This window comes from Lactuca saligna, chromosome 8 (assembly GCF_052625555.1).
Source record: "Lactuca saligna cultivar CGN05327 chromosome 8, ASM5262555v1, whole genome shotgun sequence".
Classification (NCBI taxonomy): Eukaryota; Viridiplantae; Streptophyta; class Magnoliopsida; order Asterales; family Asteraceae; genus Lactuca; species Lactuca saligna.
In genome coordinates, this window is record NC_136424.1 from 102,809,340 (window position 1) to 102,870,287 (window position 60,948).

General features: G+C 38.7%; 2 protein-coding genes and 1 long non-coding RNA gene across 3 annotated transcripts; 2 read left to right on the forward strand and 1 right to left on the reverse strand.

Moving 5' to 3' along the window:
* Positions 1-17,442: 17,442 nt before the first annotated feature.
* LOC145008047 (putative xyloglucan endotransglucosylase/hydrolase protein 23) lies at positions 17,443-18,686 on the reverse strand. Its single transcript, XM_078966659.1, has 3 exons — positions 18,370-18,686; positions 18,083-18,276; positions 17,443-17,997 (listed from the first exon to the last, which is right to left on the reverse strand). Exons 1-3 carry the CDS (start codon positions 18,643-18,645, stop codon positions 17,601-17,603), a joined length of 867 nt encoding a protein of 288 aa, XP_078822785.1. The 5' UTR covers positions 18,646-18,686; the 3' UTR covers positions 17,443-17,600.
* A 23,670-nt stretch (positions 18,687-42,356) lies between these two features.
* On the forward strand, positions 42,357-44,089 carry LOC145008789 (uncharacterized). The gene is made up of 3 exons (XR_013663636.1): positions 42,357-42,466; positions 43,283-43,348; positions 43,994-44,089. It is a non-coding gene; the product is annotated as an uncharacterized LOC145008789 (long non-coding RNA).
* Positions 44,090-58,268: 14,179 nt separating this feature from the next.
* LOC145012141 (putative xyloglucan endotransglucosylase/hydrolase protein 23) lies at positions 58,269-59,455 on the forward strand. The gene is made up of 3 exons (XM_078970921.1): positions 58,269-58,593; positions 58,686-58,879; positions 58,961-59,455. Exons 1-3 carry the CDS (start codon positions 58,318-58,320, stop codon positions 59,355-59,357), a joined length of 867 nt encoding a protein of 288 aa, XP_078827047.1. The 5' UTR covers positions 58,269-58,317; the 3' UTR covers positions 59,358-59,455.
* The last annotated feature ends 1,493 nt before the right edge of the window (positions 59,456-60,948 follow it).

Consider the following 60,948-nt stretch of genomic DNA (forward strand, 5'->3'; position numbering starts at 1 on the left):
CTCAAAAGCTTCTGTCGAACTCTGACCTTGTAGATGAACTCTAATCTTTGTTAATGACTTGTCCATTAGATAAGGGATCATATATTCCTCCATTCTAGATATCATATGGACTGAGACATGGATTATAATCATTCTCTCTGTCCATTAGTTGTTTCCCGATTTCCGATTTATGACGACTGACTAATTGAACAAATCAAATCAGTCCTGGCCCGGCCGAGCACTTCCATTTGTCATCATCAAATCATCGAGGGGCCCACAGATATCGCTTTTATCCCGAAGATAAAAGGAATGGATAAACTTCGACTCATATGGCTTGTTCTACTACTTATTGAATCATACACAAAGACACGTTTTATAACATCGAGTTACCAATGTGTTTCGTGTAATCAATGTACTATCAACTCATAGTAACAACTCATATCTCTAGGTTTGAAGAATATAAGATATTATCGTCTCATGATCACTCGTGATAAAATCCATGAAGTGATTCCAATGAGCGCGGGTTGAATCCAATACTTAGAACTTATGAGCACTCATGAGTGTTGTAACCATTTGTCCAACACCTTAGACCTCTACAAGCCAACCCATGACAGTCTTAATTCATATCTACTTCCAACATATGACCGACTGTGGATGGTTTGAATAACTTAGTCATTCCGGAAGAATAACCTAGTTTATTCGGGAAGTCAAAACATGCAAAGTGCAACACAATAATAATTGAATCCAATATGGTCTCAGAACTTATGAATATAAATAAAACACCTTTTATTTATCACCATATGATTACACATTATTCATTGTATACTGTTTCAGCTATCAACATTATTCTTGAATTTAAAACAATAGTTGTCCCATGCTCCAAGCATGTACACTATGTTTTTCTAAACACTAGTCATGCCATACACCAAGTATGCATACTATGTTTGTCTATGATCTTTACTTTGTGAACTAGATCAATTGAACATAACTTCAATGATTCTCTTTTCACACTCCCAAATTCAAGAATTCCAAATTCATGTCATTTACTGAAATCTGTTAGATTCTAAACTTATATGCATTGATCCTCTTGTAATGATTATGCACAAAATCAGAAAGACTTGGCAAAAAAATCATTACAGAGTATTCCAAAGTAGATCAACTCCTTGGAAACATCCTTCTTGCATTAAGTTTCCTTAATCTTTCACAGATTGTAAAAATTCTAACTTTGAAACATTTCCAGATTCCATTTTGACTATCACTTCTGAACAAGAGTTGCCTCCTTACAGATTATGTCAATATGGTCCTTCCAGAATTATCACTATACTTCCAATTGTCCTTGAGCAACCAATCTTTGGTAAACCTTAGATTGTCCTCGACAATTGTTTAATCCTTTTAGTTATATCCAGTTCTAAACCATTTCCCTTCTTAATGCCCTAGGAATTTGGAAAATTTTAGAAAGGATGAATATAGCACATGTAATCGGTCCTATATCCAAAGCATATGGGACACGATTCATGATGTCTCACATAAAGACTAAACCAGTCTTTTGCTATAAAATTTCCATTTCTATTTGCCAAGTTCTCATAATTCAGATTATGAAAAGGGATGCCGTAATCATAATCGAATTTTAGAACGCAAATAATGGACCCATATACAGAATTTCCTTATGTTGAGCCATTCCAATATGAAATTCATATATATCCTTGACTAAATGATTAAAACCTCACGATCTAAGCTTATAGATTTGAGATGAAGTATATTTTCCTCTCCCCTAATTATAGCAAAACAACTCTTTCCCAGTTGAAACTTTTGTTTTCTATAATTAACATTGCTAACTTGCAATACTTATCATAATTATCATGCTCCCACTAACATGATGATTATTAGCATAACACTTATGCTCCCACTAGCTTTGACATGTACTCAAAAATCAGTTGGACTTCTAGAAATCAATACTTTATTGACTTTCTTACCAAAGTTCAGATTTCTGATACTGGATTGTTTTGATAGAACTTTATCAAAATCATACACCTTCCCTTAGATAGCACACTTGTGTGTCTAAACAATTATGAAGAGGGATGCCGTAATCATAATGGTTAGACCTTTTTGCCACTTCTCACAAGTCCAGGTTAGTGTGCCGGTAAACCACACACGCTCCACTAACGACTTTGAGAATGCAAATATCACAATTGCTATCTAGCTAAAATCTACTTAGTGGAAGTGTTTCCTTACCATCATTTTCATGAATCGGAGAGAAACCTTATGACACTTAGATTTAATGGTGTATGAGTTCTTATCCATGTGAATTTGTCAAAACCATAATCACAAGACAAAGATAATGACAAATCCAAAACCATATGGATTGAACTCAATCTTAATTTCTTGCCACCTGGCAGCTCAAGGGCCTACCATTGCTTCCAAGTTGTTGTGCAATTGAGAACTCTAAGAACTCATATGCAAAGCCAACTTTGATTGGAATGGGCACAGAATATGTCAACACGATAGGCTATAAACCTTAAGTCGTGTGCTAGTGAAGAACTTCAGGTTTTATTCTTGATTAGTTCTTGAGACTTTCAAGACCTTTAAGACTCCCACTGTCCTCTTGACATATAAGACTCTCTTGTCAGATATTCAAGAGATAGTGTGGATTCTAATCAAGACAAACACTTCACACAATTGGCCTAAGTTGGTCTTTGTTTTATCCAAAACATCACAACTTACCAATTTCAAATGTACAAGAGTAGAAAACTTTTACTCTTACATTTGACACGTGTTTTAAACCTTCTTAAAGACATGTCACTCAAATTACAATCTTGGAGTATGACTCTAAGACTTGTATTGGAATGAAGTATGACTTATCTTCTTGATTTAACCATTTCAACAATTCAAGATCCCTTCTTCTTAGTCATAAGAATGAACTAAGACTTCCTTAGAGAACTAATTTTGATATGGTTTCTTAATCATTAAGATGATCACAAAACTGATACTAAAGTACTCTCCCATCTTTTCAGATTTGAGAAACTTTTATCCTTCTGCCTAATTTGATTCTTCTTATTCGCTCTGCCTTACATTGGAACCTTTTCCAATGTCTCAGAGTTACACTTAAGCTTGTAAGTATAATCATATTTACTGAGCTCTAGTAAAATATGACGAATATCCTTATATCTTTTGTGGTGGACTAAATCAGTGCACATGACTATGTACTCGATCCCTTAGTCCATTACTTGACTCACACATCCATGTGAATAAGTAATTAGTCTTAATTTTCCAATACTTGAAGGTTCTCATCCATCATGCTATACAACTTGCATGATTCCAAGTCCCGGTCCATTGAGACTTTGGATGATGAGAATCTTTCCTTATTTGGTAAATTTAGACATTACCACAAATGAAAGAATCAATTACATATTTCCACTCTTGCTATTAATGGAATCATATAAGCAACAATTTTTCCTCAAATGCCATTGTAAGGATATTTTAAAATAAATAAAATCAAAAATTTCCTTTTATTTTAAAACTTGCGGAAAAACTTATCCTTACAATCCATATGAAAACTTGTTGTTATCTATTCCTAAGCAGTATCTCATAACTCCTAAGAATTAGCTCAAGAATCCGTTTTTTCAAACTACGCGATAGAAATCCATCTATGCGATCAGATTCAGCATATTCTTTCTTTAAGTTTCTTCACATTTCTTTGATTCTTAAAACATTACCATGTGACCCAGTCACATCATGTAATAAGAATCTCAGAATAGAAACTTAACAGAGTTAGAGTAGTGGACTTTACCTGAAGTAGAGTCAACCTTATTGACTTTAACACCCTTAGGTAAATTTGGCAGCTTCGCAAATAATGACCCTTTCTTTGGCAATATAAACATATGGACCCTTTGATAATGGTACACGGGACTATCACAGACTTAGCTTTTCTCTTTACCATTTGTTCAACCGAGTTGACTATGGCCGATCCCTTTCCATTGGGAAGAGAATGCTTTTTTGGATTTCCTGTGTCACTATTGTCAATGTCCATCAAGTTTTAAGGAAGTTGATCTTAGCAGGTAGATAAGATCATTAAGGGTCTTGTCATAGTCTGTTTCATAGGTGTCCCAAAGGAACTCACTATGTGACTTAGAAAGTGATTGAACTACCAACTTTCTCAAGACTTTGACACCCAACTCTCCCGGCTTGTCAATATGTGACTACATCTCCAAGATGTGACCACACCTAGACCTTGCCTTGCCAATAGGGCTGGAGTGACCTTAAACTTTTCAAGAACTTGTGGGGTAGGGAGAATAATTGGAGGAGGTGAAAGAAGTATGATTTCCATGGGACATCATCTTCATTTAGGAAAGCTTGTTTCAAGAGATTTGGGAAGATCATAAATGTCTAAACCAGACATGTTTTAGGAGATATTCAAGATAGTTGATCTTAAAGTCCTTAATATGACACCCAATATGAAATATTAAGGCTAGGACCCAACAAACTATTTTATAACTTAGAAGAGGTATGCCGTAATCCAAGCTATAAAACAATTTGAAGGTAGGTGAATGACGATTCACCAATTTCCACCAAGATAAACGAAATGTATTATTATGTTTTAATTGGTTTTGAAACTCCTAGATCTTTTGAGATTCATTGAACTGTTCAATGGCATGTTTCAATCTCGAGTGTGCCCTTCAGGTTTTGTGACTGGGATGCCGAGGATCACAAAACAAGGTGTGAAGTAACCATGCAAATTACTTGGTACCCTTAAGTGTTTATCCCTCAATCGATGTGCCGGTTAACCACACACGCTCCATCAATACTATGATAAACATTAAGTCACCCTTTACCTACCTTGTTAAGTCCAAGTTAGTGTGCCGGTTAACCACACACGCTCCACTAACGACTTAGACAAAGTGTAAAGTGTAATTTCATGGATTAGCACCTTATTCACATTTTCCTAAGTAACTAAGATTGGGAATTATTAAGAGTTTAGTTACTTAGTATTTATCATTAATACTTTTAATGAAGGGAGAATTATAGTCATGTCAAACCCGTTCGGCTAACGACCCTCCACCAGTCAAGCAAGCGGTGGGTGAGAGTGGACACCCATTAAGTTGCCATTTTATAGGCAACAACCTTATACCCACCTTATACACCGACTTCGTGAATGAGGCGTACTAGCGGTAAGACCGACTTTACTCTTATACATATATATATATATATATATATATATATATATATATATATATATATTATTAACTTATAATATTATAAAGTATAAGGGTTGAATTTTAACTTTTAAAATTCTAAGGGCTAACTTGGAATTAAAGTATTCATAAGAGAAAACTTTACAAATTCCAAAACTTGAGGGAAAGTTTTGAAACTATTCAAAACTAATTAATTCCATAACTTATGTATTTAAAGTAGTTTTAATCCAAAAACTCTTCAAGTTCCATAACTTGAGGACAAATTATGGAAGACTTTAAACTAATAAAGAATTAACTTTTCTTTATTTTATAACTTATTGTAACAACGCAAATTTTCAAATAAAATTTTCATTTAAAACAAAGTGATTTCATTCAACCAATAGTATTTATTTCATGTTTCATATCAAATACATATATAAAATCCCCAAGATCTCAATTAGCAGCAGTGTGTATGCATCATGCCGGCGCCTTCCCACGGTCCTCGCTAGTACCTGAAACACATACATAACAACTTGTAAGCATAAATGCTTAGTGAGTTCCCCAGTATACCACAACACATATACGCCTTTCCAAGCCCGAACCTTACGGTCCACAGTACAACGCCTTCCGGCCCATGAGATAATCGCCTTCCGGCCCATAATATTTTGCCTTCCGGCCCATAACATATTGCCTTCCGGCCTGTAACATATTGCCTTCCGGCCTGTAACATATTGCCTTCCGGCCCGTAACATATTGCCTTCCGGCCCATAAACATATGCAACACATAGTACAATTACTTAAACACATATAACACATATATCATATATCATACCTGACCTTTCTGTAACATAATACTTTGCCTTCCGGCCCATAGAACATACATAGCATGCATAGCAACTACCTTTTCAATTTTAGCATATATATAACACATAACATATTCGACCTTCCGGTCACACATAGATACCCTTTCGGGTATAGTATAGTGAGAAGACTCACCTCGCGGTAATGTAAGCTATCAACTCTTGAAACTACTTGCACTCGATCCGCCGATCTGCAGACTTTCTATAATACCATATACCCTTATTAATACTCTTATCATTCAAGACAACTGACCCTAAGAATTTACATGCAGGTCAACTCTGGTCAATGGTCAACTTGACCGGACTCGTCGAGTGCAAAGGCGACTCGGCGAGTCTAGACGTCCTCCCCAATTTTCCCTGTTGTTCCCCTTTCTACTCGTCGAGTATCCCTCTTGACTCGACGAGGTCCTCGTGGAAGAATCGCGGGGCCACCCCGACTCCACTCGCCGAGTCTGAAGAACAACTCGGCGAGTCCCAGTGAATCTTCAAGCTACTCGCCGAGTCTGCTCATCCGACTCGGCGAGTCCATGCCATGCAGTCGATTAACTGCTTCCTGAAACACGTATGGTCCCGAAATACACACTCATGGGACTATCTGGACCTCTAAACATCCTATTACTGGGGTATAAACACTTGGGTAACAACATAATAATCCATCTAATCATCAAATGGGTTCTATAAACCCTAACTTCATATATACATCAATCACAGAAGAACGAAATCCGAGATATTACCTGATTGATGCACTTTCTGTGTCCCCAATCCTCAGAACGTGATTCTCTTGCTGTTCCTTTAGCTAAACCTTCCTCTTCCTTGCACACAACTCTTCCAAACCCAACAATGGTCTTCAATCCTTGCTCGAGATGCACACAATCGTTCTAGGGTTCTTCTCAGTAAGCAAAAACGAACAATGACGGCCTAAGAGGCGTTATATACGATCCAAACCAGACGGCTAGGGTTTCTGCTGAACAGCGTCGACTCGCCGAGTCCATATCTGGACTCGTCGAGTCCAGTCGCGAACCCGCGACCAAGCCTGTGGTCCTACTCGGCGAGTCAGGCACCAACTCGCCGAGTCCCCTCCTAAAATGTCCCAAAAATAGTTTTAAAACAATACCTGAAATTCCGGGCTGTTACAACTCTCCCCCACTAGAACTAGACTTCGCCCTCGATGTCTCACTCTACGAATAAATCCGGATGTTGCTCCCGCATTTCACGCTCCGGCTCCCAAGTCATCTCCGATCCCTTCCGGTGTTGCCACTGAACCAACACCAGAGGTACCTCCTTGTTCCGCAGAACCTTGATCTTCCGATCCCTGATAGCTACCGGTCTCTCGGCGTAATTCAGGCTCGCATCCACCTGAATGTCCTCTAACGGAACCACCGCCGATTCATCGGCTATACACTTCCTCAACTGTGATACGTGAAAGGTATTATGAATCTGTCCCAACTCTGCTGGCAATTCTAGCCGATAAGCTACCCGACCTACTCTTGCAATTACCCGAAATGGACCTATGAACCAGGGCCCTAATTTGCCCCTCTTTCTGAACCGGATCACTCCCTTCCAGGGAGAAACCTTCAGGAGAACGAAGTCGCCAACCTGGAATTCCAGCTCAGACCGGCGTCTATCCGCATAACTCTTCTGTCGGCTCTGGGCGGTCAATAACCTCTGCCTAACCTGCTGAATCAGCTCGGTCGTCTGAAGTACGATCTCTGTACTGCCCATCACTCTCTGTCCCACCTCTCCCCAGCAAATGGGAGTCCGACACCTCCTACCATACAACAACTCAAAAGGTGGCATACCAATGCTCGAATGATGGCTGTTGTTGTAGGAAAACTCAGCCAAAGGCAAATGCGCATCCCAGCTACCCCCGAAGTCTAACACATACGCTCTAAGCATGTCTTCCAATGTCTGAATCGTCCGCTCGCTCTGACCGTCTGTCTGGGGATGGTATGCGGTACTAAAATGCAGTTTAGTACCCAGCTCCTCATTGAATTTCTTCCAGAACCTGGAAGTGAAAGGTACATCACGGTCTGAAACAATCGAGATCGGCACTCCATGCCGAGATACTATCTCTCTCACGTATAACTCCGCCAACTTCTCCGCTGATGAACTCTCACTAATGGCAAGGAAGTGTGCACTCTTCGTCAACCTATCCACAATCACCCAAATTGCATCGACTCCTCTGGCAGTTCTCGGCAATTTGGTGATGAAATCCATCGTAATCTGTTCCCACTTCCACCCAGGAATCTCCAAGGGCTGCAACTTACCATGCGGTCTCTGGTGCTCGGCCTTAACCCTACGGCAGGTCAAACACCTCTCAACGAACCAAGCGACGTCTCTCTTCATGCAAGGCCACCAATATTCCTTTCTCAAGTCCGAATACATCTTCGTAGCACCGGGATGGATCGAGAATTTCGATCTATGAGCCTCCTCCATCAAAGTAGCACGCGTACCGCCCACGAATGGTACCCAAATCCGACCCTGAAACATCAGAAGTCCTCGTCCATCCTTAACGAACTCCGAAACTAACCCAGCGACCCGCTCTTTCTTCTGCATCTCGGATCTCACAACCTCGGCCTGTGCCCCACGAATAGCATCTAATACCGGAGTCATCACCGTCAGTCTCAGACATACGTCTCGCAATGGAGTGCTCTCCGCTCTACGACTCAATGCATCGGCTACCACATTAGCCTTGCCTGGGTGGTATAGGATCTCACAGTCATAATCCTTAACCACGTCCAACCATCTCCTCTGACGCATATTTAGGTTGGGTTGATACATCAAATACTTCAAACTCTTATGGTCCGTGTATATAGTACAACGAACCCCGTACAGGTAGTGATGCCAAATCTTGAGAACGAACACTACTGCCCCCAACTCTAAGTCATGCGTGGGATATCTCGCCTCGTGAGGCTTTAATTGCCTCGATGCATAAGCTATCACATGGCCTCTCTGCATCAACACTGCACCCAGTCCCGAAATCGATGCGTCGCAATATACGACGAAATCCTCCATCCCCTCCGGGAGGGCTAATACCGGGGCTTCGCACAGTCTCTGACGTAGTGTCTCGAAGGAAGTCTGTTGCTCGGGTCCCCATGAGAATGTAACACCCTTCCGGGTCAATCTGGTGAGCGGTACCGCGATCTTGGAGAAGTCCCTAATAAACCTCCGATAGTACCCCACCAACCCAAGGAAACTCCTGATCTCGGAAGATGACTTCGGTGCCTCCCAACTCATCACTGCTTCCACCTTGGCCGGATCGACCAATATCCCTGCCTGATTAACAACATGTCCAAGAAATTGGACCTCCCGCAACCAGAAGTCACATTTCGAGAATTTTGCATATAGCTTCTCCGACCTCAGTACCTCAAGGACCTCCCTCAAATGCCCCTCATGCTGCTCTCTAGTTCGCGAATACACTAGGATGTCGTCGATAAATACAATCACAGACCGATCCAGCATCGGCCTGCATACCCTGTTCATGAGGTCCATGAACACTGCTGGGGCATTGGTGAGCTCGAAAGGCATCACCACGAACTCGTAATGCCCATACCGCATCCTGAATGCTGTCTTCTGGACGTCCTCATCCCGCACTCTTACCTGATGGTACCCCGATCTCAAATCGATCTTGGAAAACCAAGATGCCCCTTGCAACTGATCGAATAGATCATCGATCCTCGGTAACGGATAGTGGTTCTTGACCGTCACCTTGTTCAACTCCCGGTAATCAATACACATCCGGTGTGAACCATCCTTCTTCTTGACGAACAGAATCGGTGCTCCCCACGGCGAGCTACTCGGCCGAATAAATCCCTTCCCCAGCAACTCCTGGAGTTGCGAGGACAACTCTTGCATCTCTGGAGGTGCAAGACGATAAGGCACCTTCGCAATAGGCGCAGCCCCCGGAATCAGGTCGATACCAAACTCTACTTGCCTCGCAGGAGGTACTCCCGGCAACTCCTCGGGAAAAACATCTGGAAACTCGCACACCACTGGAACCTCCTCCACTGTCCTCGGTCTCTCGGAAGCCTCCCGCGTATCCATCACATACGCCACAAAACCTCTACATCCCTGCTGTAGGCATTGCCTCGCCCTAGCGGCCGAACAAAAAGTTGATCCCGAACGGGTACCCTCGCCGTATACCGTAAGAACTCCCCCACTAGGGTCTCGTATAGTCACCAGCTGACGCTCACAGTCGATGACGGTGCTGAATCGGCTCAACCAGTCCATGCCCACGATGACACAGACATCCCCCATCGCAATAGGAACTAGGTCAATCGGAAACGCAACCCCGAAAATCTCTAGCACGCATCCCCGAAGAACCTCCGTGGTACAAACCACCCTCTCGGCCGCAATAGAAATGCTCAGAGGCCGACTTAACGGCTCACGACTAATGCTGATATGCTGACTAAAAGCTAACGATACAAAGGATTTACTCGCACCCGAATCAAATAACACTAGAGCAGGCATAGAGTTCACAAGAAAAGTACCTACACATATATTAACATAAGCATAACATTTCAACTTTAAATAAATACGCGAATTACAGTATACCTGCCACAACATCGGGTGTAGCGCGGACCTCCTCCGCAGTCAGCTGAAAGGCTCTCCCGCGAGCCCTCGGGGCCTCGACCTTCGCCGGTCGTGTCTCGGTAGTCCTGGTAGTAGGTGTAGATCCCTGACGAAGCTGCGGGCACTCGGCCTTCCGATGGCCTGTCTGGTTGCAATGAAAGCAAACCATAAACCCCTTAGGGCAATCCCTGGCAATGTGTCCTTCCTTGCCACACTTGTAGCAACCCCCCGCTCGACACGCCCCCTCATGACTCTTGCCGCACTTTCCGCAAGTGCGGCCCTTCGAACCTCCCATCCTCGAATCAGCGGACTTGGTCCGCTTGGCTGCTGGCTGAAACTGAGCCGGTCGCCGGTCCGCCCGCCGAGACTCGGCCTCCTCCCTGGCCTGGGTCTCTAACTCGATCTCGCGCTTCCTGGCGTTCGCCTGAAGCTCAGTAAAAATACGATAGGTGGAGTTTGACACAAACTCCCGGATATCCCTCCTCAACACGCCCAAATACCGGCTCATCCGTGACTGCTCCGAAGACACCAGCTCTGGGCAGAACATCGCCCTCTCGTGAAACTTCCGTGTGACCACCGCAACGGAATCAGTACCCTGCTTAAGGGTCAAGAACTCCTGAATCAATCGTTCCCTCTCCACTGGGGGAACATACTCGTCCCTGAACATCTCAGTAAACCTATCCCACGTCACCGCTGTAATCTCCGCCAGAGTGAAGTTCGCCGTCACGAACTTCCACCAATCCTTCGCTCCCAGACGGAGCTGGTTCAAGGCGAACCGTACCCTCAGGTGCTCCGGGCATGAGCAAGTATAGAAGCACCCCTCAATGTCGACGATCCACCTCATCGCCGCAATCGGATCCTGCGTCCCATCGAACTCAGGGGGTTTCGTGTTGCTGAATTCCCGGAATAGCAACGAATCACCCCTTTGCGGCCTAGCTGCGGCCACAGCTGCGGTAGCGGCAGCGACTGCAGCTTCAGTCAGTGCGGCGTACCGCTCCTCAAACTCCTCCATCAGGGTGGTCTTAATGGACCCAAACATCTCCGGGATCTCAGCCCGAACCGCCGCAGCTACCTCCTCTTGAATCATCTGACGAATCTCCTCGTCACTCATACTGCTCGAACTCGCTCCATGGCGTGTCGTAACCATAATGTCTCTGAAATATAACATAAGATTATCAGAGACTCCATCAAGTACTGTTGCACTCGATAACGCAACCCTACTCAGTCTCCGACATCCAGGGATTCTTACTTGGGTCGCCCACCGACCCGGTGTCTTCGGTAGTACGGGCCCAATACTACCGACCACACCGTATCAGTATTCGTCCCAAATCTTCCTCCCCAAACCCCGAATAATGAGTACTCTACTTCTAGTATGCACTATCTACTAGCACGCTACCGAATATCTCATATAAGCAATCTCCCTAGACTAAGGCATCACAAAACAAGCCATTCTAGTCCTATCATGTATACCTAGTCTTCTAGCATGCATAACAATTCATAATTCAGTGCATAACATAACATTGTAAGGTATTCTGGGGATCTTTACCGTTCGGGCGCTGACTGATCGTACACACTACTCCGTTCTTGTTTACCACTTTACCATTTATAAAAATTTATGTCTTTATTAATTTTAAAGATTTTTCCTCAAATCCTCCGTTTGAGTTCAGTTACACCCGAAGGTACACCCGAATCCCTCAAACCAAGGCTCTGATACCAATTGTAACAACGCAAATTTTCAAATAAAATTTTCATTTAAAACAAAGTGATTTCATTCAACCAATAGTATTTATTTCATGTTTCATATCAAATACATATATAAAATCCCCAAGATCTCAATTAGCAGCAGTGTGTATGCATCATGCCGGCGTCTTCCCACGGTCCTCGCTAGTACCTGAAACACATACATAACAACTTGTAAGCATAAATGCTTAGTGAGTTCCCCAGTATACCACAACACATATACGCCTTTCCAGGCCCGAACCTTACGGTCCACAGTACAACGCCTTCCGGCCCATGAGATAATCGCCTTCCGGCCCATAATATTTTGCCTTCCGGCCTGTAACATATTGCCTTCCGGCCTGTAACATATTGCCTTCCGACCCGTAACATATTGCCTTCCGGCCCGTAACATATTGCCTTCCGGCCCATAAACATATGCAACACATAGTACAATTACTTAAACACATATAGCACATATATCATATATCATACCTGACCTTTCTGTAACATAATACTTTTCCTTCCGGCCCATAGAACATACATAGCATGCATAGCAACTACCTTTTCAATTTTAGCATATATATAACACATAACATATTCGACCTTCCGGTCACACATAGATACCCTTCCGGGTACAGTATAGTGAGAAGACTCACCTCGCGGTAATGTAAGCTATCAACTCTTGAAACTACTCGCACTCGATCCGCCGATCTGCAGACTTTCTATAATACCATATACCCTTATTAATACTCTTATCATTCAAGACAACTGACCCTAAGAATTTACATGCAGGTCACCTCTGGTCAACGGTCAACTTGACCGGACTCGTCGAGTGCAAAGGCGACTCAGCGAGTCTAGACGTCCTCCCCAATTTTCCCTGTTGTTCCCCTTTCTACTCGTCGAGTATCCCTCTTGACTCGACGAGGTCCTCGTGGAAGAATCGCGGGGCCACCCCGACTCCACTCGCCAAGTCTGAAGAACAACTCGGCGAGTCCCAGTGAATCTTCAAGCTACTCGCCGAGTCTGCTCATCCGACTCGGCGAGTCCATGCCATGCAGTCGATTAACTGCTTCCTGAAACACGTATGGTCCCGAAATACACACTCATGGGACTATCTGGACCTCTAAACATCCTATTACTGGGGTATAAACACTTGGGTAACAACATAATAATCCATCTAATCATCAAATGGGTTCTATAAACCCTAACTTCATATATACATCAATCATAGAAGAACGAAATCCGAGATATTACCTGATTGATGCACTTTCTGTGTCCCCAATCCTCAGAACGTGATTCTCTTGCTGTTCCTTTAGCTAAACCTTCCTCTTCCTTGCACACAACTCTTCCAAACCCAACAATGGTCTTCAATCCTTGCTCCAGATGCACACAATCGTTCTAGGGTTCTTCTCAGTAAGCAAAAACGAACAATGACGGCCTAAGAGGCGTTATATACGATCCAAACCAGACGGCTAGGGTTTCTGCTGAACAGCGTCGACTCGCCGAGTCCATATCTGGACTCGCCGAGTCCAGTCGCGAACCCGCGACCAAGCCTGTGGTCCTACTCGGCGAGTCAGGCACCAACTCGCCGAGTCCCCTCCTAAAATGTCCCAAAAATAGTTTTAAAACAATACCTGAAATTCCGGGCTGTTACACTTATGGAATTAATTAAGGTTACATTATTTTATTTTTTTTTGTTATTTATTTAATGAAGAGACTCTTGGTCCTCCATAACTTGAGGACAAATTATGGAGTCATAACTCCAATTAATTAGAACTAGACTCTTCATTTTTGTAACCTTTGCCAACTTTATGAGTTTTATGAGTCTTGAATGTGACTCTTCATGTAACTTGAGAATAAGTTACACAAACACATTTTATACTCAACTCTTAGATTAAAATGGATTGAAAACAACTATTTCATTCAATTTTTCTATTAATCTAAGAAACTCATAAGAACAAGATAATTCAAATCAATCTTTTTCATGTGATTAGTCTAACCTTTAAACTAATACAAAACATGAATCTATTGACAACTATCTTTGAAAATGGATTAGCATGAACATTACCACATCAAAAAACAAGTTTATAAGTTCAAAAACATCTTAGGGTAATGTTCCTAGTCCAATTCCAGCCAAAAACCTCGAAGATATGCTGTCTGGGGTCCAACTCGTCGAGTGCATGAACATAACTCGGCGAGTTGGATGCATTTTGCCTTAGACTCGTCGAGTCCCTTCATGGACTCGGCGAGTCTGCTGGGCTGACAGCATCAAAACTCGATTTTTCAGCTTTTATTGCAGGTATAACAAGAAAACAAGCCTAGGCTCTGATACCACTGTTGGGTTATGAGCATTCTAACACTCCTAAGTGTACATGCAACCCTAAATACCTTGGATCTATGTTTTCTCTATTATACATGCAAATATGAATATCCAAGGTATTATTCTAAACTAGCATACAAAACTATCAATATAACAAGATAGAATACATACCTCTTTGATGGTGCTTGTCTTCATGAAGCTTGAGTGCCTAGTGCCCCAAGTGTGACACCTCAAATAGTTCACAATCATCAAAACACTTAGAATAACTTAGAGAGAATTCTACACTTCATGAAAGTCGGCTAGCCCTTTCTTACTAATACTAGTGGCCGATTTTTTTCCTCAAGAATAAGATGCTTATATAGTTATACAATTAGGGTAAACCCTAATTGTCATGACTTTCCATTTCCTTGGATCCATGGGTTCAAATACACCATGGAGCATCCATGGAGCATCATATGGGTTTTGGCCCAACTAGATAATCCATGGAGCATTAGCCCACTATACAAGTATGGATGATTTACACAATCAACCCATATATTTAATTAGTCTTCTTTTGATCACTCAATTAATGCTAGATTAATTCTTGATCAATACTAATTAAATAATCTCATTATTCTTATTATTAATATACTAGAACTTATAATATATTAATAACCATAAGTGTCTTATTTCTCTCATTTAGTCTATCCAAGTGCATGATGGTATGCAACCCAAATGGACCATGCCGGGTCGGGTCAAGTCTTACCAATTATAGTTATGGACTTAGACATTAATCCAACAATAAGATCATGATCTCTAATTAACACTTAAATCACGACTCGAAATAAACTAGGTTGTTGTCTCTCTCAAACTCTTAGAATGGGTAAAAGACCATTTTGCCCCTCTATGGTTCCCCTTCTCCCTTCCTTAACCAAACCCTAAAGTCAACAGAAGTCACCACTCGAGTCAACTGTTCATGTTGACTTGACTCGTAGAGTGCATCTATGTGACTCACCAAGTCCCCCTTGTTTCTTCAGAACATCGCGAAAACCCAACTCAACTCATCAAGTTGTCTCTTCAACTCGTCGAGTTACCTATGTCCAGACCCATCGGGGAAAACCCTAGCCGACTCGTCGAGTCAGCTCGTTGACTCGGCGAGTGTCTTCAGTCTAAATTCTCATTCAGACATTTTAAGGCAGATCTACCACTCCACACTCTAGATCTAGGCTCCCAAGGCTCGAATGTCACGTATAGCATTGATATTTAAATTCATGCATGGTATATTTTGCACCAAAATGCCATTACAACTCTAATAAATATGTTTAAGGTCAATAACTCTTATATGGCTGAATAAAGGTGGGACCTTTGGACTCTATGGACCTCATAAGGTCTCAATCTGAAGTCTAGATCTCCTAATAGACTCAATGCACTCAATGTCCTAATAAAAAGGTGGTAAGAACCCTAAACTTCCATAATCATGAGATCTAACCATTAAGATGAGAAAGGTGTAGGCTTTTTACCTTCCATGGAAGCTTTGGACAGTATAGCACTGATTCCAATAGTTTCTCCTCATTCCTTGCTGGATAATCTCCTCATTCTCCTAAAAAATGCACTAGAATACTCAAAGATTAGCCTTAGAACTCTCTTAGCTCACTACACATGTTTAGGGTTTTATAGAGGGAAGTTGGGAAGCTGGTGAGACGCAAATGAGGTCAAAAGTGCTCTTAGATAGGCCCCAACCCCGAGGATTTAGTGTTTCATCTCACAGCGCCAACTCGGCGAGTCGACTCTCTGACTCGTCGAGTCGATTATTTGACCCACGTGGTCAATCAGTCTCTACTTGACGAGTTGAGGCACCAACTCGTCGAGTTGCTCAATATGTTTAAAAAACTAATAGATAAATAATATACACGGGAGTCTGGATATTATAGTTGTGCTGTAAAACATGATGGATTTATGTTTTATTTATACTATATAAAGTTGAAAAAAGAAATCACGAAAATACTCATTGGACCCTCTAGCTTTACTCTCTCTCTCATCGGCAATTGAATGTCGTAGAAACCTCCCAAGTTCGACATACCTGCAATGAGGGGTGGTGTACGTCGTGCATGCTGAGCAAATGTTGACGTACACGCCAAGCCACTAAACTGAGTCTTATATACTCGACTTTATAGGTGGCAAAGGGTAACTTGATTACCTCTTCACTTTTTTAGAATAACCATTTTACCCAAAAATTCTAGTTTGTTACTTTATAAAGCCAAATAAGCGTGAGGAGCAATCTAAGTTAAAACATTAAAATTTTAAGATTCTTAGTGACATTACCCATTTCTGTTGTTATTAATTTCTTTTGTGATTCACATTCTAATTTTATTGATAATGTACATGTATTTTATTATGACGTCTTTAATTATCATCACATATTTGAATTTTTATATTTTTATGAGTATAATTGTCAAACAATGATGATTTTTTATGATAATACATAATAATATAAACAAAAAATACGTAAATGTGTTGTAAGAAAATCAAATTTTGAATAAACTACGTTTACGGTAATTCAATATATTAGATAGATTTTAGATTATAAGATTGCGTCGTTGCATGTAATTAAGCCTCGTTTATTTTAAAATCCTTGTTCATACTTATAACACCGCTACTACTTTGCCACCCAAATCTCCTTCACCCAAACCGAAGCCTCCCGAGTCCCGACCCTCTCATGGCTGTTTGGCGGAAACCTCTCGATTCCAATGGTAATGCTAGCCACTAATTATGAACATATGAACCAAAAGCATAGTTCAGGCCATTTACATGTGATACGTAATCAACAAAAGGGCAAAGCTAACCATTAAAAATAAAAATATGCGAAAGTCTCTTCTTTATTAATTGATTAATAGCTAAAATGAATATGAATATATAATTGAATTTCATAACTCAACCAAAACTAATTAAATACATATGGAGATCCAATGCAATATAGAACAGCAGATAAAAAAAAAATACTCCTTATGCCAATTTGCATTCTGGGGGAAACCCTTGAGGAAATCTTTTGGAATCTGAGCAGTAATTGTAAATCATGTAATTCTTCTGAGCCCATCTTAGCCTCTCCTGCTTTGTGTTATCCAACTCCTCGGATAGCCATGCCTGATTGCCACCGGAAGATGCAGAGCCACCGCATGACGATTTCCCAGAAGACACCACACAAGCATCGGCCCTAAAGTTTCTGTAGGAAGCCGTAAAGGGAGCTTGAGTCCAATCGGTTTTCACCAACCCACCCCTGGTCGCCCAATCGTCAGCATTCCATAAGCTAGAGTGTATTCTCATGGGCTGATTTTTAGGAAATGGTACCCCAATCGATTCCGCATTCTTGAATTCTCTAATGGGTGTTCCATCAACAGAAAATCTGAAAATCGACAATGTTAAGATCAGTAAAAGCACGATGGGATATATTGCATGTAAGAACACTATAAACACATGATGATACTTACATAATGCGTTGAGGGTTCCAAAGGATGGAATAGGTGTGGAAATCAGCAGTTGGGTCGAACCACAGGTAGAATTGTTGTTCTCTATTGCCTTTACCTTGGCTGAACACATTTGTATGGAGAATGTAAGGATCACCACTCAAGTTACCCAAGAACTCAAAGTCGATCTCATCCCAGTTCGACCCTTTTGAAGACAACTGCAAATATAATCATAACATTCATATTCAGTATTACAAACTATATTCCAGTTTACAAAATCCAAATAATGCAGCGGATAGCAAGAAACGTACGTAGTAGGCGGTGACAGTGCCGGCGGAGTTACCAGGAACCAGCTTCAGCTGCATATCAATCTTGCCAAACAGGTACTCGTTTCTTGATTCAAAGCCAGAACCAGATGATTTGTCGAGGGAGAGCGTTAAGAGGTCTCCGTTGAGTATTTTACCACGTCCATCACCCCAAGTGATATCAAACTCATTGTTGAAATCCGCGGAGACTATTGAAGTGATCCCTAGAAATAAGATGACTAGGAAGAAAGTCGAAAGCTTTGAGGTTGTAGAAAACGCCATTTTATGCAGAGGAAGGTGTTGTTAGTAAGATGAAGATAAAGGCATGAATTGTGTCGGATTTATAGGATTGGTGTTTGGAGATTAAAGGAAGGTGATGACGAAAGTGAGAGTATCAGTACCAGTTTAGTGAAGTTAGGTCGGTGAGTAGCTTTTGACCTTAAAACAGCTGGTATAATAAGCGTGTGGCAAAAAGAGACTGTGGTCTGTGGATTATATTTTAAAATAAATTGTAGAGCATTTATTTGATTTTGCTTTTAGTGACGGATTTTTGTCGGCCAAAGACGCGGTTTCTGAAGAAATTTGACTAATTGATTTTAAACAGACATTCTTTCTCCTTAAAAATAATTATATATTTTTTCCTAGTGTCATAGTTTAAGGATTTTATAGAATGCTACTAGTAACTCTTATTGCTAGTTTAGTGTTGGTTGTAGCCTTTGAAGCAATTTTAAATTAATTAAGATCTATTAAATTATTATTTTTTATGAGAAAATGACAAATATACTAGTTATTTTGTGGAAAATAGCCAAAAAAATAAAATTGAAATTGCAAATTTGGTCATCGAAATCGCAGATAGAAATGGTCCATCTGCGATTTTCACATCCAATCTGCAAATATACAAGTGGTTAAAACATAGAAGAGCTTTAGCTATTCATACATTCGCAGGTTTTTTTTTTTTTTTTTTTTTGTATATATATAGGGTTTACCACGCTAAAATCGCAGATGGACTGCATCGATCTACGATTTTCCTTTCTCTTTGATGTGCGATTTTATGTTTTTTTTTAAATATAAAATCAATGAGTTTGACTACAAAATAACTTTATTATATATAAACTTTTATAAAAAATTATCAGTTTACTTGTTATTTCTTTAGGAAATTTCTTTAAAATCTCACTAAAAAAATTATTGAATATTTGGTTTGTCTTGTAATTGGTAGGAGATGACAAGTTATTGAAACAAATCTGGAATACGTATGTCCACAATGAGGTATTTCTGAATTCGTTTTAATGTTTTCTGAGTATATTAGTTATATTGATTTTGTATCTTTGGTGAGAAGCAAATTTGGTTTGTTAGACAAATATAAAATTAGTCTTTATTTCCATCATCCTGAATTGAATTATCATATAGCCATAATTGAAGACATGGATGTTAGAATGTTGATAAATGTAATCAAATGTAGTGGAGGAAGGGCTGTAAAAGTGTTTGTAGTAGTTGATGAAGGAGATGATGTTAATGAGGCTGGTCAGAGTGGAAATCAGCCGGTTGGTAATTTATGCAGCTATAAAGGAAGCAACGATCCGATAGGTACTTTCAATACTCCTAGTGCACCTCAATTTCATAGCGTTGTTGAAAATGTTAATCTTACTTATTCACATATTCACTATGTGGATCCTGAGAATTACAAGTATGTTGGTGATGATGATATTGGTACAGATCTTAATGACATGGGTGGTCGTTCTGTTGATGTTCCTGAACAAGAAGTTAAAGTTATGAATAGGCGTGTAATAGATAAAAGTAAAAAGAAAACATTTATGCGTCAAAAAGATGAAAAAAAGCATGTCTACGAGGATTATGTTGATGTTGTTGATATACCTTTAGATATAACCTACTTAGAAAGCAATTCAGATGGAGATGAGTTGGGTAATGAAGTTAAAGCTAAGTTTTCCGCTAACCTTTTTTACGGTATGCCCCCTCTACCAACATGTCCAGTTGATATTAATGAAGATATCCCAAAACACATGGTAGACATCAAACTTCAAAAGATTAAATGTGAGAGTATATTTAAGAACAAAGAACTTTTAAAGCGGACTATTGATAAAAAAAAAAAAAAAAAAAAAAAAAAAAAAAGTCTTCGAGAAGGTTTTCAGACGAGGACAAGTAGATCCACCAAATCAAGGTATGAGGTTGTGTGTGTTTCGAAAAATTGTTCTTTGTTACTAAGAGCAAAAGCAATTAAAATTTTGATGAACTTTTCCAAACGAATAAACTTGTTGATGTACACACATGTTCTTCAACAATTTTGCAACCTAATCATCAACAAGCAAATAAATATGTTTTGGGTGAATATCTTGCTGATGTTTTGACTGAAGATTATAGTAGTGTTTATTGGGAAAAAGATATTATTAATGATATGAATGCTCAATTGAATATCAATATCTCATACCATAGGCATGGCCTGCGAAGCAATATGCATTATTGTTGTTAAGGGGTACGAAAGAGGAATCTTTTACCAAACTTCCGGCTTATTTCCACAATTTGGTCAAACATAATCTGGGTACGGCGACACATATTAAAACAGATGGTGATGATTGCTTTGAGTTTTTGTACGTCGCACTTGGTTGTTCGGTTAGTATTTTAATATTTTATTATATTACAAATGAATCATCTAATGATTTATTTTTGAAAATATTTTCTTGTGAATCATCTTACAAATGAATCATCTAATGATTTATTTTGTTTGTTCGCGAAAAAAATATGTAGAAAAAAAACTTCTTACCTTCCTACCAAAAATTTCCTTCTTATTTGATCTTGATTATATATATATATATATATATATATATATATATATATATATATATATATATATATATATATATATATATATATTACTAAAGTAATAAAAGAATAGTTTGTAGTGACACTTGTCATTTTTTCATAATTTATATTTTCTTTCAAATTCTCAATAAAAATGATAGTTGTTTATAATCTATATTTTCTCATATTTTTTTATTTTTTAAATAAAAAATTTTGTGAATAATAAGTTTTGGTTATTATTGCTGATAATTAATTGTATTTCCTACTATATCATGTTTAATTAAGATTTTTTTGAAAATAATTGATTAACAATTATGATTTTTTGCTATAAAAATTTAATTAAATCTATAACTATGATTCCCATGGGCTATAAGCTACTATGTTAATAAAATAATAGTTTTAGGTTGGCACGTGTCGGTTTAATATGCATTCGTATTTATTGTTTATCACGTGTCATTATAATATCCATTCATGAATTCTATTTTTAATTACCTTATCTTACACCAAAAATAATTCTAATCAAACATAATTGAAACACATTTAATCCCTAAAATTATGTCACCGATTTCGTTAGGATTAACACATCAAACTCTTTATAAAAATTATTCAAATCTATAATTCATGGATATTATTATTATATTCTAAATGTTATTTTAACCGTAGATAGCACGAGTTATAACCTTGTGTGTGTATAGGAAGGAGCATTTGAGAATTTATGATTTCCTCAGAATTTGAGAACTAAAAGTAGAATGTTGTATTGAATTATGACATTTATTGTAAATAAGAGTGAATTTAATGACATTTTAGGTTTTTATCAATGCACCATAAAGGTAAACACGGTATTAAAATTCAACACATTAAAATTAATTACAAATTAATTTGCTTTCTCACTCTACAAACCACTATCGATTTATTCTCCCTAAACCCTCGATCGTTCTCACCCACCCTCTTCTCTCAAAACCTCACTATCGATCGTTGCCCTAAAATTCGTCGTTTTCATCTAGAATTATTACGATGGATTTGGTTACTAATCTCTTGTGATGGCCTCTACTTTGCAAAAGGCGTCGCATTCTACCGATGATTCACTTCCAATCCATCTTCAGGTGGTTATCGTTGACGTCCTTGTTGTCAAGAACCAGAACAACAACAATCAGAAGAAGGCAATCAAGAATAGAATAATGATCTCGTTGATCCGGACAAGAAGCTAAAATTAGCATGTAAGGTTCTTGGAACCTAGGATTGGCCTGACCCTAGGCGTTGCAAAACCGCTTGCCTCTAACTAAATCAAGTATCGATCAAATTTTTCTTCATAATAACAATCTTTGATTTCCTCTTATTTTTTCGTTTGCGATGATAATTAATTTTTGAAGATCTCATTCGAAATTAGAAATGTTATATAGAGAATACGAGATCCATTAAGTTTCTTCAATCAAGTCCTGAATTGATATAATTAAGTAAGAAGATCGAGTACACCGAATTTATTCTCCAAGATTATTTTGATTGATGAACTTCATTTAAATAAATACATTAGATTTTAGTCACCATTTTTGCAAGGCTTTAAACGGAAATAGAGGCCAATTGATGAGGAGTTTTAATCAAATGAATTCAATCTAGATGCCAATTTCGAATTCCATCTGATAAACACATGATTAATTTAAGTAAGCAATCAGATTTGCATGACACAATTCCTCCATAATTTGTGTTATCTGTTTTAAATTATAGCTTTAATCTTTTTTTGTTACATTACATTGCTACTATACTAAATTTGTTATTAATATAATTGTTGATTGGATTTTGACGAGTAAATCCACGAGAACTAAAGTGTAAAAAAGTTTGTAAATTGTTGATTGGATTTTGACAAGAACTAAAGTGTAGAAAAGATGGTGGACTGAAGTGTAGAAAATATTTTGGGGTGAACAATCAAGTTTTAAAAAGCCGATAATGTTGTAATGGTGGAGTGAAGAGTGAAGACCGAAGAATGTGGAAGAAATCAAGGCTTATACAAGTGACTGGGTATTTGGGTATTTATTTCTTTTTCCATTCTCTTTTTTTATAATTATAGTGATCACAAATGAATCACATATGAATTACATGTGATTTACATTTAAATCATATATGATCCACATGTAAATCACATTAATTCTCATATGAATCATAATGTGATCCTAGCTACTTATCTACTATTCCACATATAGGCAGTGTACCTAGTAGGGTTATAGTATAATAAACTAAGTTAGGGTCAAACACAGGGAACAAATTTAAATAGCTAAAATAATTACTAAAAATTAACCTAAAAGTAAAGATAGTTAAAATGGGTTTTTATCTGATTTTACAAGTTCAGACAAACTTAAACGCTTAACTAACAGTTTTAATCAATATTCTAAAAACATATCTGTTTATGTAATTAGCAATTCAAGTCCAAATTTACTCATATTTAACAAAATCATGGACTACCTTGTATAGTCATACATAAGCAAAACACATAATTAGTTATTAGTTATAGATGGGCTATGTAAGATTTATCTAAACAAACACAATTATGGTCACAATTTATATTCTCTAGCAGAACTAAATTTGTTACTTTTATTAATTTTCTATGATTTGTTCGATCATAGCTGTAGCAATTTAATGGTCACTAAATCACTATGTAAGCAAGTGCATGTAATTTAAAGGTTATTATGTTACATTTAACTTGAATTGAAACAACAAAATCACAACTTTAACATGATAGGTAATGATAATCAAACACATGCACTCAACCAACTATTAAAATCCATAAATTAGATAACTAAACTATACAGTCAAACTATCATCTAGCTAAACAAAAGCAACTAAGTCCAACTACTCATGGTTGAAAACATTAACATAATCTCAAAATAAATTGATATGATTAAAGTAAACCAAACGAATATGATGATGTGTTCTTCAGTCTCTTGATCTTCAAACAAATCTCCTTCGAAAGGATGTTTTGTGCACTTTCTGGACCTTAAAATCGGTTTCTCAGAATACCTCTCCTCTAGAAAAATCTCCATAACCTTTTTAAAATCGTAAGAGTGGATGAATATTTATAGTTTTGGAAAAGACGTTACTCATGTCGTGAGAATTGGTGTCTCACGTTGTGAGTTCAATAGTAATCCGTATCGGGCAAGGATTTCGACTTTCGACATGATAATCTTCTAGAATACCCTCCTTACGTCGTGAGGTAGATAGCCACATCATGAATTGCGTGTTTTCGCTAAAAATTTTCTTCTTTTAATTTTCAAGCATCCAAAGTTCCAATGTTTGTCAATTGTTGTTCATATTCTTCAAGAGTATTCATTTTGGCTACAAAATACAATTTAGTTCAATAAGTATCAAATATTTTTGCAAATAACCAAAATATTAAATAAAATGTACTAAGATATTGCCAAAAATATGTATAAATATGGAAATATCAAATCACATCAAAATCGCAATTGCATCACATGTAATTCACATTTAATCATATGTAGTTCACATGTAAATCACAACTGAATCACATATGAATTATGTCTATATACACACATGCAATTTGTGTGACTGTTGTTTGATTATTATTATTATTATTATTATTATTATTATTATTATTATTATTATATATATATATATATATATATATATATATATATATATATTTGTGAATTTTACATTTGAATCTTAAAAGATATAATCACATGTGAATATCATATTATATAATCACATGTGAATCTTACATGATATATACATATACATTTTTGTAAGTGTGTGATATCCCGAAATTTAGGTCAAAAACTGTGAGCGGTCAAGTTCACAGTAACTCCATATGTAATTTTATTGATTAAATTTTAATGCATATTATGTGAAATAAATGAGTTATTCCAACTATTATGAGATACCATATGGTATGTTACTTCCAAATATCCAAATATGTAAATTATCAAACGAATCAAACAACTCAAACTGCAACAATAGGAATGCGTTTGAAAAACTGAAATTCCATATTAAGCAGTTGTGAGTAAAACAAACACTCTAGTCTCGTAGTATGCGTTTCCTTGATTCCGAAAAAATAAAGAACATCCAAAACGGAGTTTGTATGCAAAAAATACGATTGTTTTAAAAATCCAAAGTCAGTATAATACTGATGTTCTTAAAATCGTTAAAATTGTTTCTAACCGTTGAGGGACTTCCACACCTCAAATGGGAATTCTGAAAGCATTTTTGGACTCGGGCTATAACCAATTAATCAATTTCATATTTGTAATACTTTTAATAAAAATGTTTATAAAAGTTGAAAAACCATACACTTTCAGATTTATTAATCGTGAAACGTTAAACTATTTATTTGGACATGATTTCTATTATTCGAACATTGGTTATGTATTCAAGAATAATATATAAATCCAAATACAATTGATGTGGATTTTAATGATCAAAATAGTCCAACACTATGTGTGTATTCGCATATTGACATGTATTAATATTAATTACATGTGGTTCGTTAAATTGTCATTAATATACATGATATATGTGTGTATTTTAAAACCAATGTTTAACAAATTATAAATTTCACATTTTCTAAAACATTGAGTTGAAATTTATATAATACCCAACTACTTATCCTAGTGTATATAACTAATAAAATAAATCAATACTCATACAAATACACAAATAATCAGGGTACTACACTGCTTCTAAATCTAAACCAAACAAAATACATATGAAAATTTATTAATTACAAATTATACACACATTACATATTTAGACAAATATGTAATACAAATTAAAAATATAAAAACAAAACGTGTTCCCTCTTTAGGGAAAGAAGAAGATCAGGAGATGTGCCGGAGCAGCCCCGTCCACTCACCTACAATCATCGTGAACAGACGAAGAAGAAGCAAAGAGACCGTCGGACCAGTCACCTATCTCTCCGCTGCCACCATCAGCCACCACTCGTCGACACAACCCATTTCACCATCCCCCATTATTGCTGCAGAGGGAATCTCGTCACTATCACCGAAAAACACCGACAGCCACCAACCACCGCCTGTACCAACCTTTTTCCTTCGTGAATCGTCACCTCTCGCACCTTCCCTTCACTCCTCGCTGCATTCCCCCAAAATCACAGCCGCCTCGCTGCTTCACTCCATCTCCTTCGGAAGGTGCCGACCGCCATCAGGTCTCGCAGTCGCTTCACGCTTCCTCTCATCACCTTCGGTCATTGCTTCGCCATCGGACCTCCATAATATCAATGACGGGCAGAACGCACAAGAGAGTCGCCGAAGGTTGGAGATTCCCCTCCTCCTCACGATCGATAGACCGTCACTACCAGTCGTTGCCTTCGAGCCTTCCCTCTCTCCTCTTCGGCCTCATCAACTACCGACGAGACTTCCACTGGCCTATAATCGCCCCTACGTCTTCGGACCTCTAGCCGCTACGTGTTTCCTTCTTGATCTCGCCCGATCAGACAAAGACCGAGACCTAATCAGGGGAAGACGACGCCCCTTTTCTTTGTTGAGTCATTTGGTCGATATCACCGGACCCTCAATCTGATAATGGGTTTTTATTTTGACCCAGTCAAAAGGCAAAGATAAATCAAACTTGAATTTAAATTACTCAAAAGCTACCCTCATTTGACGAGTACCTTGCAAAAAAAGTCCTAATCCCCAACCAATGATTCCATTTATTCAAAAACGACTCATTCGTTGGTTATTTTTAGCAAAACAGATCCCAATATTCAAGCATAAAATTCCATTTGAACCATTTTGTCCCACCCTTTTATTTATTTTAACCAGACAATCCCATTTTGGTTAATAAAATTTCTAAACAGACTCCAATAGTTTGATTTGTTACAAAATAGTCCCAAGAGTACTTCAAAATTCAAGAATTATGGATCTGCGATTCACAGGACGTGTTTCTCACAAGAAACCAAATTCAAACAACTTGAACTCACGCTTCAAGGATGAGTGCTTACGACCCATTTTCCATATTTTAATTATTTCGGGAGGGAATACGTGTGCCTATATATTTCGTTATACAACTATATTATTATTTATACAAAAATAAAATAATTTTTTTTTATGAAAAATGTTATTTTAAAATTTAACATATTGTTACAAATAACTAATATAATCTTCTTGTATACATATTATTGAATTTTTATCGTGAAATAACTAGTCCACACTACAAATATTACATGATACAAAAATATATATATATGTGGCATTGTATATTATGACAAACACATTATAACACTTTTGTAGTATTTTAATGATTCAAACTATTACTATTTGTAACAATATAAATTTTTAAACCAAAATTTTCATTTTTAAAACATATAAAAACTCATAATATATTTCTCAAAAACATAATTGTCTTAAGTGTCAACACAAATCCATATAAAATGTTACTATCCCAGAATCACCCACATAATCTCAAATCGGTGTGTACAATCAAGCCGGTGCCTTTCCGTGATCCTGAGAGTTACCTGAAACACATAACACACAACACGGTAAAGCACAAAGCTTAGTGAATTCCCCAAAATAAAATATGCAAAAATAATAAGCCTCTCATGGATATAACTCGGGATAGACCCTCCAGTCTCATGTGTCTCGGTGGGGACCCTCCGGTCTCATGGCTCGGTAAGAAACCTCTAGTCCTATGTCTCAGTGAATACCCTCCGGTCTCACAGCTCCGGTGGACCCTCCAATCCTAACTCAGTAAAGCTTAAAATAATACGCAACATAAATCACAAAGAGTTAATGCGGGATATCACGATACTCAACATAAGCACATAAGACCCTCTGGTCAGACTAAGATTGCCACTCTAGGTATGTATAGTGAGAAGACTCGCCTCATAAGCAAGCAAGCAAATAATCTTGTTCACGAATCTCTGAACTAGCCTCCGCCTAACTTGTAGGATAATTATCTGTAATTAATTTTTAAATCACAACTCTAAATAAACTAAGTTATTTTCTCTCTTAAACTCTTGGAATGGGTAAAAGACCATTTTACCCCTCCATGGTCCCTGTACTCCCTTCCTTGACCAAACCCACAAGTCAATAGAAGTCAACACTCGGGTCAACTGTCCATGTTGACCTGACTCGCCAAGTCCCTCTTATTCCTTCAGAACATCGTGAAAACCCAACTCAACTCGTCAATTTGTCCTCCCAACTCGCCGAGTTACACATGTCCAGACTCATCGGAGAAAACCCTAGCCGACTCTTCGAGTTAGCAATTTGACTTGTTGAGTCCCTTAAGTTAACTTCTCATTCAAACATTTTAAGGCAGAACTACCACTCCAAACTCTATATCTAGTCTCCCAAGGGTCGAATGTCACATTAAGCTTCGATCTTTACGTTCATGCATGGCATATTTGCTCCATAATGTCAATACAAGCTCTAACTAAGGTATTTAAGCACAATAACTCTTCTATGGCTGGATAAAGTTGGGACCTTTGGACTCTATGGACCTCATAAGGTCCATATCTGATGTCTCAATGCTTGGCAAGCACAAGTCATACCAAAACTCAAGGAAATATGGAAAAAACCCCAAAAGTTCCTCTTTAACAAGATCTAAACGACATAATAAGCAAGGTGATGAATTTTACCTTCCAAGAGAAGCTCCAAGTGAATGAATATTGGATCTCATATCCTTTCCTCATTCCTTGCTTGAATCTCACTTCTTATCTTCCAATGATTCACCAAAAACCCTAAAATGTTAGCTCTATCACTATCTCTTAGCTCAAATGGCCGATTTGGGTTTCACACGGGGAAGTTGGGTTTCTCACTGGTGAAGCGGAAATAAGGACATAAGTTCCTTTAAATTGGTCACAAACCCGGAGATTTAGGGTTTCTTCACATAGCATTAACTCGACGAGTCACCTCTGTGACTCGTTGAGTCGATCACTAAACCGATGTGACCAAATCAAACTCTAGTCGCCGAGTTGGACACACAACTCATCGAGTCACTCATGAAATCCCAATATATAAATAAATAAATGTAATACCTAGGAGTCGGGATGTTACGATTCTCCCCCACTAGAATCAGACTTCGCCCTTGAAGTCATGCACCAGAAATGACTCTGGATACTGCTCGCGCATCTCGGACTCCGGCTCGCAAGTCCACTCGGACCCCTTCCAATTTTCCTACTGGACCTGGACTAGGGGAACCTCTTTTTTCCTCAGAACCTTCACTTTCTGATCTAATATCGCAATCGGCCTCACAATATAATTCAGGCTCGCATCCACCTAAATGTCCTATAATGGTACCACCACCGTCTCATCGGCTAGACACTTCCTCAACCGAGACACGTGGAAGGTGTTATGAATCTGACTCAACACTACGGGTAGCTCTAACCGGTAAGCTACCTTACCTACTCTGGTGATCACTCTGAAAGGACCAGTGTATCAGGGCCCCAACTTTCCCCGTTTGCTTAATCGGATCACCCTTTTCCTTGGGGATACCTTTAGGAGGATAAAATCTCCAACCAGGAACTCTAGTTCGAATCGTCACCGACCTGTGTAACTATTCTGGCGAATCTGGGTTGTCAGTAACCTCTTCCTGACCTGTTGAATCTGCTTGGTCATCTTCAGCACTACCTCAGTGCCACCCATCACTTGCTGCCCTACATTTCCCCAATAGATGGGAGTACGACACCTCCTCCCATATAAGAGTTCGAAGGTAGGCATGCCAATACTAGAATGGTGGCTGCTATTGTAGGAAAACTCAGCCAAGGGAAATTAGGTGTCCCAACCTCCTCCGAAATCCGTAACACATGTGCGTAGCATGTCTTCGAGCATTTGAATCGTCCACTCACTTTACTCATCTGTCTGCGGGTGGTATGTCGTACTGAAGTGGAACCGGGTACGTATCTCCTCATGAAACTTATTCCAAAATCTAGAAGTAAACCGCACATCTCGATCTGACACTATCAAGGTCGGCAAAATACATCATACTTTCCTTTTTTTCACAAAATACCCTCATACTTTCCTTTTTTCACATAATACATCATACTTCTATTTTTTTTCATAAAATATCCTCATACTTGCGTTTGAAACACATAGTAGCAACGAAATTTCAATTATAATCACACTAAACATAAACAATCAACAAATTTCATTCGAAAACAATAAAATTGTTAAAAAGCATCAATAACTTATATATTATTCATACATTGTTTGTGTCTAAAACACGAAAAATGTGCAGTTAACTAAAAGAATGTCATGAAGCATCTAGTTTTTCTTTTGCCCACAGGATCAACACATCTCATCATTACGTCTCTTGTAACGATTCATCCGCCTGATACATGAAAAAAAAATAAAAAGTTATTAATATAATCATTAGAGTTCTTAATCATGAAAACCAAATTATTATTATTATAATTACCTTTCTTTTTGAACTCCTAGTAGCATAATGACCCAATCCTTGGTAGTAAGAGCATGTTTGTTTTTTAGGGGCTTCTAAAGAAGGCTTGATTCTACTTGCAAGTTTAGGACTCCCTTTTGTAGTAACTAGACTAAGAGGATCATAGATAGATAACCCGTGACATCATATCTACTTGTGAAACTCCCATATAAGAACTTTGACATGCATTCTCCAAAGACATATATTTTTTTCGATTTGCTTGATCATTCAAAAGACTTATCAATATCGTATTGAGTTTTTGTATCTTCGAAGGGGAGTCCCTTGCTTGTTCAATTAGTTTATTAAAATTCGAACGAACACAAAATAATGTGTAGGCACTAACTCCATTTTCATTATTTATTTCTCCGAGTCCGATACTAACACTACCTAGTTTGTACCTAGCATCAAAGGTCCATCGCGGTAAAATATAGTTACTCGGCAGTTCTTGAACATGCTTCTTCTTCATCACATATAAGCTATCCTTGCATAAAATCCCATTTGTCTCATACATAGAACATGAACACGTGGAGGCGGCACTGGGTTGTTGGAAGGCCTTGGTCTTTTCCTTTGTGGCATGGTTCTGTCATAAAAAAAAATGACTAGTCGGTAAGACTTCAATAGTGATAACGAGTCGAGTGTTACTGGTTTCATCCCTCTTGTATTTTATCAAAACTTTATTATTTGTAAACTGTTTGTGTGATCAGGTTATGATGTATAGTGCCAAATATTCAATAAATAAAACATATGCCAAATTTCATTGATAACTTTTAGTACATAATATTTAGAGGGAAAAGTTTGACCTCATAAGGGTCTACATTACATCGTTACAAAAGATAGTTTTTGGCATTACAAAAACCCTTTGAATAGTGTGATCACATAGTCGCAGGGTCGACCTACATACAAAGAGTAACACCAACGCATACTCCTAAAATTTTACTACCAAAACATGAGAATAGTAATGAGTTCTAATCACTGCGACCCTTCTTTAACGGAGGATGCGATGATGTCGATGCGCCCTGTAGTTTCGCCAATCTGCGTTCGGCTGCAACCATTCTCTCTTCGAGAGCCATGTATCTTTCCCGATACTCTCTTGTTTCTGCTTGAGCTGCTAGAAGATCTTGGATGAGTTGGTCTCTGTGGCGGGAGTCTCGTTCCAGGTCTCTGGTGCGATCAGTAGTAGACTGTACGATGGCACTTAACTCCCGGACCTGATCGGTCGTCGTCCTACCACGATCATCCATTCTTGCTATTCGTTGTATCGTGACGGGGAGTGCTCTGTCAGCCGATCCACCATGAGTGAGATCATAGTAACCTCGTTGGTAGCCATATGGTGACCGCTGGCGTTGTTGTCAGCTCCATCTTTCGATCGTTGTTACCCAAGGGGGTTCATGTCCGTTGTATCCAAAACGGTGCGCGGGTACCCTCGCGAAGTAGGGAGGGTTGAATACTTTTGGTGGTTCCTCTGCTTCGTTCCCAAACATGACTCTCTCATCACCTTCCTCTTCTTCCTCTTCGTCCTCATTTTCTTCTTGGTCGTCTTCCTCTTCTTCTTCTTGTTCGTCTTCCTCCTCGGGATCCTCTTCGGGATCCTCTTCGGGATCCTCCTCGGGATCCTCTTCGGGATCCTCCTCAGGATCCTCTTCGGGATCCTCCTCGGGCTCATCATCGATCCATCCCGCGTTTCCCTGATTGGGAAAATAGGGGTCCCCGGGTATGTGAAATCCTGCCATGTCGTCTGCACGAGAAATGGGGTTAAGAAGCACATATCGGAAAATAATAATCGGGCACTATAGAAACGTACAAATACTCCTATAGTATTTTTAAATGTTTATATTTGGTTCTTAGCGTGTTCTTTATGGAGTGTAATTAGGTTTTCAGATTTGTCGCTCATTATGACTATTCCTTAGTGTGCGTAAGTTACTTCTTGGACGGATATAATTGATCAGGCTATATCCCTCCCAGAACTGATTACACATGCTAAGGCGTATTAATAATGTTCGACTCCTCCTCTTTCAATTTATGTTCTCCTAAGATATGACACCATACTAGTATAGAATGCATGCAAGTATACTTTAAAACAAGAAATTATTTGTTTTCTAAAAGTACAACTCGTTAAATCACTTTAAGAATCAGAGACCTTTAGTCCCAAATGTGTTTATAGTTTTTATATCTTATGTGGTTTGACATACTTAATTCGCTATAAACCGTGCTCTGATACCAATCTGTCACACCCCCAAACCAAGGATGGCGGAAACGTCCGGGGGTGGAGGACTTCATGTATAGTATCATAACCACAATTTCAATAGTAATTTAAGCAAACACAACCAACATATATATAATTGAAAAAGTTACATCACTTGTATGAATTACATGTTTCAAAATCAATTACAATACGTTGACAAAATATGAAAAGTTTGACGTCTTAACGTCCCATCCTCAAAAGCACTTGATTACCTGTTTAGTGTTTTCCTGAGAATACGAGTTGTTTGAAAAGTGTCAACACAAAGGTTGGTGAGTTCATAAGCTTTTATTAATAAACTTAGTAGAAGTCTATCACATGTAAATGTCACGTTTGTGTCAGAAAAATCCGATATTTTCCTTGAAATCCGAAAAATATAGCCTTATAACCAAAGACTAAAAATGTATAAGAAATCATAATTTCTTAGTAGAAACGTCGTGAGTTTAAAATGATATGGAAAGTAAATTTCTTTATCAATCTAAAACCTACTTCGGTTTTATGAAACCCCGTAAACTTTATGAATTGTTATCTCCAATGATATGGAAAGTAAATTTCTTTATCAATCTAAAACCTACTTCGGTTTTATGAAACCCCGTAAACTTTATGAATTGTTATCTCCCTAGGTGAGTCGCTATAATCATACTGTGACTATGTGAACCTGCCACAACGTTTCTCAGGCGTCGCGAAAATGAAATGACATTTGTCACCCGTAGACCTGCAGGTCCCACTGTAGCTAGCAGCAAGGTGTGGGGTGTCAAACCCAATATAGATCTATATACAAGCATCACGTTCTCCCTCAAGGAGATTTTGATTATAACTACCAGGAATTATATCCCACACTCGGACGTACGGGGAGAGAGAGTCTCACAACATAGGTTAACAAGTTTACGTGAAATGTGTGTGGATATAAATCTTTCTTGTATGAATGTACCCTTTTTGTACGAGCGTGTTGAGTGATGTATCATAAACTATACCTATTATAGTTTATCTAAAATGTATATAATATGTATGAATTCTTTTTATGGAAATGTATTAGTGTTGTGAATTTATCCAACTATACTTTTTATAGTTACATAATACGTGTTCTAAATGAATGAATAATATTTAATAGGAATAACTTAGTTTCAGTTCACAATGATAAACTAACAAGGAAACACATTCAAATATTAGAACTTATGATTATACACTTTGCTCAACATATTACAAAGTGTTATGATATTTACATGCTGTTGGCTAACTTTAGCAATTCTGCCCAGTTTTGTAAAAATCACAGAAAAATCATACGAAGTCGAAAACTAGATCCGTAAATTTTGAGAGTTCACAAAATGTGTCTAGTTTACTCATAATTTTTATCACGATTTTTAATGACCTCCAACTTGGGTGAAAATGTCCATAATCACAGACTGGTCCGGATTGTTGTTTAAAATGATAGGCAGTTTTGTAAAAATCACCATAAATTGTAGAAAAATCGTATGGAGATGTGCAAGTAGTCATTTTAAAGCTACAAACTTGAACTATTTGCACCTTTTACAGTTTTGAAAACAAAAATGTTTAAGATGCCCAAAACAGTCCGTGAATGGAGTTGAACTTTTCTGATGAAGGCTGTTAGAAAATTTTAATTATGTTCTTAGTGTTTTAACTTGTATTCCCCCCCTGAAAACTTGAGAAAACATGAAAATGTAGGAGTATGGACTCACCTTAAGTGATTTCAGTAGGTAAGTGTTGAAGAAGAGAAGTGTTCAACCCAAGAACACTTGAAGAATCACTTGAAGATTCGAAAATCTAACACAATTATGAGAGAGTTTGTTTAAGTTATCCATGATTTGAGTGGAAATAAATGAGATAATCATAAAGAGAATGGATTATGCTTACCAAATGTGGAGGAAAAACTCAAGATCAGCCCTTGAATCTCGAATTTCTAGAGAGAGAAAGCGAGAGAGGAAAGAGTTTGATCTTCTTGTGAAATGAGAGCAAATGAGAGAAGTGAGGAGAGAGGATGAATATTCAGCACTCAAAAACGTGGGAAAGAGGGATAATTGAGTGGAAAAGACATTGATGTGACCTAGGTAAGGTGGGGGGTGTGGCTGGTCATAGAGTGGGTGTGGGAGTGGTTGCTTGTGTTATAAGGTAAAGCAAAGTCAACACTCCACCTCTTTGTACTTTACCCACTTGCTTTCATTATTTAAATAAAGATTTTTATGAAAATATGATTAAATTGTGAATATTTAGGGTTTATTATGTTAAAATATGATTTTGGGTGAAATTCCCACGTTAAAATAATTAAAAACGGGCCTTAAACGCAAAACTACGCGAAAACCGGGAGAAAATGAGTTCCCAGCGAGACCTCTCGGTCCTAGGCCGAGGTTCGGTCCCTAGGCCGAGACCCGGTCCACGCTGAGGACTGTAGCCGGAAACGAACAGAGGGAAACGAAAGGGGCGAGTCAGACGCGAGAAGCGATGGGCGAGGGTTCGGTCCGAAGGGTCAGTGGGGTTCGGTTCGGGAATAAGAGGCGAGAATGTCAGAACCGAACGTACTGTAGTGAACAGTAGTGAACAGTACTTTCGGTTCGGTTGGTGAACAGTACCTTCGGTTCGGTTCCTCTTGAGCAGGGTTCGGTTTCGGTTAGTGGTGAACAGTACCTTCGGTTTCGGCTCAGGAGGGTTCGGTTCGGCATCAGGAGGGTTCGGTTCGGCTCAGGAGGGTTCGGTTCGGCATCAGGAGGGTTCGGTTCCTCTTGCTCTCAGTCCCTAAGAGGACCTTCGGGTCCTAAGAAGCTTCTCTCTTGGTTTCGGTTCCTAATGTCTATTTTTCTCGTTTTTACCCCGTTTTAAGCTGTTTTTGACACGGTTAAGCGTCGGAATGACCCGAATGATTCTAAAAAGTTACGGGAACTATTTGAGAGAGATTCGGGAGAGATTTCGCATACTTGGAGAGATTTCTCATACAAAGAGATATTTGCGAGAGTTTTCACATACTTAGATGGATTTGGGAGAGATTTGATATTCTTGGAGAGATTTCTAATACAGAGAGATATTTGAGAGAGATTTCGCATACTTGGAGAGATTTGGGAGAGATTTGACATTCTTGGAGAGATTTCTAATACAGAGAGATATTTGAGAGAGATTTCGAATACTTGGAGAGATTTGGGAGAGATTTGACATTCTTGGAGAGATTTCTCATACAAAGAGATATTTGCGAGAGTTTTCACATACTTAGAGGGATTTGCGAGAGATTTGACATTCTTGGAGAGATTTCTAATATAGAGAGATATTTGAGAGAGATTTCGCATACTTGGAGAGATTTGGGAGACGTTTGACATAGAGAGAGATAGTGTGGAAACGATTGAGAGAGGTTTCATGTGGGATAGTTGTGAGTGTCCGGCATCGAAATGTATGGTTCGTGAACCCTGTTAAGCCTTGTTTAAGGATCTTACACACTCCCGATGAGTATGCAACATTGTTTTATCGTTCTAGTTCATTGATTAGAACTAGGGTTTAGGAAATTTTTAACACGAGACTTTTCTCAAGTGATGTTTTCCCATTAATATAGCAAGTTATACAGTATGAACATAACACAAACCCTAATACACAAGGTTTAATCGAGTTGACCGGTCTTGACTTGATGATTTGACTTGACTCAAGATTGACGATTGTCACACTATTTATCCATTACACGTGCGTCTCTTGAAAATCATAGTAACGGGAAACATACAATCGAAGGTGCTCAATTTCATGCTTCCTAATATGCCATGAACAAAAGCGATGTCGAGTCCTTGGAAATGATTATCTTATTGTATTGCCCATAGCTTTGTCTTGATCGGTAATAATTGCCTTCAGATACTTGTCAAACATACATTTGAGGAAATGTTCAAATAACCATTCAAATGTCTCTTTCTTTTCATTTTCAAGCAATACTCCACCAAAAAGTATAGACTGCCCATGATGATTTACATAAAGGGAGCAAAAGGCATTTTTAAACTGTTAGTCATGTAAGTGCCATCAAACACAATAACATCTCTAAATTTTATATAGGCATCTCCTGATCTACCATCAGCCCAAAAGATATTTCTAGGATACCCATCACCAGACAAATCCACGACAAAATATTGGTCACTGTCAACTAATAATTTATCTTGAAAATTTTATATAATTCCATAGAGCTCCTTTCCTCTATGTTGTTTTCAATGCTTATATAAAATATCAGCACATTTCTCTAAAGTTACATTTGCTACATTTGAGGTTTTTAGTGTATTAACAGCCTTTTTAATCTGAGAAGGTTTCAACCCTGCTTGACCAAATTGCACCATAAGAGATTTACCTTCTATTGAACGGTGGAAATTGCTATGAGATCGATGCTTCATCACCTTTGTAGGTGTCATGGTTAAGGCGTGATTGTGTGTGTCATTAAACAAGTCCAACAACTATTTTCCATCCTCCTATCTTGTTATTTGAAGCTTAGCTTGACATCCAGTTATTACATTTCTACGACGTTTTTTCTTATTTTCACTTTGATAATTTTTGTCCAGCCATTTGAAACCTTCTTTTTTGCATACATATATCTTCCAAAAAGCCTCATTTGTTTTAGGATTTTTAATTGTGTCATCTCTACGTATACCAAAGCCGTACAAAAATGAATAATCATTATAAAATGTATAAGCATCATCGGGTAAACATTTCCCATTATCCTTTCATCTACAACATCATCTTCATCAATTTCAATGTTCACACCGAAATCGTTAAGTTCTTCAGATTCATATGTTGCTTCCATGAAATCGTATGTGTCAACGTTTTCATTTATATACGGTTCTACAGCTTGATCAGCTGCTTCGGTTTCAAACACCATGGTCTGCATAAAACCACAAGTAAAAGACAATGAGAACTTAAGCTATTAACGCCATGCCAGTAACTTTTTAGAGATGGCCTAACTTTTTCATTATATCAAAGGTAATAAATTCAACTAAATTTGATCAAACAAAAGCAACATGGATAATAACATAACATATAAAATAAAATTTTTGTTGATAAGCAATAAAAACAGAAAACATATGCAAAATTAATATACTTATCATAATAATCACTTTTCCCAATTCAAAAATTATTCGAATAAATACCACTTAAATTTCTAATAGAGGTCCATGGTAGTTGAAAGTGAAATCATTGGTGAATTGTGAAAAGTGTTATGGCAAACCAAACAAAAGTAACATGGACATTCACTTGTGAATTGAAACTTCTTGGGATGTTGCAGCCACAATCTTTTTCTGGGAATCACAATTTCTACGACTTTTTTCCTTTAAAATCGTTTTTTAACTTTGAAATCATTTTTTAAAGTCTTCTGTAAATTGAATTCTTCATGATTTCTGTGATTTCCGATTACAATAACTTGTAATTCAGATTTCTAGGAAATCTTTTTTATGATCGATGTTAAATTTTTTTTTTTTCGTTCAAAATCTCAGGGATGGTGAAGTAGAGCCGATCACAGAACAAAAAGAATTGACCATGAAATCGTTATTTTAAGTCTTTTGTGAATTGAATTCTTCACAATTTCTGTGATTTCCGATTACAATATCTATAATTCCGATTTTGTTTGAAATCTTTTTTGCTATCGATCATATTCTTTTTCGTTCAAAATCTCATGGATTATGAAGCAAGCTGATCACAGAACAAAAATAATTGACGAATTGAATTCACAAGTGAATAAGGAAACACGTATGGAAATCGATTTTTTTTTTATTTTCGGAAAATTAAACCATTTAACAAAACTACGTAGTTTTGATAGTTTGGGTACCTAATGTTCTATACCTTTAAGTGTATATTCACTTTTCTATATATATATATATATATATATATATATATATATATATATATATATGTGTGTGTGTGTGTGTGTGTGTGTATTCGGGTTTGGACATGTATCATTATCAATTACATATGGTTGGTTAAATTGTCATAAATATACGTCATATATGTGTGTATTTTAAAACCAATGTTTATCAAATTAATAAATTTCACATGTCCTAACACATGAGCTTAAATTTATATAATACCCAAATACGTATACTAGTGTATATAACTAGTAAATGAATCAATACTCATATAAATACACAAATAATTAGGGTACTACATTATATAATATATTAATTTTGAACTCCTTAGCAATTGTACTTTCATTTGATTGGCTGCTTTTTTGTTTTTTTTTTTTTTTTTTTTTGCTTTTTGGTAATTATATATTTCATCTATATATTATACTGAATAATGGAGATTGGGTTTCCACGTGCTTTCCACGGATCATAGCTACGACTGTTCATTGGACAAACGTGTCGTCGCTTTTTCTGCTTCTGTTATAAGTGTTTTAATTTGAATGTTCTTCATCCACTATCTGTCATTGCTGCTTTTTCTTACCACCCCTTACTCCTTCCACCCTCATAAATTCTTCCAGATCATTCCACCGTATCTACCTTCCTCCAGACCACTGCCTCACTAATCCATCCTTAAACCTTATTCCTAATCTCAAACGTCATCGAGCTTTTCATGAATTTCTTGGCTGAAAAATCGTCGGAGGTTTCAGTCGAGAAGAAAAAGAAGACAATAAAGTTGGAGCACTGCAAATCGCCGTTAAGAGACACGCATTGAAGAACGACCACCCCTACTCCCTTAAACGACAATGTCTTAGCTCTGGATAAAAAGGTTGTCGTCACTACTCCATCTCCGCCATGATTGAATCCAGGTTCTGATGTGTGTGTTTTTTTTACGTCCACCCCATCTCCAATTTCCATTAAATCCAGTTCCTGATCCTCTCCTCTCTACTTCTCCTTTTTCTCATAATCTCCAAAAAAAAAAAAAAAAAAAAAAAAAAAAAAAAAAAAAAAACTCTGACATGGATTCTGTTTCTGACAAACTTCAGCCTCCATGAACCATAATCGGTGTCCCAATTAGGTATGAAGGAGTCGACCCCTCTTGCTCTATCAAATAAGGGATAGATGTGATGGACATGATCTTAAATTTGAAATAAAAAATTTGTTTTTTTTACCAGGTAGATTTGTACATCCAATATTTTTCTTATTAACACATTGTATGTGTAAAAGCCTATGAGTATATTAACACATTGTATGTTTAAAGCCTATGAGTATATGTAAAACATTATAAAGTTTGTTACTATTTTTTTTTATTTTTAATAACAATATGGAATACCTTCCAACCCGTACAACTCCAACACCCGCAACGCGGATTCTTCCCTAATTACTTCTAAATCCAAACCAAACAAAATACATATGAAAATTTATTAATTATAAATTATACACACATTACATATTAAAACAAATATATAATACAAATACAAATATAAAATATAAAAACAAAACGTGTTCCCTAAAAAATATGAAAAAAATATAAAAACAAAACGTGTTCCTTCTTCTTCTAAGATTGATACTGCTGTCAAACTCAAACACAACCTAATACAACACTCAAACACAATCCACTACTTACACAATGATAAACATCGATAATTTTGATCACAGATAACAAGAATCAAAACTATTGTTCTTGATTTCGTGTATACCTGCCAACAAGAAGAACAAGCGACTGTATATCCCTCCTCCTCAAGTCCTCCCCCTCGTTCTTTCCCCGGTCAAACAACAAAACATCAAATTTTTTAGGCAAAGAAGAAGATCAGGGGATGTGCCGGAGCAGCCCCGTTGACTCACCTGCAACCATCGTGACCAGACGAAGAAGAAGCAAAGAGACCGTTGGACCAGTCACCTATCTCTCCACTGCCACCATCAGCCACCACTCGTCGACACAACCCATTTCACCATCCACCATTGTTGCTACAGACGGAATCTCGCTACTATCACGGAAAAACACCGACAGCAACCAACCACCGCCTCTACCAACCTTTTTCCTTCGTGAATCCGACACAACCCATTTCACCATCCACCATTGTTGCTACAGACGGAATCTCGCTACTATCACGGAAAAACACCGACAGCAACCAACCACCGCCTCTACCAACCTTTTTCCTTCGTGAATCGTCACCTCTCGCACCTTCCCTTCACTCCTCGCTGTATTCCCCCAAAATCACAGCCGCCTCGCTGCTTCACTCCATCTCCTTCGCGAGGTGACGACCGCCATCAGGTCTCGCAGTTGCTTCACGCTTCCCTCTCATCACCTTCGGTCATTGCTTCACTATCGGACCTCCTTGATATCAACGACGGGCAGAACGCATAAGAGACTCGCCGGAGGTTGGAGATTCCCCTCCTCCTCACGATCGATCGACCGTCACTACCAGTCGTTGCCTTCGAGCCTTCGCTCCCTCCTCTTTGGCCTCATCGACCACCGACGAGACTTCCCCTGGGCTATAATCGTCCCTTAGTCTTCGGACCTCTAGCCGCTACGTGTTTCCTTCGTGATCTCGCCCGATCAGACAAAGACCGAGACCTAATCAGGGGGAGACGATGCCCCCTTTCTTTGTTGAATCATTTGGTCGATATCACCGGACCCTCAATCTGATAACGGGTTTTTCTTTGACCCAATCAAAAATCAAAGATAAATCAAACTTGAATTTAAATTACTCAAAAGCTACCCTCATTTGACAAGTACCTTGCAAAAAAGTCCTAATCCCCAAAAAATATTCCATTTATTCAAAAACCACCCATCCTTGGCTATTTTTAGAAAAACAGATCCAAATATTCAAACATAAATCCCATTTGAACAATTTTGTACCTACTTTTTATTTATTTTAACCAAATAGTCCCATTTTGGTTAATAAAACTATAAATAGACTCCAATACTTTGATTTGTTACAAAATGGTCTCGAGAGTACTTCCAAGATCAAGAATTATGGATCTGCGATTCACACGACAAGTTTCTCACAAGAATTCAAATTCGAACAACTCGAGCTCACGCTTCATGAGTGAGTGCTTACGATCCCTTTTTAATTTTTTAATTATTTCGGGAGGGAATACGTGTGCCCATATATTTTGTTATACAAATATATTATCCTTTATGCGAAATTAAATAAATCTATTTTATTAAAAATGTTATTTAAAAATTTAATATATTGTTACAAATAACTAATATAAACTTTTCGTATACATATTATTGAATCCTTATCGTGAAATAACTAGTCCACACTACAAGTGTTAAAAGATACAAAAATATACGATTTTCATATGGCGTTGTATATTATGACAAACACGTTATAACACTTTATAGTATTTCAATGATTCAAACTATTACTATGCATATTTATATGCATAAAGTTTATACATGTACATATGTTTATTAATTTGAAACCTTTATTTTTATAAAAATGAGCACATTACACTACATATATGTTAAACATACTCGATTTTTATAAACTTTATACAATGATATTCATTACGCCTAGAATTTACCCACAAGTAAGTTTGGGCTGAGAGTTATTCACAAACTTTTTAGTTAAGGGAAATTCTAAAAGTTTAATAAAAATAAGCATACATCTAGTTGTAATACTAATGTGGTGTCTATTATTTGTTTGTAGATCTTCTTAGTCTCTTCTGTCTGCACGACGCGGATCATGCACATACATTAGTTTTCGCGGACTGTTTGTTTTGTTGAAGACTACAGACCTAAAGATGTATGTGCGCCCTCTTCTTGGCGTAGATGTGGACCAAGGTTTTTTAACATCTTCTAGCCTAAAAAACACATATATGTTTATTTTATTTTATTTTAGTTTTCTTTGAATTTATATTTATTCCAACTTTATTAGTGATAAACATTTTTTTTAAAAGTTACAATACTTAAAAAAAAGTTCGACGAGACAAACATAATATTTTTGATAAATTTATAAATAAATATTAATTACAATAATGGTCGTTGAAGTTGTTTATATAAATATGAAAAAAAAATCATAATATATTCTTAATACTTTTTGTGCCAAATTTTATAAAACATTATTTAATACAGTATCATCAATTTCTTAGAAATATATTTATGGCACGTTTCTAATTGATTTAATTGAAAAAATCGAAGTTTATTTCCATCCATTTATATATCAAATTCTTTGATTTCTAATTACAACGTTTAGGAATAAATTTACGACCAAAATTGTTGGTTTCTATCAAATATATACGTTAATTTATATCATTTTTATTTTCATTTTTATACAATAATACATAAAATTTGATCTAAATTTGTTAATTATTTATAACAAAATCATAAAAATATTTAAAAAGTCACTTTGTAGGTTAAAAAATTTAGTTTATTTACATTTTAGTTTATTTAGGAGACTTCAGATATTAAAAAAAAATAAACAATTTTTTTTTCAGACTGCAGACGTTTGGTCTACCTCTTCTGCTATAGAGGTCTATAGACTTAGTCCGTAGACTGCAAACATTTTGCCTAAGAAAAAACAAACATCACCTAACTCTATATGTGTGAAAGTAGTAAACGTGAAAACACATAGTAATATGATTGTTTGAACTGTGATAGGGGAGGTTGTGATAATCTTAAGTGTTCACGGGACTTGAAGTGGGAAGGAGCATTTTGGTTACAAAGGTGAGTCATCTCATGTTGCAAATCCAATACTTTGTTAGGAAATTTTCATATCCTAGAATATATATATATATATATATATATATATATATATATATATATATATATATATATATATATATATATATATATATTAAACCTAGCTATTTGTAGGATGCATGTACCTAGATTATAAATTGTATGTGTGCTGGAAATGTGGATTTTTTTCTATGATTAAAAGTATAAGATGTATTACATGCTAGACTCTTAACATGATGTTTTGCTAAGAAGTGTGTGGGTAGGTTCATCATTGAAAGATGGATATGTAGATTGTATGTGATATTTATGCATGTTATGCTTCTGAAAATACATTTGTTTATGAAGTAGGTGAATTTCATGCTAATGATGTAAAATGATTTAACTTGGTATGTCATGTTTGCATGCTTACATGGTGGGGAGTTTGGAAGTAATATGCCTTGAAATATTAAATAGTAATTGAGCATGATTACTAAGGGATAATAGAGTAGAATATTGGGTAGCCCTTGTGTGATGAATTAATAATATATGATATGTGATGAAATATACATATTTTAAGGCACATATTGAATACTTTTCTACACATTCTTATAGATATTTGATATTGACGGTACATAAATTTGTATTTTGTAGATTATAAGGACTAAAAGTTAAAATAGAAGATATTTAGATCATATTATGGAAGAAATTTGTAGCTTACATCTCTCAAGCACACATCTACAAGTGGTATGAACCCGCTTTATATAGAGGTGTTTACATTTCTCTCTCTCTCTCTCTCTCTCTCTCTCTATATATATATATATATATATATATATATATATATATATATATATATATATATATATATATATAATGCCCCGTTCCTGGTACGTATTTATTTTGAGTAAATGCTCTTTTAGGAAGAGCTACTCGGGGAGCTGTAGCCCTAACTCCCTGAGTAGATGTCGAGTTGGATACGGGTTCTAAGTGATCTACTCGGCGAGTCCATGCATGGACTCGGCGAGTAGGCCAATCAGGAGGAGACCCTAATTCTTAGGGTTTGCAACCTATTTAAACATCCTTATAGCCCCCATTTCGGCATCCATCACCCTCAGAGCATTTCTTATAAAACCCTAGCCGTTTATTAGTGTGTGTATGTGTGTGTTTATTGCTTGTGAAGGCATCTTTGGAGTAAGAAGGAGAAGGAGAAAGTTAGGGAGTTCAAGGAAGAGGAAGTAGATCCAGAATACACACTCTTTTGGCCATCTTTTCTGGTATCAAATTCTATACCTTTCTTATTGATCATATAGATCTATGTTGTTCCTAATTTGTGGTTCCTAAACCCCAAAACCCCCAAATTCCCATGTGATTAGGCCTTGTGGCCAGGTTATACCTCAGATTTGGACACTCATGGCATGCTAGAAGTATAAAGTTTTGGTTGTGGTTGTGATTAAAGTCCCATTGAGCCTAGAACATCATTAAGAGCTTATTTTGGTCATATGAAGCCTTTAAAGCCATGCATGCACGTAAAGTTAGCAACTTTACGTGAAAGACATGCCTTAGAAGTCTAGATCCATGATTTGTAGCAGCTGCGTGGCTCAGATCAGACCTATGTGGAAAAAGGGCTGAATGAACTCGGCGAGTCCACAGGACGACTCAGCGAGTTATATGAAGTTAGTCGTCGACTCAATGAGTTGGAAGAACAACTCGGTGAGTCCGATGAAGTTTGCCTTAGAACTCGACGAGTTGTATGTGCAACTTGGCGAGTCGGATGAGTTTTCCCGTGTAAAGTTGTGTTTGAGTAGGATGGCTTCATTCCTTTGTAGTTACACGTAAAGTTAGCAACTTTACGTGTTCAGATGGTTCCAAGATTTTAGATCTACGAGTTAGGAACCATAGAGCGGATTCGAATGTAGTTGTATGGAATCTGCTCGACAGAACTCGGCGATTAGTTCCTCAGACTTGGCGAGTCCAGTCAACTGGAGGTTGACTTTGACCAGGGGTAAAATAGTCATTTTACCCTCAGTACAGTTATCAATAATTGATTGAGTGTATTTATGGAAATTGTAGCCGGGGAGATACCGGAGCAGCAGCAGTCGGTTTCCAGAACAGTTCATTTAGCTGCCAGTGTACGAGGTGAGTTTCCTTCCAGTAGGAACGGGTCAAATGCCACAATGCCGACCCGTTTAATTAGTAGTAGTTTCCGGACCTCGGTCCGATGCAGTAGTTAGAATGTTTGATGCCTTTGTGGCTCAGACAGTGTTTATGTGTTATGTGTTCCGGACTACGACCCGATGCAGTATGCCGTTTATGTGTTCATGCTAGTTGAAATGTTTATGATATGCTATGCGATGCTCAGTTAGTTTCCAGACTTCAGTCCGATGCAGTTAGTTCCAGACTTCGGTTTGAAGCAGGGGACAAGGTCCCAGTCAGTTCCGAACTTTGGTCTGATGCAGTCAGTTTCGGACTTTGGTCCGATGCAGTTAGTTCCGGACTTCGGTCCGATGCAGGGTACAAGGTCCCAGTCAGTTCCGGACTTCGGTCCGACGCAGTGGGCAAGGACCAATATGTGTTTATATGTTATTTTATGGTATGTGGTAGCTTGGGGGAGCTCACTAAGCTTTGTGCTTACAGTTTCAGTTTTGGTTTCAGGTACTTCCGCAAGTAAACGGAAGAGCTTAGGTTGATGACATCGCACACACCACAGCTTCAGTTTATCCTGGGAGATGTTTTAGCTTTTCATAGATATGATTTGATACAGTCTTGATATAGTTTTATTGTAATACTTTGCTATGGTTTTGAGATATTGACGTACGAGCTTTATTTTATGATATTGACATGATGTTTTCTGTAATTATCAAACAAAAAATTTTGGGTCATATTTTGGGATGTTACAAGTTGGTATCAAAGCCTTGGTTTGAGGGATTCGGGCACACTTCCGGGTGTGTCTGAACTCAAACTAAGGAAATGGTAAAATGTTTTTTGAAAGAAAAGAGTTTTAGAAAGGTAAAAAGAATTTTAGAAAGATAAGAACTTTGAAAAGAGAAAAGGGTGTGGTGCATGCGATCAGCAGAGCTCAAGTAAGTACTCCCAAGTTACCCATACAAGTTATGTTATGAATATCAGTTCAGTTTCAGTAGAACAGCATGCTAGAATAGGACTAAGGATCTAGGAGGATGCCTTATGTGCATGCTATATATGTTTCAGCCTTATAAGAATTGCATGCTAACATGGAGTAGTCAGTAGTAGGATAGCATGTTTAGGTTATGCCATATAATATTAGCTTAGCATTACATGCTAGTACAGTTCCCCTTTATGAGGATAGAATTGCTTGAGTAGTCTCCTATGTCTGAATGTTGCTTGCTTTGTGATTTGTGGGACTCTAAGTGATGGGAGTTAGCCATTAGGTGAATGCGTCACGTCACATGTGAACAGGGTTGAATAATCTCAGAGTGCTAGACTTAGCCCTATTGCGCATCTCTTGTCTGAGTCTAACCGTTGTAGGGGTGAGTCTTTTACTTGAAGGATTATCTGAGCCTCGCCTCATGTGATGGTATTCAGGTGATGGCTAATTGGCATCACAAGGAGGCTTTCAGCAGCTGAGGATCGGATCGGGTATAGTCAGGGGATTCCCTAGGGCAAGCCTAGGATGGGAGTAATAGAGATCATTAGCAGTGATAGTGACTTAGTGGAGTCAAGGCAGTACTTGAGGAAAGTACGGATAGATGTGGAAGGTAGTATGGGCCCGTACTACTAGAAGCAGAGGATCCGTACTCGAATCAAGGAAAGCTGAGATGAGACCAGGAAACTTGTGGTAGTAGTGATTCCTCGAGATATATCATTGTTCCTGACATTTATTATGTTGTGTTTCAGAATAGTGGTGTTACGCCCTAGACTAGCAGTCGGCAGTTCAGGTGCCGGAGGGGATCAGGATCAGGCCCGGAGGCCGGGCAGTTGGATGAGCAAACTAGGGAGTTTCTCTCTTCAGAGATTACTCGCACCATACTTGAGCAGACTCCTGTGATCTTCGGTTCAATCAAGGAAGGTATCTTAGAGATCATGGACGAGAGGTTGAGAACCTTCTATGCTGAGGTGGCGGCCATGATGGGGTCGCACACGCTTACTTTTACGGAGTTCCAGTCATGCGGGGCTCCGGATTATCACGGGGCACGGGACCCCATAGCGAGCACTAGATGGTTGGCAGACATGGCCAACGCCTTTCGCACTAGCAGATGTCCCGAGGGGGACAAGGTCAGATTGGCATCCTATCTTCTAAAGGACAGGGCACGGGATTGGTGGGAAGAGATTGGTCATGCCATCGGTGATGACACAGCCTTGGATGCCATGAACTGGGCAGACTTTACTACCAGATTCAGAGCCGAGTTCGCACCAGTTATTGAGGTGCAACAGTTAGCACGTGAGTTTCAGGATCTTACCCAGAATACAGAGACAGTGGCGGAGATTACCGCCATGTTTAGGGAGAGGGCTCTTCTTGTTCCTCGGTACGCGGCTGATGAGGAAATGAAGAAGGCTCGTTATCATGAGATGCTGTGGAGTGATATCCGCCAGTTTGTGAGCCGGTCCATCTATAAAGCGCTGGATGACATGATTGCTAGGGCGAGAGAGAGAGAGAGAGAGAGAGAGAGAGAGAGAGAGAGATTGACCTTGAGATGGAGAGAAAGAGGAAGCTGGAGGTGGCTCCAGGTACAGGGAGTGCGGGTAAAAACCCAAGGGTTCAGATCACAGAGCTAGGAGTCAGCAGAGCCACGATCGGTGTGGAAAGTGTGGGAGATTGCACGATGGGCGTGCAAGGCAGGGAGTGCCAGCTGCTACAAGTGCGGTCAGACCGGGCATATGAGCAGAGATTGTACAGCCACTACTGGCGCCGTTGTAGCATCAGATCTGATTTGCTTCCATTGCAATCAGAGGGGACATAAAAAGTCCCAGTGTCCGAGTTTAACTGCTGCAGGAAAGGTGTCAACACCTGCTCCTGCTACTTTGAGGATTACAGATGGCCGTCAGGGCCGAGCTGAGATGCTGGTGGCAAAGAGTAGGGCTTTTCAGCTGAAAGCAGAGGAGGCGTGAGCGACTCCTGACGTGGTGATGGGTATGTATTTCTTCCCTTATATCCGCATTTATTATTGATTGTTCCTTATGGTTATATGTTTTGAATAGGGTCGTTCTCCGTGAACGGCATTTCAGCTACAGTATTGTTTGATTCGGGGGCTACCCGATCATTCGTCTCTCTTGCGCTTAGCAAGAAGTTCAGCATAGCTCCTGGAGAGCTAGATTGTCCACTTGAGGTTGAGATAGCAGCTGATAGGATCGTTAGGGTCGCAAGGGTACACAGAGGATGTTCCCTAGAGTTGTTCGATAAGCAGTACTCGGCGAGTCCGTTGAAGATGACCATGAACTCGGCGAGTTGGATGAACAACTCAGGGAGTTCATTGAAGATTGCCTTGAACTCGGCGAGTTGTTAGAAGACTCGGCGAGTTGGCTAGGGTTTCTTCCAAATCTTGGCCACGTATGAAATCGATGAGTTAAAAAGGGAACCTCAACGAGCCAATCAATGATTTCACGGCTTTTCAAATTCAGGAAGAACCGGAGGCGGCTCCAGTTGAATTCTGTTGGTTTCTGGTAATTGGGAGATTTATGAGAAGGGTTGTATGGTACATATAGGTGGTGAAGTTCGTGTTGGACCCGAGAGTTGAGCTTTCTTATTTCCAACGACAGTTGCGAGGTGAGTTATCCTCACTATACTAAGGGGTCTAAGGCACCAAGGTCGGCCCATTGGATATGATATCGTAGTAGTTGTATTATGTTGAGTATGAGTTAGTTATGCATGCTAGTTGAAACACTAGAGGGTAAGCCTGTAGGACTACCTGTGATACTAATTGATTGCATGTATGTGCATTATCTGTTACATGTTGATATGTTATGTGGGATGGGTTGAGGTCGTACTACTCTGTGCGGTAGCCAACAAACCCTAGAGTATTCTAGATATTAGTTGAGGGCCCGGTAGGCATTCCAGACTCATACTGAGGACTTGGGAGCATTCCAGATACGAGCTGAGGGCCCGGTAGGCATTCCAGACTCGTACTGAGGGCTCGGTGGCAATCCAGATGTGAGCTGAGGGCCCGGTAGGCATTCCAGACTCACACTGTGGGCCCAGGGGTATTCCAGTCTGTTAAGTTGTGGACCCGTTATGTGCTGTTCTGCTCAGTTTGTTATGATATGTTATGGTGTGACATGGTTATGTGGAGTATATGTGTATCGGTATTTTGGGGGCAACTCACTAAGCTCTCGGGCTTACAGTTTCAGTTTATTGTTTCAGGTACATCAGGGGATCGTGGCAAGGCGAAGGCATGATCGTACAGCTCCTCCTATTATGTTATGTTTCTGGGAAAACTCTTATATAAATGTATTTTGAAAACAAAGTTGTAATGTTTTGATGAATTCGACATGTTTTGAAAGTTTAAATTTGGCTTGAATTTTTGGGTGTTACAAGTAGGGTAAGAATCAATGCCTCACACAATCACTGTCTGAGGGTCACAAATGATACCTGCTGCTTAGGCCCCCATCAAAACACTACCGACTTCCTAGCCAGTCGGGTGAGCGGAACTACTATATTGGAGAAATCCTGAATGAATCTCCGATAGTACCCTGCCAAACCTAGGAAGCTCCGAATCTCATATGGAGACCTCGGGACCTCCCACTGCATCACGACCTCGATCATGGTCGGATCTAGTCGAATACCCTTCTGGTTGACGAGGTCACCAAGGAACTGCACCTTGCGCAACCAGAACTCGCACTTGGAGAACTTCGCAAAAAGTCTCTCCCTCCTCAACATCTCTAGCACCTCTCTCAGGTGCTCCTCGTGCTGCTCCTTAGTCTTGGAGTAAACCAAGATGTCGTCAATGAATACTATCGTAGACCAATCCAACATCGGCCTACATACGCGGTTCATGAGATCCATGAACGCGGCTGGAGCGTTGCTGAGCCCAAACGGAATCACCACAAACTCATAATGACCATAACGGGTCCTAAAAGTTGTCTTCTAAACATCCTCACCCTTGACCCGCATCTGATGATAACCGGAGCACAGATCAATCTTGGAAAACCAAGATGCTCCTTGAAGCTGATCGAACAAGTCATCTATCCTTGGGAGTGGGTAACGGTTCTTCACCGTTACCTTGTTCAACTCCCGGTAATCTATGCACATACAGTGCGACCCATCCTTCTTCTTCACAAACAGGATCAGGGCTCCCCATGGTAAACTACTCGGTCTGATGAATCTTGAACTCAACCTGTCTCTCCAGAGGTATCCCAGACAAATCCTCCGGAAATACATCCGAGTAGTCTCGTACTACTGGTACATCATCAACTCTCGCGTTTCCCTTCTCCCGGGCATCTAAAACATAGGCGACGAACCCCACGCAACCCTGCTGAAAGTAGCGCCTCACTCTCGTTGTTGAACAGAGAATCGGTCCGCGTTGTGGCCTCTCGCCCTGACTCACTAACTCTCCCCCACTGCAGTGTGAACCCTCACTAATTGTAGTTCACAATCAATCACTACCCCATTGGGGCTCAGCCAATCCATGCCTACTATAACCTTGTTCCGTCGCAGAGGAATAAGAACCAGGTCTACCGAAAATTGCTCATCAAATAACCGAAGCGAACACCCCTTATGCACTCTCGCGAACCTAATGGTCCTATCATCAGCTATCTCGACCTCAAGTGGACAATCCAGCTCTCCAGGAGATCTGCTAAACCTCTTGCTAAGCACAAGCAAAACAAATGATCGGGTAGCCCCCAAATCAAACAACACTATAGCTGAAATGTCGTTCACTAAGAACGACCATATACAAAATATATAACCATAAAAAACAATCCATAACAATAAAAAGATAAAAGGAAGATACATACCCGACACCACATCAGAAGTCGCTCGCGCCTCCTCTGCTGTCATCTGAAAAGCTCTACTCTTCGTCACTGGCGCCTCACTTTGGCCCTGATGGCCGTCTGTAATTCTCAATGTTGCAGGGGAAAGTGCTACCACCTTCCCTGTTGCTGTTGTTGTTGCTGTCAAATTCGGACACTGGGACTTTTTATGCCCCCTCTGATAGCAATGGAAGCAAATCAGATCAGATGTTGTGGTAATGGTGGGAGTAGCTGTACAGTCTCTGCTCATATGCCCGGTCCGACCGCACTTGTAGAAACCGAGACTCCCTGCCCTGCACGCCCCATCGTGTAATCTCCCACACTTGCCACACCAACTGTGGCTCTGCTGTGCTTTAGATCTGTGATCTGATACCTTGGTCTTTTTGCCCGAACTCCCTGTGCCAGATGCCGCCTCTGGCTTCCTCTTCTTCTCCATCTCTAAATCAATATCCCTCTCTCACAAGCCCTAGTAATCATGTCATCCAGCGTTTTACAGCTGGATCAGCTCACAAACTGGCGGATATCACTTTGCAACATCTCATGATAACGGGCCTTCTTCATTTCCTCATCAGCTGCATACTGAGGAACGAGAATATCCCTCTCCCTGAACTTGGCGGTAATCTCCGCCACTGTCTCTATAGTCTGGGTGAGATCCTAAAACTCTCTGGCTAACTGCTGCACCTCGATAACCGGTGCAAACTTGGCTCTGAACCTAGTAGTAAAATCAGCCCAAGTCATTGCATCAAGTGTTGCGTCATCCCCGATGACATGCCCGATCTCCTCCCACCAATCCCGTTCCTTGTCCTTCAGAAGGCAGGATGCTAGTCTGACCTTATCCCCTGGGGACATCTACTAGTGCAGAATGCATTGGCGACATCTTCCAACCATCTAGTACTCGCAATGGGGTCTCGCGCCCCATGGCAGTATGGAGCTCCACAAGCTCTGAACTCCCTGAAAGTGAGTGTGCGCAACCCTATCATGGTCGCCACCTCAGCACGGAATGTGCTCAAGCTCTCATCCATCAACTCCAAAATACCCTCATTGATCGAACCAAAGATCATAGGAGTCTGCTCGAGTATGATACGAGTAATATCTTAAGAGAAAAACTCCCTCGTCTGCTCATCCAAATGCTCAGCCCCTGAGCCTAATCCTGATCCCTCACCGGCACCTGAACTGCCGCCTACTGGTCTAGGGCGTAAAACCACCATTCTGAAAACACATCAATTCAAACGTCAGAAACACTGATATATCTCGAGGGATCGCTACTACTATAGGTTTCCTGGCCTCGCCTGGGCCTTCCTTGATTCAAGTATGGTTCCTCTACTTTCAGTAGTACGGGCCCATACTACCTTCCACATCTATCTGTACTTTCCTCAAGAACTGCCTCGACTCCACCAAGTCACTAATACTGCTACTGATCTCTGCTACTCTCATCCTAGGCTTACCCTAGGGTAAATCTCTGACTCAAACTAGTCCTTGGCTGCTGAAGGCCTCCTTGTAATTCCAATTAGCCATTACCTGAATACCATCACATGTGACAAGGCTACGATAATCCTTCGAGTAAAAGACTCATCCCCACAATGGTTAGACTCAAACAAGAGTTTCACAGTAGGGCCGAATCCAACACTCTAAGATTATTCAACCCTGATCACATGTGACGTGACGTATTCACCTAACGACTAACTCCCATCACTCAGATTCCCACAAGGCACAAAGCAAGCAGCATTCGGACACAAGAACTACTCAAGCAAATATATTCTCATAACGAGAATTTGTACCAGCGTACAATGCTAAGCTCATACTATCAGGCATAACCTAAACAGGCTATCCTACTACTGTCTACTTAATACTAGCATGAATTTCTCATAAAGTTGAAACACATATAGCAGGCACATAAGGCATCATCCCTAGATCCTTAGTCCTATCCTAGCATGCTGTTCTACTGAAACTGAAACTGATAATCATAACATAAACTTGTATGGGTAATTTGGGAGTACTTACTTGAGCTCGGCTCATCGCATGCACCACACCCTTTTCTCGTTTTCAAAAACTCTTTTCTTTTTAAGTTTCTTTTTCAAAAATCCTTTCGAAAAACATTTTTCTTTTGAAAATCTTCTTACTATTTCCCTAGTTTGAGTCCAGTCACACCCGTAAGTGTGCCTCTCTGATACCAACTTGTAACATCCCAAAAGTACGACCCAAAAATTTTTGTTTTAATATTTCTAAAATCACATCATCGAATGTCATATATAATAAGAACCATGAAATGAGTAACTCAAAAGTCATAGTAATTGTGTCAAAACAAAACTGTATCAATCATAACAAAATATCTTAATAAAACTCCCAGGATAAAACTGAAGTTGTGGTGTGTGCGATGCCATCAACCCGAGCTCTTCCCTTTGCTTGCGGAAGTACCTGAAACCAAAACTGAAACTGTAAGCACAAAGCTTAGTGAGCTCCCCCAAAACTACCACATACCATACAATCACAAATAGATAACTATTAGGCCTTGCCCACTGCATCGGACCGGAGTTCGGAAACTGCATCGGACCAAAGTCTGGAACTAACCAGGGTCTTGCCCTCTGCATCGGACCAAAGTCCGAAAACTGCATCGGACCAAACACCGGAACTGACTGGGACCTTGTCCCCTACATAGGACTGAAGTCCGGAACTAACTGCATCGGACCAAAATCTGGAACTGACTGGGACCTTGTCCCCGGCATCGGACCGAAGTCCAGAAACTGACTAAGCATAACATAGCATAGCATAAACATATCAACTAACATAAACACATATACTGCATATTGCATCGGACCGAAGTTTGGAACACATACCACAAAGACATGCGTGAATCACAAAGACATCAAGCACACTGAACTACTGCATTTGGACCAAAGTCCGGAACTACTGCTAACTACACGGGCCGACATTGTGGCCGTAGACCCGTTCCTACTGGAAGGAAAACTCACCCTGGAACTCTGGCTGCTGAGATGCTAAATCCGAACCTGGATGACTGCTACTCCGGAATTCCCCGGCTACAATTCCCATAAACACTAAATCAGATACTGATAACTGAACTGAGGATAAAATGACTATTTTACCCCTGGTCAAAGTCAACCTTCTGTTCAAATTCAACATTTAGTTGACCAGACTCGCCAAGTTGGGTTGTCAACTCGTCGAGTCCCTATATTCTCTTCTTATCCACTACTCGCTACTACTCATCGAGTTTAGCAAAGACTCGACGAGTTCTTCGTCGATAATGACATCCAGTCTAACTTCATCCGACTCGCCGAGTTGTATGAACAACTCGTCGAGTCCATCCTCATCTCATGAACACGTCTAGTCTATGACTCGCCGAGTTGTATGAACAACTTGTCGAGTCTGTTCTTGAGGCAAGAAGATTGCTTTGGACTCGCCGAGTTAGGGCGTAGACTCGCCGAGTCCCTCAATTACTGAGTTCGTGTCCCATTTCACTGATTCCACGTCCTACTTACTAATTCCACTTGTAATCTCTCAAAGGGATAAATTTGGGGACTCGCGACTCGACTCGTCGAGTCCGATGAACAACTCGTCGAGTCGCTTGCATGACATAACTATATCGTTGATTTTTATCAATTCCAAGGCATTCAATTCATATATTTGGGTTCCTAGAGTGGGTTTTACACGTAAAGTTTCCAACTTTACGTGCATGCATGATCAAATGAGGATTAAAAGCCCTAAATAATCCAAGAGTGTAGATCTAGGGCTTGCATGAGCGTTTGGCCTAATAAAGCTGGTGAATCTGAGCTTCTGGAGCTCAAGCATAACTAGATCTGATGTTCTTCTATCTCTACATGCTCCCTACTCACTAGTAGCTCTAGAAATGGCCCAAAAAGTGACTAGATTTAGCTTTTATGGAGATTTAATTGAAGGAACAACAAGGGTTCGAGTTTTAATACCTCTATATCCTCTGAATTGACCCCCAAAATCCTAGATCTTCTTCTTTTCCTTTAGATCCTCCTTCCAAAACTTCAAAGAGCACAGAACACTCAAGGTTGCTTAAAGAATTGCTAGGGTTTCGTATGGGACTGTTTGTGGGTGAGGGAGGCCGGTCCTGGGGCACATAAGATGTTTAAATAGGGTGCAAACCCTTGAGATTAGGTTTTCATCTAGACTGGCAGACTCGCCGAGTCCAGGAATATGGACTCGTCGAGTCCCCCACTTAAAACTTGTGCAAATCCCGTCTCTACTCGACGGGTCTAGCTACTGACTCGTCGAGTAAGCCCCTTAAGAATGAAAATTACTTTAATTAAATTATATACCAGAATTTGGGGCGTTATAACGAACCATCCCAACCTATTTTACATTAAAGTTTTATATTCATAAAACTATATCGATATTGATCTTATTTTATAGAGAAAAATAAATTAGGTAGTTTGATATATTTTATTTTATTTTTTATTAAAAATAAAAATTAGTTATAAACACAAATTACTTTGTGGCAAAAAAAAAATTAATTATCTTCTAACTAGTTTGGACTAAGGATGAGATTTAAAACCGGAAAATCGGACCGGAACCGTAACCGTTAGTTACGGAATATATAGAACCGGTTCCGGTTCCGGGTTCAAAAATTGGCTTTAACCGGGTTCCGGGTAATTCGGGTTTGGGTCCATCGGGTCCGGGTAAATCGGGTCTAAAAACCGGAACCGATTTTTGGAACCGGAACCACTTTTAAGGCCGGAACCTGTTGTTTTTTTTTTAAACGTTTAAAAGATGCATATCTCATTCGTTTCAACTCCGATTGACATACGATGTTTTCCAACATGTAGTATAGAGTTTGTACATGATTTTAGACTATAAATTTGCCATTTTTAGTTTTATATTCATTGACTTATAGTCCCCCAAAGTCGGTATATCAAAGCTAGAAGTTTTTAATTTTTCAGTTTTTTTTGTATTCGGTGAAAGTTTTAAAACATGCATATCTAATTCGTTTGAAGTCGAATTGACATGTGGCTTTTTCCAACTTGTAGTTTACAGTTTATACATGATTTTAAACTATAATTTTGTCATTTTTGGTTTAACATTCAATGATTTACTGTCCTCTAAAGTCGGAATATCAAAACTGGATATTTTCAACTTTTCAGTTATTTGTTTTTGTACTTTGTATTGTGTGAAAATGTTAACACATGTATATCACATTCGTTTAAAGTCAGATTGACATGAGATTTTTTTCCAAAGTGTATTTTAGAGTTTGTACATAATTTTTTACTATAATTTTGTTAATTTTGGTTTCATATTTAATGAGTTACAATCCCCCAAATTCGGGATATCAATATAAAAAATTTCAAAGTTCAACCCACTAAGTAGTAAGTAATTACCAAAAAATTCCTGTTTTTTCGGGTTTTCCGATTCTAAACCCACTTTATCCGGTTTCAACCTACCCACTTTGATGTTTCCGGGTTTTCCAGTTCTAGACCCACTTTACCCGAAACCAAACCAGAACCAGTTCCTATATACCGGTCCGGTTTCCGGTTCTAAAAAAACCCGTTAACCGGTTCCGGGTTTTTCGGATTCGGGTCCATTCAGTCCGGGCTTGGATCTACTTTCATCCCTAGTTTGGATACATGCCATGAACTTCCAATATAATCTGGATGAGCTGAGGACGCCTACACAAGCAAGTTCACAAAGGATTGTCTCATTTTATTTTTTTAATACTTTTTTCCCAATGAAGGGCTCGCAAAAATCCCCCAAGAAGCATTTCTTTACATTGTACTACCTTTCAAAACACTATTCAAATACATTAACTTTAAACCGTTTTCATTCATCTATTTCAAGTTTTCAAAGGCCATGAAACTACATTGAGGTGTGTATAACTATTCAAATACATTAACTTTAAAACATTTTTCATTCATCTATTTCAAGTTTTCAAAGGCCACGAAACTACAATTGAGGTGTGTATAACTAGCTTACCGTATATACCTCGTGGTATACATATAATTTTCTTTTGATTTTTTCTAATCCCAGTATTTTAGAAAAATAGCAACATACTTTGGGTTTTACCCCATTTCTTTTACTACTATGTTTATACTTGCACCAATGTCATAAACCTTAAACAACATATTCAAGCATTATGCTCACCCTAGTCAATCACATGGATAAAATTTAGAATCATTATGTTCACAGATAACATTATATTTCCATATTCATGATATGCAACTACACCATTAGTTCTAAGATGTTACCAATTAGGCAAACATAGAGTTGACAACAAGCGGCATGGACTACTATCTTGGGTAATTAAAAACCTCTGATGCCTTAACCGATATAGGTCATTGATACCCTCTCTAGCCTCTAGGAAAAAAGTAAACCATATTTTCCAACATCTATCAAAAATATCATTCACATATATCCATTACATTTACCATCTCATAACAGAAACTATTCCACATATCAAGCATCCACCAAACTATTTACGGTGTTACATAATGATAGAATGCTAGAAAATTTATTTTTTCCAGACAATTCGGAACAATATGTGGTTATCTTTGAAAAAAAAAATTAGAAAAAAAAAACTTATTTGTTAACGGAACTTACTTGGAAACCCGATATTTTAGCTAGGATTGGTAAGTGGTAACTAAAAAAAGGAAAATATGTTTAAAAGGTAAAATCTTTTAAATTATCAGTCCTTTTGTATTCAATATTTTATCGAGGCGCGAGGTTGAATATCCCGGATGAAACGCCATGCAATTTAAAATAATAAATTACACTTTTGAAAACGCGTCACCGATCCACAGACATCCGTCAATTGTATTTTTTTTAACAACCAAATGTCTCTTTCACTACCACTTTAGAGATACAATTGTTACACGCTAAAGCCTAATATACACCAGCTGTTTTATCATCAAAAGTTCAAAACTTTTAAGTTCTCACCAACTTGACTTCACTAAATACTCCTCCTACTCTCACCTTCCTTCAATCTCCAAACACACACCCTATAAATACAACACAATTCATGTCTTTTATCTTCAACTTACTAACAAAACATTCCTCCGCATAAAATGGCTTCTTCTTCTACCTCAAAGCTGTCGACTTTCCTTCTGCTTTTCATCTTTCTAGTGAGCATTTCAATAGTCTCTGCGGATTTCAACAATGAGTTTGATATCACTTGGGGTGATGGCCGAGGTAAAATACTAAATGGCGAACTCTTAACCCTTTCCCTCGATAAATCATCTGGCTCTGGCTTTGAGTCAAGAAACGAGTACCTGTTTGGCAAAATCGATATGCAGCTGAAACTGGTACCCGGCAACTCCGCAGGCACAGTCACTGCCTACTACGTTAGTTTCTTGCTATCTTTCATATATACTTTCTAGGCTGTGAAATAGTTTACTGAATTTGAATGTTAATTATGTTATGATTGTATTTGCAGTTGTCTTCAAAAGGATCGAACTGGGATGAGATCGACTTTGAGTTCTTGGGTAACTTGAGTGGTGATCCCTATATTCTTCATACAAATGTATTCAGCCAAGGCAAAGGCAACAGAGAACAACAATTCTACCTGTGGTTCGACCCAACTGCTGATTTCCACACCTATTCAATCCTTTGGAACCCTCAACGAATCATGTAAGTATCATCTTAAGTTTTATATAATTTCTACATACAATGACCCATGTCAAATACTGATCTTCCTTTGTCCATTTCTAGATTTTCTGTTGATGGAACACCCATTAGAGAGTTTAAGAATTCCGAATCTATTGGAGTTCCGTTCCCAAAAAATCAGCCCATGAGAATACACTCTAGCTTATGGAATGCTGATGATTGGGCGACCAGGGGTGGGTTGGTTAAAACCGACTGGAGTCAAGCCCCGTTCACAGCATCCTACAGAAACTTTAGGGCCGATGCTTGTGTGGTGTCTTCTGGGAAATCGTCTTGTGGTGGCTCTGCATCTTCCGGTGGCAATCAGGCATGGCTATCGGAGGAGTTGGATAACACAAAGCAGGAAAGGTTAGAATGGGTGCAGAAGAATTACATGATATACAACTACTGTTCAGATTCCAAGAGGTTTGCTCAAGGGTTTCCTCCGGAATGCAAAATGGCATAAGAAGTGTTCTGTTATACACTGATACGCTGGACCTCCGTATATATTCTTCTATGTATTTACTATTTAGTGCTATTTAAGCTTTAGAATTATATTTGTTATTCATATTCTTTGTAGCTATTAATCAATGGGATAATGACTTGAAAGGGTAACGAACTTTCGAGTTTTGTCACATTTAGTCACTAAATTTTTTTTCGTTATCTATTTGCCATTGAACTATTGAAACTGTTCACATTTTACCCTTATGACCGGATGTTGCCGGTCATAGGGGTAAAATGTGAACAGTTTCAATAGTTCAATGGCAAATAGATAACGAAAAAAAGTTTAGTGACTAAATATGAACAAAATCGAAATTTCGTTTCCCTCTAAAAAGTTCAATGATTAAATGTGAACAAACTTCCTCTTGTATTATGTTTTACCAAATTATTTATTTTGTTAAATTATAGCAACATTTGTTGATGAAGAAATCTATTAAATAAAAAAAATTAAAAAAAAAAAAAAAAGAAAACCATGAAAATATATTTAAAAAAAAAAAAACAAAAAACCAAAACCGAAATAAAAAACCAATAGTTTGACATTTTCCAAAATAAAAAATCAAAATTTCCAATCTGATTTTGGTTTTACAAAAAAATGAACCATTCTCACTGATGTGAATTTTGACCATTGGTTTGGCATGCAAAATTTGTGACATCCCATGAATATTTAGTTACAACATCGTCTGAACTCGTAATTCATAGTAAGGGGTTAGAGTATCATCGCATGAATACGTAGTTACAACATCGCCTGAAATTGTAATTCATCACCTACAGGTTATGGGCATGCTGGTGTTTCCACTGGATTGTCTAGAATAGTTCGTGGTCACCATCTATACTCTGGTAGATTACTACCTCGCCACATTGCTGGTTAATGTTATGGTATCTCCTTTCATTCTACATCACATATTCATCATCATCTATTTACCTAATTATCATCACCTTTCTATCATCACCTATCTCTCATCATTTTATTTCATCAGATTGTTAGTTAAGGTTATGCTTCCTAACTTTGAACCCCAAGGTTTACTCTACTAAATCTTCATATTCTCGGCTCTCTAGACCTAGAAGGGTCCAGATCTATCACACCAAAAAGCTCAAGATAGCTCTTCCTCTCACTCTACACACTCAAGCTCGCTAGGATTCTCACTTATGGGAAAGGTAGTCGCAATTGAAGGCCATAAGTGCCTTTAAATATGGCTTGGGGCAAAAGATTTAGGGTTTCTGCCAACAACATGGACTCGTCGAGTCGCCTCACCGACTCGTCGAGTCCATTCATTAATCCGAGTCATCAGTCGCGACCTTACTCGATGAGTGTTGGGTTTTAGCCATAAGAACTTTCCTATGTGCGCATGCAAAACCCTATTGCTTGGATCTAGGCTTTCTAATAAACATGCTTTTGAATCCAAGACTTCTAATGGCTAATTAGGTTAAATAACAATATTAAACAGATCTAGAATCATACCTTTGAATCCCTTGTTGATCTTGGTTGTCTTGGAGCTTCTAGAGTCACAATTGTCACTCCTCTAATGGTTTACAAACACCAATAGCAAGCAAGATGA

Excerpts from the sequence above, each read along its gene's own strand:
- LOC145008047 (XM_078966659.1), bottom strand. The coding sequence starts at position 18,645 with ATGGCGTTTTCTACAACCTCAAAGCTTTCGACTTTCTTCCTAGTCATC. Across the intron at positions 18,277-18,369 it reads GCACTGTCACCGCCTACTAC|TTGTCTTCAAAAGGGTCGAA; the intron begins GTACGTTTCTTG and ends TTATATTTGCAG. Across the intron at positions 17,998-18,082 it reads TGGAACCCTCAACGCATTAT|ATTTTCTGTTGATGGAACAC; the intron begins GTAAGTATCATC and ends GTCGATTTTCAG.
- LOC145012141 (XM_078970921.1), top strand. The coding sequence starts at position 58,318 with ATGGCTTCTTCTTCTACCTCAAAGCTGTCGACTTTCCTTCTGCTTTTC. Across the intron at positions 58,594-58,685 it reads GCACAGTCACTGCCTACTAC|TTGTCTTCAAAAGGATCGAA; the intron begins GTTAGTTTCTTG and ends TTGTATTTGCAG. Across the intron at positions 58,880-58,960 it reads TGGAACCCTCAACGAATCAT|ATTTTCTGTTGATGGAACAC; the intron begins GTAAGTATCATC and ends GTCCATTTCTAG.